Below are 72089 nucleotides of genomic sequence, written 5' to 3' on the forward strand. Positions count from 1 at the left end.
GTTATTTTATTCTTTTTTTTTTTTTTTTTTTGAGGATTTCTCATCCTCTTTTGTGCATTCTCCTATCTTAAAATTTTTCTTTTTCTATAGAAAAGAAAATTCTCTCCTAGTACTTCTTGAGCATGCCTTGGTTGCATTAATGCTTCCCAAACTCCCCCTTATTTACCTTTGCTTTGGGGCACTAAACTCTTGCTAAAATAGAAAAATAGAACATCTTCCACTCAAGTGCATCTTCTTGCTGTGGACAATCACTCTTTTACTCTCAAGATTATTTTAAAAATTAGCCAACAATAAAAAAATAATAATAAACAAAAAAAATGTATATATATGCACAAACAGTACACCCAAAAAGATATTCTATGACATCTATGCCTAGATATAGATATGGTTGAGTACTTCAGCAAGAACACAAATTACAGTTTTTTTTCCCACCAGTAAATTAATCTCCAGGATTGTTTACAGCATTACAGGTTACCGGGGACTTTAAGCTTTTGGGTCTTATGCATAACGACAGGAAGTCTCTGGCTGATAATGCTTGGATCGTTATATGCAGCAGAATCCGAGGGATATCCCTTCTGCACGAATAAATTTTAGTATAAAAAATTATAAACTGAAAAAAATTCAAAGTCAGGAAACATGACTTTCTCTTCTGAATAATTTACATAGTAGTAAAACGAGTTATAAAAATAATAGCTTCAAGGAGAACAATAGATAACAAGATGGAGAGGAAACCTCAACTAGCAGTACATTTGTGATAGCCAATATGGCTGAATGGCACTTTTAGATCACTATTTGAAAGAAGACATCAGGAACACAAGCAAATGTGATACACTTGGCCCATGACGCGAAGTTATCGTGCAATTTCTCAGACACTAAAATCAAGGGTTTAAAAATCCACAGAAATACACAAATTATTTCCACTTCAGGAAAAGCAAACGTGCTTTGAGTAAAGTTTTCAAGTTTAAAGCCATGCTCCACAATTAGAAGCTGACTGCATGAAGATTTTTCAACTGTATGTGATTCAAATTGAGTTTGGACCACTTCACTAGCCACAGAAGTTGAATCTTCCAAATTTTGTATTTAAACTTTTCTATCAATCAGCAGGGCCGATGCCCACAACTAGAGCCTTTTCAAGATAAGCCTAATGGAAAATGATTTTACATCACAACATAAATGAGAGAGAGAGAGAGAGAGAGAGTGAGAGAGAGAGACATTTGAATTATCGAAGCTTCCTTTCCTCATAAATATGAAATGAGAAATAAACAACTCTACATCTCTAAGAAGCCACACAAACTAAAGAACCAGAAATTCTTAAAGCAAAGCAACTAGAAAAAATTTATTATGGTTGCTATTATAATAATAATAATTATTCAACAACAGAATAAAATTTTGTTTAAGGTAAAGACATTATTCAATATAATTTCAAGAGAAAACAAGAAGCTTTCAAGACACAGATAAGTTACAAACTTACTGCAGCCAAGCCCTCAAAAGTGGCCTCCCTCCAGCAGCTCTCCCGAAGAATGACGGGGTTTGAATGGTCCGCAAAAGCACAATGGATACGAGTATCTCTGAGTCTCATAAGCACCCCATCAACTCTAAGCTGTAAAAGAACTGAAATTTAGCAGCTACCTGGGGAAAAATAAACAATGGGAAAAGGTTGTACAAAAGATCTCCACTTATATTGGCTGATGTATTCGCCATCCCTAATATTTGAATATTTTCTTACATTGGCCAACCGAACACTGTGCTCAGTGCTTCAAGTCAACGAACAGGAGAAAAAGGCTATATAAAAACAACACTTTTCTTGAATTTTTTTTTTTTTTTCTGAAATCCAGTTAATCAGGGGAGACAAACTCACCCAAAAACGCAAGAGAAGAAACCAACAACTTGGCATGACTCTCTACAAAATCATAAGGTATTGTGATCAGTCCTCAATCAGTCTATTATTGTACAAGAAGCAAAGAAGATCCATATCAGATGAAATAGTCAGAGCTTAAAGATTTACCACTTTTACAGTCAAAAGCGACACACCGTTATCAGCCAATTCATCTTCATACAAGATTACCTGTCAATCAATATTTAATAGATTGGTTGGGGAAGATAAATAGATACCAACCAGGAAAAGAATAAAATATATGAAATTTAATGCCTATCTGCCCCTGGATACTGTCTTAAGTGCCCACCTCATCATAGAAGAGAATAGGCTCTTTTGATGCCAAAGCAGCTATATCAATTTGCTCCTTGCAATCCTCCCAATGAAGATGACAGCTCCCTTCCTCGGATAGTGACCCTCTTTTATGCTGATTATAGAAGAAAACATCCGTAACAATAGCACAAATTATGGAACTAAAATAGCAAAAGAAGCAACAATTATAATCTTGAGCATTCAGAAGTTTATTCATCAACTGCTTTTTGTATTTGAACAAATTTTCACTTACACTGAATTCTCAAATGTAAAAGATAAATGACTGCACATTAAGAAAAAGAAATCTCACAATACCATGTTGTTTTACAATGACCTATAGTTATCATGCAGTCAAAACTCCACAAAAAGTTAGAATATGAGCTGAGTGGCAAGGCATCTTCATTTATAAGAAACTCATCAATTTTACAAATTGCAAGCAAGTACAGACCTCTGTATTTCTCTCAACCATCTCACTTCCACAATATGGTGTTGTAAATGTATAGTCATAACCTAGTATCACCTGCTGATAGGGTTTGCTGCAAATTAAAGATAAATGTTAAATAAGGTAACATTCTCTCTTGGATGGTAAACAAAGCTACAAGTTCAAACAATTTGTTGAGGGAATTTACACTAGCAAAGACACAAGCTGCAAACAAAAAACGATTTATATTCACGAATACATCTTGAGGGTGAGGCAGACTGATATCATAGCTGATATTAAAAAATGCATCTGATTGCAAATCACGTAAATTATCAAGAGGTGAAAAGGAAAGGTATCATGTGTTTTTCAAGAAAGCAAAAAGGCCGGCCCTAAGGAGCACTGAGACCAGACTCATAGAGAAAAAGTTGCAGAGAGGTCTTGCAGACCCTGACCCTAAATCTTGGGTCACTTTTTTTGGGGAAAAATAATTTTTATTTTAAAAAATGTAGTCATCAGCAATTTTTTTTTTAAAATAAATAAACTAAACTAGGAAAGACCAAAAGAGAACCTTAAGGAACTGCTCCTAAAGTCCAAAAAACTCCAAGGAAAAGGGCATGGTCTGTGTCTATCAGGATGGTCTATGGTCAAGTTACCTCACAAGGGAGGTGGTAGGCATTTTTTGCACAGCCCTTAACAATCTCTACTAATGAATGAAACCAATATTTGTCTTTGGCAAATTAGCTAATGAATCATTGCTTGAAAAATACCTAAATCTAATCAAAGCATGGAAAGTCCCTAAAGATTCTTTTTTTTATTAATCCAATAGTTTTATCACATCAGTTATTCATGTAACATTGTGCTCAAATTTTTTGGGATAAAAAACAATTTTTTTTAAAAAAGCAATAAACAAAGTACAAAATAGAGGACAAGGAGTCCTTCCTGGATAACACGAGATACAAAAAACTAGAAGCTACTAAAGGAACTAGGAACAATACAAGTATTAATTACAAAAGTGCTGCCCTCCAATCTCTTGTGCGGTTGGAACAATGGTGACAGTGTCCCCCAAGACAAGTCTAAGTCTGCTGGGAAGAACTTCTGATAGGATTTTGTACAGGCTAGTAACTAGTCTTATTGGTATAAAGTCCTCGACTCTTCTAGCTCTCTCCTTTTTGGGAATAACAGTGACAAAAGTGGAATTTGCACTAATATTGAACACACCCTTGCAATGGAATTCGTCAAAAAAATTTAGGATATCAGCTTCCAACACTCTCCAATTTTCCTGGAAAAATGCCATCGAGAAGCTGCCAGGGCCAGGGGCCTTGTCTCTACAAATGTCAAAGACAGATCTTCTAATTTATTCGACTTGAAAAGGTCTTTCCAACCACCTAGCAGAACTCTCTTGGATGGAACTCCAATCCAGGCCTTCCACCATCAAGCTATTTGGTATCTCTTCAGAAAATAGAGTTTTATATTCATTATCTCAATTCATTTCTGGATGAAAGTGCATGTAATACATTTATGAAGGCACACTGTGTGGACATTGGAATAGGAAGTATGTTGCAGTGTCCAAATATAGTACCCTAACCAATCAGGAGGTCCAAGATAAGTTCAATTTATCTCCGATCCATATGCCGACCAAGCAAATGGAAATGTAATGCTTTATTTTAAAAAAAAAAATTAAATAACTATTTTGACTGCAAAACATAAAATTTTATAATATATCATTTTGGAATTGAAATTATTTTAATTTTTATTTTCTTTAACAAATTATTCATTTCTTTTTTTGGCAAACGCAGAAAAATGTTTTATTTCAATTATTATATTTATTTGTCTTCCCTTTTTTCTCACTAGAAATTCCACAATTAAAGAAGAAATTTTTTCAAGCCAACAAGACTTTTTCATTCACAGTGAATATGCAGACATAAGGATTTCAATGAGGTTTATTAATGTGCAAACCTGGAGTCAAAATGCATTAATTTAGCCAAAAATCACAAAAGTTACGATGCACACAATTTAAGTTGACTAAATTAAGCACATGCATTTGTGTGGTTAAAACGAAAATTTGTGTGTGTGTGGGGGGCGGGGAGGAATATTACTAACCCACAAACCATCCGCACTCAAGCTTTTCCCAGGCGACAATCATGTAACATTAAGAGAGTTGCGACAGGGTTCCTGCGACTGTGATGCACTAGGTCACAAGCCTTGGCTTGGTCCTACTTCACTGCTCCATGGACATATCAAACCACTGCGCACAATTGCTGCTTCCTTGCCTTTCTCTGCATCCTCATGAGAATAGCGATGAACTTACTCATGGGTTTTGATGGGCTAGCGGCACGAGGCAGCAGATAGTGGCAAAAAGAATTTGGGCGTCACCAGCATTTGAACCATAACCAAATTGGACAGATGGTGACAACAGGCGTAGGGGTGGTGAGCTTAGGTGATTCATGATGGCCAACCATAGAGGTTTGCCATAGGTTACGATGGATGCAGAACTCACCGTAGTTGTCTACTGTAACCAAAACTTTGGATAGACGCGAGCATCATTGATGGTGGCAAACTTAATGAATAATGGTCACTGATCACCAGAGAAGAAGGTTCTACAAGCCATTACCTATACTAAAGAAAATTTCTCCCCCTCTGTTTTTGTTTAAAATGCTAAGATCCCCAGAAAAACTGAAGGGGTAACTGCAGACTGGGTGGCAACCATGGAGGTTGCCCCCAGTCTCCATAACAATAATGCAAATTCTCCTCTAGCCACACACTCCATTCACTGCAATTGCTTCTCTCAAAATGGTGGCCCTCTCTAGGGCAGCCTGTCTTCATTGTTCCAAAGTAAAGAAATTGTAGAAATGGTAATTGTTAATGGTTATCTTAGTCTTTTAGTATTATCACTAAGTGTGTTAGTATCTTACTGAGAGTCAGTAAGGGTATTATAGTCATTAAAATGCATTTGATTTGTATTATAAATAGAGGGAGGGACCTATCTTTGAGTCAAGTCATTCCTTAATCAAAATATCAACATGGTAACAGAACATTATGCAACCTAAACCCTATCACACTCAGCCATCATCGGAAAACACCCTACCATTGCTGCCCTTCTCAGAACCACCACAACCCTTCATTATTTCACAAAACCAACCATATAGCCAAAAACAGAACCCTCTGAAACACAACCCTACAAAATCCCAATGCACCCCCATGCGCCGGCCAACTGCCGGCAGTCCCAACCTCACACGCTAGAACGTGAGAGTGATTCCAGCCACCTTTTACTTATTTTTCCCTCCACCATGTTCTAATTCCTTCCCTAGACCATATAATCAAGCTGTTGGGCATGTTTTTTGCTCAAAGATCCAACCTTTTTCGAGCATGCACGTGGTAATCCATTAGTTCTTGTTCAGTGTTTGTAAATGTTTTTTGTGAGTTTCTTGGAGCAGTGGCAGTGTTCATAAGTTGATTTTTGAGGCTGTGGCAGTGGTATATCAGTTTGTAGGTGGTTCAACTCATTTGTGGTTGTTTCGGTGCTTTAGTTCCAATCAGTTTTGATTGTTCTTATTGTTTTACGGTGGTGTGGCTACTGGTTTGTGATTGTTGGGATGGAGCCCATGAATCCAAAAAAACATGTTTCTTCATGACTGCCATAGATAACAACTGAAAAGTTGGATGGAAAGAATTATGTTCAATGGTCAAAGACTGTTCGAGATTATTTAACAAGATTAGGAAAATCTGACCACTTGCTCTAATCTGGTTCTTCTCATGAAAAAAGAAGATAAGTGTGTATTCAAAAAAATGTCTTGATTGTTTCCCTCTTGTGGAATTCAATGAAGCCCAGATGTGCAAGCATCTAGATACATGCAAGGAAATTTGGGATTACTCCAAGCTTCTATACTGTAGTAACATTACACGTATGTATGATTTATCCCAGGAGTACATTCAGTTACAATAGGGAGATGGAAGCATTACAGATTATTTTGGAGAGATGAAACGTATTCATGAAGAAACCTACAATTGTCGATGTTTGTGAGATGCAGAAGCAAATGGAGCAGGTGACAGTTCTTTGGGTTCTAGCAGGTTTGAAACCCGAGTTTAAGGCAGTCCAATTCCAGATACTTAGTACTGCAAAGTTGCCATCATTTGTCGATCTTTATTCTCGTGTCTTTCATGCTTCCTTTAGCACAGATTCTTCTACTCTTGCATCTGGCTCTAAGAGGACAGCCTTGGCCACACATGGTGATTCTAGTTCTCTCTACCAATCAAAAGCAAAAGTAGTTGAGGTGGTTTGAGTGGTCGTGGTGGTAGAGATGGGCGAGGTAGAGGCACTCCTCACAAGTGCACTCATTGTGGACAAGGTAATCATTCTATTGAGCAATGTTGGGATCTCCACAGTAGATCTTCACGTGTTGCCGAGTGGGGGGCACGTGGGGAACAATGTATTGGGGCCTAGCGAGGGACAACATACTTGAGGGAAGAATATTCCAAGTTCCAGCAGTATCAAGAATCACAACAAGCTTCTTTTCCCATTGCATCTCTTGCCCAATCAAGTAATCCCACAGCATGCTTGTCATCCTGTACTTCTCATCCTAGTTCTTAGGCTATAGACTCTGCTGTCACTTATTATGTCACGGGTATACGCAATTTCTTCTCTACTCTCCAGTATCCTGAAAATTTACCTTGTATTACTCTTGATGATGGATCCACCACTACCGTTAAGGGAATTAGAACTGTGAATCCCACTTCTTCTATTTCTCTTCCTTCAATTTTGTATATTCCAAAATTTCCTTTGAATCTTATGTCCGTTAGCAAGATTACCAAATCCATGAATTGTTCAGTAACATTCTTCCATAATTCTATGGTTATTCAAGATTTGAAAACGAGGAAGACGATTGGCAGAGGGCGTGAAGCTGGTGGACTTTATCGCTGCTATCTCCTTCTACCGCACTATTGCTACTGCACCTCTCCAAATTCATTGACACCTTGGTCATCCACCACTGGGAAAATTGAAACGTCTAGTTTCTGATTTGAGTTCTATGTCTAGTCTTGGTCGTCAATCTTGTCAATTGGGAAAGCATCATCTTGTCCCTTTTGCTTCCCAAGTCAATAAACAAGCTGCAAGCCCTTTCATGTTAGTCTATTCTAATGTTTGGGATCCTAGTAGAGCTGTGTCCAAGTTATGTTTTCGGTACTTTGAAACCTTTGTAGATGACCATACAAGGATGACTAGGCTCTATTTAAGAAAAGATTGTTCTGAGTTATTTCATATATTTTGTGCCTTTTGTTTTGAAATAAAGACTCAATTTGGTTTTCTAGTTCGGGCACTTCAGAGTGATAATGCTAATGAGTATTTCAGTGATCAATTCACAACTTATATGACTCAGTTTGGTATTCTTCATCAATCATCCTATCCCCACACTCCTCAACAAAATGGGGTTGCAAAGACGAAAAATAGACATATTCTTGAAATCACTCACACTGCACTTTATCAAATGAATGTATGTAAAGTGTTTTGGAGTGATGTTGTACTTACTACTTGCTATCTTATCAATAGGATGCCATCCTCTATTCTTAGTGATAAAATTCCCAACTCCATTATTTTTCCTAATTCACCTCTATTCTCTCTACCTCCTCTTGTATTCGGACGTGTGTCCTTTGTTAATCAACTAACTTCTGGGGTGAATAAGTTGGATCCTTATGCTATAAAATGTGTCTTTTTGGGCTACAAATATACTCAAAATGGATATCATTGTTCTAGTCCTATGCTGCATTTCTTCCTTGTTTCTGAAAATGTTAACTTCTTTGGATATCAACGAGTCTCTTCATTTACCTAATCTTCCAAATTCTAGTTTGTTGTCCTTACCAATCAACCATCTATGCCTCCTTGAAGTTTGAGTCCTTCTCATCGTCTCGATCGTCCTAATTTGCAGATGTATTCACGATGGCAGGTCCAAAGAAGAGAGTCCCTTCTACCTTCTATTCCCATGCCTTTGGTTTCCTCGTCTAATGATCATATTTCCTATGATGGGGATCCTCCCATTGCTGTCTGTAAAGGTGAGCGCACATGTACACCCCATCTCCAACTATGTTTGTTATGACTTCTTATCAACCTCCTATTATTGTTTGTTACTACTCCATCACCTGCTGCCCTTCCTAAATTTGTTTCTGAAGCCTTAGCCCACTCCGGGTGGAGGAATGCCATGGCTGAAGAGATGAATGCTTTACAGGACAATAATACTTGGGACTTGGTATCTCTTCCTCCTAACAAGTCTATGGTTGGTTGTCACCGAGTATACATGGTTTTAAAACTCGGACAGGTGGCTGACCCGATGAAGCCACTGGGTCAATTGGACCGGTGGATCAAACCGGTGGTTGAACCAATGATGGCAACATATTATAAATATATATATATATATATATATATATATTAAATGAATTAACAATGATATTACTAATATTATTATCATCATCATCAACATCATCCTCATCATCAAAGATAATTTTATAAAAATGTGGTTAGACTCATAAACATTTATTAGTTAATTATAATTAATTATTATAAAAATTAATTACTAGAAATAATTTTGAAAAAACAAATATTTTTTTTATTTTATAATACATTCTTAATTTTTATCAAATAGTACTAAAAACATATCACGTTAAGAATTAGAAATTATTCAAAGGCCAAAAAAAACAAAGAAGAAATCTAGTAAAGTTGGGTGTAGATTAGTTATATACGGGGATTGAAACATAGATTTTAGGAATAAATTCTTTATATATATCACTTGTTAAGAAATTATGTACATCATGATTTTGGCTCAATGACAGAACATCTCTTCCAAAACCAAAGGTTGTGGGTTAAACACCTTCCTTATGCAAAGTCTCTACATTTTTTCCCCAATTAAATGACAACTGGGTCAACCCGCCTATTACAACAGGTCCAACCGGTTTGCTACTAGTTGCCTGGGCCTACCCGAGTTAGCCCTGGTTCGTTGCAAAACCAAGTTAGTACGGTCACCCAAATTGATAAGTGACCAGGTCCAATCCAACCATGTCGGACCAGTTGGTCCGATCTAGTGTTTTACAACCATTACACTGTGAAAGTCAATCCTAATGGTCTTGTGGCTCGTCTGAAGGCATGTCTTGTTACTCAAGTGTATGGTTTGGTTTATTCCGACACTTTTTCCCCAATTGACAGGCATGTTATGGGATTACCATATGGTGTCTAATTGAGCCAACACACTAAGCTTGAGTCCTCCAAAGCAATGAACCTAGGTGGTTCCTCCATATAGACCTCCTCCTCAAGATAACCATGCAAGATGGCAATGACAAGTGGTAGTCAAAGAGATGAACATACGTACTAATGTAACTTTGGCAACTATGGGTTGTATCTTGGTTGGTGGTGATTTGGTTTCTTGGAAAAGTAAGAAACAAACTATTATGGCCATGTCAAGTGCTGAATTAAAGTATAAAGCTATGGCTCACACTACTTGTGAACTTATTTGGTTGAAGAACATGTTGGAAGAATTGGGTTTTTCACATTCTCAATTTATGGAGTTAATGTGTGATAATCAACCTACTCTTCATATTGCCTCCAATCCAGTCTTCCATGAGCGAACAAAACACATTGAAGTTGATTCTCATTTTGTTCAAGAGAAACTTGTGCAAAAGCTCATTATTACTACTTATGTAGAGTCTAATATGCATCTTGTTGATTAGTTTACCAAAGTTTTGCGAGGTACTCGTGTTAAATTTATTTGTACCAAGCTAGGTGCACATTATATCTATGCTCCAGCTTGGGGGGAGTGTTAATGGTTATTTTAGTCTTTTACTATTATTGTTAAGTGTGTTAGTATGTTAATTGGTGAGAATTATTAAGGGTATTATAGTAATTAGAATGTATTTTAATTGTATTATAAATAGAGGGAGAGACCTATCTTTGAGTTAGGTCATTCTCTTAATCAAAATCCCAACAATAATAAAAGAAAAAAAAGGGAGTAGATGATAGAGCTTGTTGCTAGCTACCATGGAGGTTTTCAGCAATGGTGGTGGCAATGTAGTTGTTTCCTTCTTGACTCCGCTCTCCTCTCTCTATCTCTCTCTCTCTCTCTAAACAACAAAAAAGAAGAAGAAGAAGAAGAAGAAGAAGAAGAATTAGGTATCCAGCTCGTTCGTTTTTGCCAAGTGTCTCTACATAAGTCTCGCTACCCTCTAATAGATTGAAAAATAGTGATGGAAATCAAAAAAGGAGAGAGAGAGAGAGAGAGAGAGTCGGGTTGGTCATGACTATGGAGCTCAAGCTCTATCCTTCCAGTCCATTGTGTTTTTATTTTTTCAGCTGTCTCTCCCTCTTTTTGCAATGATTTTGGAGAGGCCGCTCCCAAGTCTCGAACCTGAGACCACCCGTACCGAGGCGGAGACACATTCCATACCTTTCTCAAGCGTGGAGAAATATTTGCAAATTCATCAATGATAGAAGATGTTCTATGAATGTAGTTTCCAGAAATGGAGCCACTTGTATGCAACTTCATTCAGAACCCCATGCAAAGCTTTATGACATATCCTGGGTTGATAACTTTACCTCACATATTTGTGAAAGATCTAAAGCTCCTATCCAAACGGGTGACTATTTTGATAATGTTTGGTGAGGTATCACACCCATGAATATTGGTCATTTACTCCTAAGTTCTCCTTGGTTGGGTGATTTGGGTGTGACTCAAGGGCATGAGAACACATGTCTTCCACTATAATGGTTAGAATATCATTTTGAAGCCTGCTCGACCAATCAACCAGGACAAAGAATTTGAGGTTGTGGATCATATCAAAGTTACTCTACTTGAAGACACTACAAGCAAGGAATGTATTTGAAGACATCCACAGGATTTCAAATGTTGAGTTTGTCATCCCAATGCATTAATTGATACAATTCTCAATTCAAGTCTATAGTGCTGCCAAAGGAACATGGTTTCTTGCATCACTCAAGCACCGACTTTTGAAGAGTCCAAGTTTGCTTCTTACTTTTGATCTTCCAACATTTCAATATTCAAGGCCAATTTTTTCTAATTGAGGGGGATTTGATGTAGGACAAAAAGGCAGAACATAGGCAAACACTTCTTGGAGACTCATTCAAAAGAATTGGGTCAAGGATTGTTGGGTTTGTTTAGGGTCCGTTTGGTATCATTGTCAAAAATTACAAGAACAAAAACCTAAAACGAAAACCAAAAATTAAAATGAGAAACTAAAACCAAAAACCAACAACCTGTTTGGTTCATATTTGTAAAAGTAAAAAAAAATTAAAAACTAAATTTAAATTTTCCCATTTTCGTCTTTAAATCAAATAATATTATAAAAGAATGATCAAAATATTAAAATTGCAAAATAATACACATTAAAATTCTATAATAAAAATAAAAATTATTATAATTATTTTACTTAATTGTTATACTTTCAAAATTTACATTACAATAACAATTTTATTAGACATAAAAATTGAAAAATAGTAACAATATTTTGTAATTATCTTTATTATTATTTTTTAAAATTTTGTATATTTTTATTTTAATTATATTTAAGCACATGATCATTTTATTTTAATTTTAATTTAAAAGTGTATAAAATGAATGGTTTAATCCAAAAAAACTATTAAAATTTCTAGTAACAGGTTGTCAAAACAATTGAAAACCATAAAATCTGGTTTTTAGTTTTTTCCGCAAATAGCTAAAAACCGACAAAAAAAATAGAAAATTGATAACATAAACAAAAGCATATTTATATTTTGTTTTTTCACTATGCAAAAATAGGAACAGAAAATTTAGAAAAAAAAATTAAAAAATTAAAAAAAAAAAAACAACAATAACAATACCAAACAAGCCCTTAAAAATTTATTGTGTGTTTAGTTTATTTAGTGTAAGATTATGCGTATTTGGGGGCTTATTTGTAATATTTGTGTATTTAGGGGTAATCTTGTAATTTCATGCAGTTTTAGGGGGTATATGTCTAATCTATTGCGTTAGGGCTTTCTCATAAATAATGTGTGAAAGCCATGAAGGAGTAGCTAATTATGAATTTGAATTGAGAAGTTAACATGTAATTTTTCCCCAGTTGTATCTCTTCTTCCTTCTTCCTTCTTCCTTCTTCCTTCTTCCTTCTTCTTCCCCTTTCCTCCACTCCATCTATCCTACATTCTTTCATGGCTGTAGAACCTTGATGCTATACCACATCACATACGCTTCATTCATGGATAGTATGGATACACTAGCAAGGATCTAATCAATGATGGGTTGAAGAACTTGGCAGCCGAAAACTCTGCCCTTTGCCTCTTAATCGTCTCAACATAAGAGCCAACTTTGTTGATGTTGAGTTCCTTCCACATACCCTTGAAAGTGCTTAGTCACTAATGGACCAACCTTCTTGGTCATAGTTGAAAAACTTCTCATATAAGTCAAAAACACGTTTTATTTTTTTATCTTGTGAGAAACTTTCACAAAGATCATCACATATGGCCTTGGCCATTGTAAGAAACATCATGTTTGCAAAAATTTGTGGCTCCATGATATTCCACAACCACAAAAGCATTATGTCATTCTCTTTCATAATCTTCATAATCCTTGGAGTCTAGAAAAGAAAGAGAATGCAACAAATACTTGGACTTTTCTTTCGCGTTAATATACACACACACTACTTGAGACAACATTAGGTAGTTGGAGGATTCAACCAATTTGATGGCTGTGATATGTACGCTAACAGCATCAGCTGAAGCTCTCTCTATAGAGACCATCAAAACCACCCATAATACACTGCAATCAGCACACACCAATATTGGGAATAAATGACAAAGCAACTCTGCAAAATCAGGCAGCACATACAAGCACAGAATAGCACTCCATATCTTAGAAGTTCCAGAACTTCAACTTGAAGTTATGACCACAGAAGTTACAATATTCTAGGAGGAATCACAGACATAACCACTCATCCTATTGAAGTTATGACCACAGAAGTTACAATATTCTAGGAGGAATCACAGACATAACCACTCATCCTATCAAAGTTGGCTTTGAGCACACAGAGCAGAGAAGACCACACTTTGACCACACAGAACAGGGCAGACCACAACGAAGCACCATAGACACTTAAACAGGCATGCAGGCACTCCATACCAGCCTGGCAGCAGCTAGAAGCACAGGCAGGCATGAAAACAATAATTAAAGCATCATTACCGTATCATCACTTGACCAGGAGTCACAAGAAACAATCGGGATTGTCTTCACATGAACAAACTATCATGAGCCACACAACACCCACAAGAGAGGCTCAAAGCTGAGAGGAGAAGGATAAGAAACCCTGAACAACTCTCAGACCAGACGAGGAAAAAAAAAAGATCTCTGCTTTAAGGGTTGACAAGGGAGAGAAAAGGAGAGGAAAAGAAGAGCTGTAACTATGTCAAATTAATCAGGTTCAGAGAAGCTACTCTGATAACATGTTGTAGATCTGAAATAAAGTGAAGATTGAAAGAAGAAAATACAGCACAAAGGGTTAGAGATGACCCATCTTCAACTTCCTTTTATCCCCATCCAAATGAACTTCATACCTCTAAACTCAAAAAACCAAAACCCAACTCGTCCATCAGTTATTGAGCTTTCCCATCCTTAAACTGCCTCTCTTTACCCATCCTGCCCTGAAAAACTCAAAATACCCTCTAATCCTTCCATCAGAAATGGTGGCATGTATGGTATATCCCTAAGTAAATCCAATGATTTAGAAACATAGCCACATTATACTGAATCTCATCTAAAAGCAAACCGTTATGGTATGCAAACTCACTAGTATATCATCACTTCGTAATCTAACACATCACCTCATTCTTTCCTTCTCCTTGGCCTTGCCACTTTTCACATCTGTATCTCTGTAATGAGCCGGAAAATTTTAAAGATAAATAAGGAATAAAGGAAAAGAGAGGAAAAGAAAAGTTTAGAAGAAAAAGGGAAAAGAAATTTGAAAGGGATAATAAGCAGGTGCTCGTCGACGAGCGGGATTTTCTCGTCGACGAGTGATGTTGTGTGCCTCGTCGCCGAGTAAGTATGTCCCGTCGACGAGGATTAACCGAGAGGATTTAGGCTGTTCTGAAATTTGTCAACGAGCTCACAGCCTTATCAACGAGTGTTCTTCAGTGGTTCGTTGACAGTTAACGTGGCAACAGCTTCTATAAATTGAACTAGGGTTGCTTCCACGCGAAGGAAATTAAATTTCTTTCGATGTTCTCTCTCTAGGTCGTCTTCTCCTACTTCTCTCTAGCTTTCCGGCCTGGATTCAGCCCGAATCGACAATCAGAAGTCGCTACAGTGTTCTAGGGAGGATTCTCTACAGATCTAACGGATCAGTTTCTTAAACTGGACATTTTAGTAAACGCTCCTAAGTTGAGGTAAGGGTCTAGATTCTCGGTTTTGGGTTTTTAAAAGGTTATTTAAGGTTATTAAGCTAAGAAAATGCAGAAATAATAGTTTATTTGGAGTTTATTTAATTAAACTAGGATTTTTGAACCAGGGTCCAAGTGAGCATCACAGGGATCAATTTGGGATACCTGTTGGTGTAGTTCGAGGATTCGGGTAAGGGGTATATATATTAAATCAGGTTTTAAGAATAAAGTAAAAATGGACTTTGTTATATATGTATGCATGTTTTTATGTGGGTATAAATTGTCAACCATGTAAATTATGTTTTCTGAGCTTAGGAATGCCTATTTAGCTACATATATGTGAAAATGAACTGATGAAAGTAGAATATATTTCCAGGATAATTATGTAAGAAACGAAAGGTATTTTTAGTATATAAACGTTAAATGCAGGTTGGCTTATTTTACAGACAACGTATGAATTTTATTGCTAAAATTGTGTGGCATTAGCAGCTGGTAATGCAATGTAAATGTATGTTATATGCATGAGATGCAGGCTATGTAAGAAATGCATTAATAATGAAATGTTATACGGACCATATTGCTTGTGTTTGATAATGCATCCATGTATGCAATGACAACTAAAAGGAGTTGTAGACTAATTGATAACAGCTAAAAGGAGCTGTGTTAGCAGATTCTATCGCATATCTATGTGGACTAACTGATGTACAGCTAAAAGGAGCTGTAGTACAAATGAATGTAATGAAAATGAATGAAATGGAAATGTGAATGAAATGGATGTGAATTATGAAATGCAAACAATGTAAAATGCTAAAGGTTACGTAAAGTGAAATTCTATGAAATGCTAAAATTATGAACATGAACAAATATGAATGGTTAAATAACGACAGACATAATAATGTATTATGGTATTATCAAGTATTTATGTTAGTGGAACATGTTACGTTAGGGCGGGGCAAACTCTTTACCTGAGGGCTTGCTGAGAAAGGCGAGTGCACTACTAGTATCAGATGTAGCATCAGATGTAGCAGTAGGCTGCATAACGCGTTAGGGCAAAGGGAAACTACTTGTATGGGCGGGTAGATTTCCTTATTCTTGGGGACCTTCGCTAGTAAACCTTTGTATGAACTGTGTGAGTACGAGATTAATCTGACACTTGAAGGCTTACTGAGTAAGGTGAGTGCTTTGGTATGCTTCAGTTGTGATCTTCGGGTTGCCTAATATATCAGAGCAGAGGGGTACTACTTGTATGGGCGGGTAATCACCCCTATCTTTGGGTAGTCTCGTGGGTAAATATTTACTTGTGTATGATTAGGTTCAGAAAATGATTTCACAATATATGTTAATAGTTTTGCAAATGATATTAAATGTTGATTATATTCTCTTGATGACCACACGCTATTTTAATATATAATGTTTCTTTCCCTTACTAAGATGTGTCTCACCCGAATACAAATTTATTCTTTTCAGGAGCACCACGTAAACGAGCTTAGAGAAGCTCGAAGTTGATAGCATTTTTGGGGGTTATAGAAAAAGGAAAGGGTATAACATTTTGATGATAATTATGGGATGTATATAAGTTATGTTTTATGTTTTTATGTTTTAAGTCTTTTTTGATAATGGTGGTTGTGGAACATACCGATGTTGTGAATACTAAATGTTTTGGAGATGTGTGTATATATAGGAATGCAGGTGATGGATGGTTATTATGGATTATGGATAGAATTAGGAAACTCTGGTATTATTTGTATGATTGAGGATATTAGTTATGTTTTCCGCTGCGAATGTATTTATCTATTTATGGAATATCAAGATTTTCAGGAATAGCGCACCGGACTGGGTTTAAGGGTTAAGGGCGCTACAATCTCCCTTACAATTACTCATAAAATACACACAACACAGAATACATTCAGCATTTCTCCATACAACTTTTCCACTGTCCAAGCAAAATTACCTCACCTGTTCACATAACATGCGCAAACCTTCTCATAATTACATCCCTTAGCAGCAGACTTTTCCCCCACAACATCTACTTCCTTTGAATATCATCCATACATCCATCTCAATACTTAGTGAAAGCCCCCCATCAACCATCATCAATGACAACTTTATTACATAACCTTTGTCTCGACAGCAGCCTCTTCCTCTAAGGGATTCAAGAGCATCACTGAAAATCCCACAAATAACTCAGTCGCTCCTATCCCAGCTGGAACTTGGTCATCGGGGCTCACATTTCATTTACCTTGTCAAGCACAATAGCCGTATCACTTTCCCCTGTCCTTGGATTGCTTCTAGTGAAACCCTAGCTGCCCCTTTTGTAATCCGATTATCATCCTCTGTTGTCGTTTCAATTGCTTCACATCATCTCTGATTATCTTCCGCTGCAGATTTCTCGCACACATCACAAAAATGAACTTTATCTGGTGACACAACTTCCCTTCATCACCAAGATATTCGCTGCCCCTTTTACATCAGATCCGTTCACTCTACAAGGATCTTCATTGCCTAAATTCACCACCAACAGATGAAGAGCTCTGCCAACCAGCATTGTGAGCACCACCAGGGACTAAAACAGCTCTGCCAACCAGCATCTTGAGCACCATTAGGGATTAAAACAGAAAACCTTTTCCAGATCACCCCACTAATTCCAAGTAATTAGCCTTCCTCGTCAGTCTAATCAGCATTCAATAATCCACCTTCCCAAATCTTATTCTACAAGAAAACCTCCCCTACCACCAAAACACTGGATACAAACCATCAGCTATCCATTGCGCTGTCGCCAAGAAATCCTAACCACTGATTCCATAGAGGTTTTCTTCAAACAAAAAAACAAAACCACCCTTCCCTACTCTCTCTAAACACAGGTCGAAGGATGAGCAGTCCATGCAGAACCACCACCTTTTTGTCGTAAAAGAAATTGTTTGAGAAAGAAGAATAACAGAATACAACCTAGGAGAGGACAAGCCATCCTTTTATTTAATAAAAAAACAATAATAAAAACAAAAATAAAATAAAAAGAAAAACAACATAGCAAAAAACTAAACTACATTACCCCTCTTGAAGCCCTTTCCATCATGATTCATAGAGCACTGAAAATTTTTTAATTCAAGCTAGCCTTTCTTCACTTCATTTCCTATGGGATCAGACAGTGACAAACCCATCTTATCCAACATTTGCTAAGCTTCTAACTCCTTACCATTAACCTATTCCATAGGAATAGGCCAAATTCCATCCATAAACTGCTGCTCTTTACCCAGTCCATCATTTTCAAAAATAGGAATTCCCTCCAAATATTACATGGGAGGTGGTGCCACAAGTGATATATCCCAAGAACATCAAATGATTCAGATGATTCATACTGTTCCCAAAACTCATCGAATAATAAACCTTCTATGCAAGCGAACTCACTGGCAGCATCTCTCTCATCATCCGACATATCTCCTTGTTGCCACTTCTCCTTACCCTTGTTTACCTTTTTGCATATATTACCCTTCTGAATAATCGGAGACTCCGCAATACACAAATTGCCATCAGCATTTCTTCTTAAAGATTTTTCTATCATCCCATCAGTATTACCCCATACAAACAAACAATCCAGATAAGTATTTTGTTCATAGAAGTACTTTACCATAAGTGGTTCCAAACAATCCCCAAGTATAATGACTAAGTATGCTCTTGACTTAGAAGTTACACATACTAGCAGATCTTACGCAGGAATGCAGATCACCCTCCTCTAATCTAATAGCTTTATACAATTAATTTGTAGCACTATAGTTCCGCAAAGGCATGCAAGAGTTGGATCAGATGTTAACAAGAAGAAGGGAAAAAAAAAAAAAACGTATATTATGATCTTGCTTACCTTCTATATTTCCATTGTGCTGCTGCTGGAACTTCAACAGGTGGTAAAGCTTCCTGCTTCCAGCCAGCTAGAGCATCCAATGCATTAAAATGAAGTTTAGTGCCACTATTAATGTGTTTAAGAGCAAAGGAGCTGTCCCCAAAAATCATCTCGGGCAAGTGCGATGTCTGAAGCTTTTGTTCCCACCTGCAAGCATACAATGCATTTGAATTTAAATAGTAAAACAAAATAAGGGTATATATCATTTGTGCCACTTAAACACAGTTGATATCATTTAGAGGCATTGCATGTTTGTTGCTGTGGCTGAACATCGGAGCAGTAAATTAGAAAACAATAAAAAAGAACACAGAAATTGGATAAAAGGTATAGCAAGAGTTTTATCAACATATAGAAGGATGCTAATAACAGTGTCAACAACCCTATGTCCCAAAAGTACAAAAATCTAGTGGTTTAATATTTCAACCCAACCAATTCTCAGAATGCAAGATTTCTTCATAGATTATAAGTAAATTCATCAATTCACAAATGTAGAATGATGAAAAAATTAACATATGACGATGCATAATCAACTAAACACCATGGTATCATTCACAGGATAGCACCAACTTTGTGCAAGGCAGTCAAGACAAGCTACAATAAACGGGCTAGCTAAAAGGAGCAGCCAAAAAATAATGATACACAATGGTTGCAGATAATTCAGACTAATTAAAGTTTCCCAAACAAAATATAAGAAGGCAAAATATTCGTATTGCTTATTTCTATTTTCTCCTTTCCACTTCTGTTCTATAGAATGGAGATCATGGGCTGAGGAAGAAATGACAACTGAGTATATCAAAGCCAAGAATCAAGTAGAAAAAAAAAGTATGCAACAGGACTCTTAAATACTAATGTCACACGTGCATGTGTCTTCCCCCATTACTTTAACATTTTTCTTAAGGCCTGAACCTATAAAAGAAAACGTGTGCAAGTGCACACAATCCACCCAAATGTGGTTGTGAGAGAATTGAGTTACATATAGATAGGAACTCATTCCAAGTATTAAGATTTTTTTTTCATTATGATAGAAGCAATACAGGGGTAGCTACTCCTCTTTGTATGAACTTTTATTTTAGATAATAAAACAAGTATATTAAAAATAAAACATAATTACAATGAAATAAGGATAAAAAATCCCCCAATTTAAAGCTCAAAAGCAAAGACAGGGAAACGACTAACATATTACATCAAAGCTGCTTTCCAACCCTTTCGAATGTCAGACAACAAAAGACCACCAAAAAACCCCAAAACACTAAACCCAAAAAGAAGCAAGAAAAATAACTTCCTCCCACAGCAACCTTGGAGAAGTATTTTTATTTTAAAAAATCTAGCATTCCTTTCCAGCCAAAGCGACCACAATATTGTAAAAACAGCTCGGTCACAAATAACCTCTCTCCCTTTTTCCCTTTCAAAAAATACTGAATGGTAGCTGGAGCCACTCAATACTCACCAGAATATGAAAACAAATTGTTCCACATGCATCTTGCTACCTTACAATGAATGAACAAATGACTGATAGTCTCATTCGACTCATTGCCCAGCATGCAAATATTTGGAATAAGGGCTTTGTAAGGCCCCTTTTTTTGTAGCATATAATTTGTGTTGATCTTGTTAAGAATTAAGGTCCAAATGAGGGCCCGGACTTTAAAAGGAATCTTTGCTTTCCAAACAGCTTTATGTAAGAGGAAAGGGCTAGGATTTGAGAATTTTATGAGATTGGAAAAGAAAGACTTTGAAGAGAAAGACCCTGAAGCATCCCCAATCCAAATACTTGTACCCCCACACCCCCCCCCCCCCCCCCGGCAGCAAATTTGGCACGAATGAATCCAGCACACCCAATAAAAGAGTTAACTCGCCAACCTCTCTTTCATTGAGACTTCTAAAGAAATGAAAGTCCCAAGAAAGAGAGTCCCCTCAAAAGAATAAAAATCTGAAATTGTTGCATTGTGAACAGTGGAAAGTCTAAACAGACACCGCACCAGCAGCTCCTCACCAGCCCAAATGTCCTCCTAGAATTGAATTTTATCCCCATTACCTGCTTTAAAATGAGTGAGAGGAGAGAAAAGATTAGCAATCTCAGAAACAAACTTCTAAGGTCTCGCATGAGTGGCATTGCGACTTCCTTTCCACTCCCATATATTCTCATGTATTCCATATTTACTCTTTATTAACTTGTACCATAGGGAATTAGATTCTAAGGGAAACCTCCATAACCATTTCCCTATTAAGGATATGTTCTTAGAAACCACATTCCCAAGCCCCAAAAACCCCTCAGACTTAGGCCTCTCAACATCCCAACTAACTAAATGGTCCCTCTTATTCTCACAAACACCTGACCATAGAAAATCTCTCATAATCTTCTCCAACTTCCCAGCCACCCTAGAGGGAATTTTGAAAAGGGAATTCTTAAGCTTGTGTTTAAGTTGATAAGTTGATGCTCATGTTGCTGCATCAAGCATACTGAAAGTAGCTGATCAATTTACAGTATCGAAAAAGGGAAAATAAAGAAGAATGTTATTTGCCTTCAAGTCATTATAAAATGGACATTGTTGCTTGTTAGCTCAACATATATTCTTTTTTTGCCAAACACCCTCACTGCTGTAGTGTATCCATTCCAACTTGATTGAGAACCACACCACCTTACAGTTATGGTGTTCGCTCATTTACAAATACAAGTGTTTAAACTAAAACAAGTTCAATGCCTCATCCGCTATTATCCTAACGTGACATGCCCCCGAGGACTACTTTCACATAGTGAAGAAGGTTAGGTTATAGGTGCTCTCTGATGAACCCTTTAGGGTACTTTCCATGCTTGTTAGAGCAAGAGCTGAACATGATGGGGATCGGTATGCCTTACCTATCTCTTTTTCAGATCTTTTGATATGTGGATGATCTCCTGATGTCCACATTTCCTTTGCTGACATGATGACACGTGGACGACCTCCCGATGTCCACATCAGTTCATAATTGTTTGTAGGTTTTGCATGGATTATTTGAAGACTTGTTTTGAAGACTCTTTGATTTGAAGACTTCTCTTGATAAAAGACTTTATTATTATATTTTGCTTGGACATTTCATTTCAAGACAATTAGGTGCTTGAAGATCCTATTTGAAGATCCAAGAAAAGTGTTGAAGCAAGAAGACCCATGTGGGCCCCATACAGTATTGTGGGCCCCATATGGCTCCATTGAGCCCCACACGGAATTGGGCCTCCCTTTGAATTTTGTTTTATATTTAATTTGTAATCTTGCAAGACAACTTGCTTGCTTGCATGTGCATGTTTAGTAAGTTGTGTGTTAGAAAGTTGTGTTAGTATTTATTGCATCTTAGTAAGTTGCGTGTGTTTGTAAGCTGTGTTAGTAATTAATGTGCCTAGTAAGTTGGTGTCTTCATTATTTGTGTCTCTCATGCTTGTGTGGGAATTGTTAGTTGTTTAATGTCTTTGTCCCCCATGCTAGTTAAGCTTGTTAATGCTTTGTCCCCCCATGCTAGCTATATATATCCCTTCATTATAAGATCAAAAGCTAAGTTTTGAATATTGATATTGAAAGGAAATTCCTTTCTTGCAGCTTGTTAGCTTTGTCCAATCCTTGTGATTGTGTAGTATAAGGCTACGTCATTCTCTCCAGAGATCAGGTGGTGAGAGACCACTATCCTATCCAGCGACTCCATTTCCACCTATCCCTCCCCCTCACTCGACCACCACCCAAACAACACCCACACGGCCACATCACAGCTTACACCCCACGGCTATCTATCCTCCACTCCATTACTACATTAGTCTTGGTAATTTGAAGCTTGATCAAAGGACCTACGGTGTGATCCAACTGCGTGTTGAGCCACGTGTAGCATCCATTGAATCTCTTGGTAAATCAGTATCTGTTTGAACCTTGAATAAATCTTGTTAAAGCCTTATCTTCAATTTTTGAAATTTCATCTTTGATAAGCCTTTGCATCCATAGACTTCAATATTTTTGCTTGCTAGCTTGAAATCAATCGTGGAATACTGTTGTGCTAAACTTAGAATTTTATTCTTGAAATATTGAAATAACATCTTTGCTGCATCTAACTTAATACCTTTGTGAAAGAACCAATTGGGACTAAATTCTGGACAGCACCATACACCTTTTCAAAATCCTTAAACATGTGAAATATAGCACATGATTTATTGTGTTTATGTTTGGATAACAGAATTCTTAATTTAAAGTGTTCAAGTGTGTATGCTTGCTTGTAAGGGTTGAATCAATAGGAATAGGTCACCCTCTCCCATCCTACATCAAAACAACTTGTAACACTAACACTCTGTTTGGACTGAGAGGATCGAAGAGAAACAAAAAAACTTATAGGAGAGAAGAGAAAAAAATTAATTTCTCTCCTCTTTGGTTTGAAAAAGTAGAAACTTAAGACGAGAATGAAACTATACCATCATTGACAACAAAGACATCTTACAGACCCACTTTTTAATTTTGTATTTCAGTTGTTTCTTTCTATTTCTCTCAGAGCATATTTGGTGCATAGGAATGAAATTGAATAGCATTTCCACCCCATTCCATTCCACAAACCCAAAGTGACGACAATTGCTGCTTGTTATGAAGGAGAAATAAATGATTCTTACTTTTTTTCCTCCCTATTTGTATGCAATTCTTTTCTCTCCTCTCCACTTCATATAAACCACACAAGAGAAAGTAAACTAAGGATTAAAAGTTACAAAACCCACTTAGTTTTCTACAATAGCAAATCCTGCTATAATTTTGACTTAAAAAGAACCACTACTTCCTTACATGTCACTACTCATTCCACTAACTCTCACTTGGTTCAAAGAAGTCTGCTAAATATGTAAAGTTACTCGATTAACCCATAATTATATATAATTACTACTAGCCATGTTACAAAAAAAATAAAAAACATAATCAAAATAATTTTATCAACTTATCAAAAGCCAAAAATATGATGGATTTAATTATATAAAATTATAATAACAATCTAATTTTATCAACTTTAAATAAATTAGGTTTTTTTCCATAGTGTGTTGTCACATTTATATGATGCATTTAACTAAATGGATAAAGATTAAGTACTAATTTAAGGTGCTCCACATGTCTTGGCCCTTAATTTAAAACACTTTATTTCCTTCATGATATAGAAAGGTTACAAAGACATTGTGTGCTCATCATCTTAAAATGATTAATTAATTCAAAAATAATTGAAATAAGAACTGTTGACCATGCAGGTAAATAATCACCTTACACTCCACCATGGTTTGAAAGCCATTAATAAGGGAGATCGTTGATTTCCCTAAATTAAAGGGGAATGAAGCCAACCAAGTAAGTCACATGGACCTCAAATGCACTGATCCATTTTCCTAGAAGCAATTTAGTGAAACTCGATTTTGTGCCAACATCCACGGGATTATTTAGAATTTAAATGGATTTTTTAAATCACTTATGGGGAAGAGTGTGCATCATAACCCTCACTATCACAGTACATCTCCTACTTCTAAGGGCAAGAAATTTTGGAATAAAGAGACAAAGTTTTAATGCATAGCCCCATTGTACTTCATAAGGCACGAACATATTGCTGGGGTGCGCAATTAGTACCAAGGCATGATGTGCACCATAACTCTACTCATTATCAAAGAGGTATATCTACTGAATTCGCTGCAAAGAAAAATTCAAACAGTCTATCGAGTAGCAATAGCAGACTCCTTGTACTTAGGCAAGAAGACAAGTCAAGGGGATTAATCACAAAGCCCAAGTTGACTGGGTATGTACTTATGGACTAAATGAGGGGATTTTTTCAAGCTGTAGAGCAGAAATGGATATCCCTGGATTTCAGCCCAGCAAAGGGACGTACTCCATTATATTTATTGCATAATTGTCACACCTTTGACACCAAAAACAAACACATATATAGAGGGAAAAAAATTTTATCACACCTTTGACACCGAAAACAAACACATATATAGAGGGAAAAAAACTTTATTATAGCCAAGAAGAACACATCGTTGTCTGCATGAACAGAATCCTAAACCGCATATGCTTGCAATATTCTATGGCAAAAATCAAGTATCGTCCTATTAAGTGACATTGATATACATGCTTCCTACCCTATTTTCATTTTAGGTGGTGGAGACCACATTTGGTACAATCACATGCACAAGCATTTGTCCGTGATAGAAACCTTTTGAAATAAAACAATATACCTAGGCCCACCTAGATTTGTTGGAAAACAAAATCCCAATCCTAACACTATATATATATATATGGGTAAACATGCGTACCAATTTCAGATCATTATTATTGCGTGTGGAGGTTGGCATAGACTTGGATTACGTAGTGATTAAACAAGTGGGTATTATTCATGCATCACAATTTGAGTGCACATGCGCACGCTCAATGAATGAGGGGTATATGAGTATATTTGTTCATTGAGTGTTGAGTTCTTACATTCCTAATGCGAGAGCAGATGCTAGGCTTTGGATTGGGGATTCTTTAGGGCCCTTCTCTTCAAAGTCTTTTTGTCATGCATCTCACAAAATCTCCAACTTCTAGCCCTTTCCATTTGGACAAAGCTATGTGGAAGGCAAAAGTTCCTTTTATGTTTCGTGCCTTCATTTGGACTTTGGTTCTCAACAGAATTAATACAAATGACTTGCTTCAAACTAGGAAGCCTCATGAGGCTCTCAAGCCACATGTGTGCCTAATGTGTTGTGAGGAAAATGAGACTAAGCGTCATCTATTCCTTCATTGTGGGGTGGTGAGATTTATGTGGAACAACTTGTTTTCCAGTTTCGATGAGGTTTGGGTGACTTTATAGAGTCGCGAACTTTTGGGGTTTTGGAAAGGATAGAACAAGGAATTTTTTGGAATATTTTTAAATTGTATTTATAAATGCAAATAAATTAAAATATATATAATAATAATGCAAAAATTGCATTGTAATTTTTGCTACTTTGGATACTTTGGTCCGAAAACAATGTTAGAATTTTTAAAGATTAGAAGACTTCTCCATACTGGGGGGGGGGCTTATTCTTTTGGGGTTTTTTAGGGTCTTTCGCTACCCAATATTCACAAGGATCGGAAGGCAGCGTTGATGTAATTCTTTTTTAATTTTTTTGGAGGATGCCAAGTCCTCCCTCATTTGTAATTTTTTCTCTAATTAATATTTTGTTAGTTTAAAAAAAAAAAGAGAATACATGAAAATTTCATATTCACAAAAATTGTTTCTATGCATAAACTCAATTGCAACACGCCTTAGAATGTATGTGCTAGCAGCTTATTACATTCCTCACTCACACTTAAATGCATCAATCAATTTGCTAATGAATATACGCTTGACAGAATAATAGCTAATGGGTTGATAGGCAACACCCATATATGAATAGAGAAAGGCAAACGGTCACAAAAATTACATATTGCAAAAATGAAAATAAAAACAAAAAAAATTGATAAACACACATTATCAAAACAACACTTTAACATATTTGTGAGAACGCATTTTCTCTTTTAGCAACTCATGGGCAAGAAAATACCAAAAAGGAGGGCTATCCCTAAGAGGTTGTCCACTTTCCAGGTCGTGAAGATTGAGCCCTAAGGGGCCACTCTGTGAGACGACAAAGTACAACGGCGCAGAAGGCAAAATAGTCCTACTTGGTAGAGTGACCAAAGCTCAAATAGGCTCACCTATCAAAATGACTAGGTAAAAGAAGCTAAATAGGCCCACTTGGTAAAATGACCAAGTACAAAACACAAAAGGCCAACTAGGCCAACCTAGTATAATGATCAAGCACAAAAATACAAAAGGCCAATATGCCCACTTAGCAAAATAGCTAGGCATAAAAGGCCAAATATGTCTAGGGCCAATGCCAAATTGGCTCACTTGGTAAAATAAGCAAGTACCAAAAAAAAAAGGATAGCAAAATTTTCATTAAAGCAAGAACAAGAACAATTACATAGTGAGGAAGAGAAGGTGTCATCCATAAGAATGAAAAATAGAAAAGTAAAAAAATAAAAAGAATTTACATCAATGCTGCCTTCCGGTCCCCATGGATATCAGGCAACAAGAGACCCTCAAAACAACAAAAAGAATGAGTGCAAAAGGAACCCAAAAAGGTAACTTTCTCCCAAATCAAAGTCAGAGGAGCCTTTGGTCTTTAAAAATCCAGCATTCCTTTCAACCCACAGTATCCACAACGTATAAAAAATAGCACAATTCCAAAAATTTCTTCTATCCCTTCCAAAACCCCAAAGTGCACCACTATAAATTCATGAACAGTTTGCGGAGCCATCCAAACCGCAGAACAGATTGTTTCACAAAAATCTTTCCATCCCACAGTGCAAAAGAAAAAAAAAAAAGATTAGTCTCATTCTCCTCATGGCACATAATGCATACATCTAGCCTAAGAGCCTTGTGAGGCCTCCTAATCTAAAGCAAGTCATTCCGGTTAATCCTATTGAGAATCAAAGACCAAATGAAAGCTCAAATCTTAAATGGGGTTTTAGCCTTCCACACAACCTTGTGGAATGAACTAGGTTTTAGCGATTGTTTGGAACCACTTATGCAGAAGTGTTTTTTAAAAGAAGTGCTGAAGTTAATCAGTGCTGAAAGGTTTAAGTGTTGTTTGGTTGTATTTAAAATAAATGGTATTTGGATACTTACTTTTATTATAGAGTATTATATGATTAGTTTTAAACATATTTTAAATAAAAAAATATTAAGATTTGTTAACTAACACTTTCATTAATAATTATTTTAATATTTATAATAAAAATTTAAATATTTTCTATTAAAAATATTATAAGATTATTATTTTTAATTAATAATAATCATTTTTATTAATGTATATTTATAACATATTACTATCATATTAAATTATGATAAAAATAGTATTATTAATTAAATTTGAAATTCTAATTTATTTAATAGCACTTGTAGATTTCGATACCTTGGATCTATTATGCAAGCTGAAAGAGAAATTGAAGATGATGTAATGCATAGAGTTAAAGCAAGTTGGGTAAAATGGAGAAGTGTTTCAAGTGTGCTATGTGATCGTAGAATACCCTTAAAATTGAAAGGGAAGTTTTATAGGACAGCTATAAGACCAGCTATGCTATATGGATCGGAATGTTGGGCGACAAAGAAACATACTATCCAAAAAGTAAAAGTTACCGAGATGAGAATGCTTAAATGGATGAGTGGTATAACATTGAAAGATAAATTAAGAAATGAATATATTCGTGGTAAGTTACGTGTAGCTCCTATAGAAGATAAGATAAGGGAGGAAAAACTCAAATGGTATGGACACTTGCAACATAGGCCTTATAGTGCACTTGTAAGGAAGAGTGACTTAGTTACTGTGGGGGGCAGTAGAAGGGGTAGGGGTAGACCTAAAATAACTTGGAAGGAGATAGTGAGTAAGGATTTAATATCCTTGAAACTATCAAAAGAAATGGTCCATGATCACATAAATTGGCGGAAAAGGATTCATATAGCCAACCCCACTTAGTGGGACTAAGGCTTGGTTTTGTTGTTGTTGTTGTTATTTTAACATTTTTACTAAGTAAAAAGAATATAATATTATTTTTTTACTAACAATAATCTTGTTCTTAATTTATGTTTATAACATATGGTTATCATATTAATTTATGTTAAAATAATATTATTAACTAAATTAATATTTTTACTTTTTAATATTAATTTAAATTTATAGATGGTTCTTCTTCTTCATTTCATAATTGAATCATGTTTCACTAATAATTAATATATTACAATACATTATAAAAATAATATATGATTACCTTCTCATGTATTTTTTTAAAATATAAAATAGCCACTAAATTTTCTAATATTTACAAAATTGACCCTTCTTATGAAAAGGACCACTTATAAGTGACCAAAAAGCTATCTCAGATTGCTTTTCAAAACTCACTTAAATAGTTCTAAAAAAGTGGTTCTTAGAAGGCACTTTTTCAATAACTGTTTGTTGTAGTACAAGTTAAACGCCACTTTTTTTGTAAAAGTACTTATTTTAAGTTATAAGTGCTATAAGCACTTTTTTTGTAAGTGCTCCCAAACAGGGGCCTAGATATTTTGTATGATGAATGAGAAAATACCTCGAAGAAAGAGATCTTGAACAGGCCCCACTCCAAAGCCTAGCATCCCCACTCCTATTAGGATTGAAGGAATTCAAAACACTCAACAAGCAAATTCATCCACCTCTCTCTCATTCAAACTTGATAAAAAAAAAATGGACATGAAGTCCCATGACACAAAGCCACCCCCTCAAAAGAAATGAATTTTGAAATTGGCACGTTATGGATGGAAGACAACATATACAATTGAGGCACTAAAAATTCCAATGAAGTCTCACCCACCCAAATATCATCCCAAAAACAAACCCTATCACCTATGACATTGCCAACAGTGAAACGAATAAGGGGAAACCAAAACTTGTGAAACAAATTTCTAGGGGATCTCTTGAGTAACAATGCTACTCCCTCAAGCATCCCACTGCCTCCTAACTAGCAAGGTGATCCCTCTTGTCCTCCCTATAGCCAGAGCACAAGAAATCTCTCATAAGCTTCTCCAAGTGCCCAAATACTTCCATGGAACATTGGGTGACTCAAGGATACCTTGGGAAATGCCCAAGAAGAGAGAGTGACACCTCAACTCCAAGCCTCAAGGAGGCAAAATAATGAGGGGAAAAGGAGGTAGGAGCACCTCAACTCCATGACCTAAGGGGGCCCAAAAATGGAAAAAAATAAAATTAAATTAGAAAGGAGGTGGCACCTCAGTTCCAAGGCCTAAGGAGGCCCAACAATAAAGTCAAAAAAAGGTTCTAGGTGGCAAGCCCCACGCCCAACAACCACCCCCCCCCCCCCAAAAAAAAAATAAAAAAAGAGAAAAAAAGTGAGGGCACCTTGACTCCAAGGCTCGAGGAGGCTCAAGAGCCTAACAACGAAAAAAAGAAGTGGAGTATCTGGGCTACAGGGCCCCATAAAAAGTCCATTTACTCCTAAACCCTAAAGATTTTCTCTCAAGCTTAGGAGTGGGAGGAATGTGGGTTAAAAATCATCCAATGTTCCACAATGGCTTGAAAGCCATTTAATAAAGGAAATCATCATGAATTATAAGAGATCATCAAGAGTAGGTAAGGGCCTCTCTAAGACATTATGATTACAATTACTTATATATTCATCATATTTTCGACTTGCGAGACCGAGAAGGCCCTAGAGGCCATTAGGGGTCTCCCAAGCTCATTGGTCTCCTTTGGTTAGAGGTGATCACTAACGATTTGTGAATGCAAAGATGGGGGGATTGATTTTTAGTGTCAACAACAATGTAAAGAATATTTTTTAATTAAATGGTGTATATGTACGTGCATATGTATGTACGTACAAACATACGAATATACGTTTGTGTGTGCACATGTGTAAAATATCAAATTAAACAAAATTTGGGAAAATTTATTGAAACATGGAAAGAAAATAAATTTTTTATGAGTTTTTAGCTCATAAGTTTCACAAAACACAATATTATAATAATCTATTTTATATATGTTGCTAAAAAAGATAATAATACTTTCATTGGAGAAATAGGTATAACAAATTTTGTAAAATCATAAAATATAAAATTTATTGTTTCAAAAAAGCAATATTATAAAAATTAATAATTAATAATTAACAAGATAGCAAAAGTGTTTTTATGGTAAAACACAGCATATTTTGATACTTTGTGCGCTGTGAAAAAATAAGGACCACGATCGAATACTGAAAAAAATGAACAAGAAATGCTTGGAGGACCCAAGGTATGCTCAAAGGGAGCACTCGGATGCCTAAGCCGAGAGAAGAAACTCAAGGTTAGCAGCAGCAAAGTGAGCGTAAGAATATCTGCATACCTGAGCAAGATAATTCTCCCCCTTTTACAGGCAAGACCTCCTGAGATAAAGAGCCCTCACAATTAAGGAGCCTCATTACCCAGGATAGGTTATACCAGTTATTACCCTTTATAGCTTTTATACCTTCCCGCTATGAATAACGAGTCTTAGGCTTTAACTACCCTCCTTGACCCTTTGGCTTTTCAATAAAAAATTATTTTTATCCTCATCACTTTGAACTCTTTAGTAGTATTTGGGGCATAGATTTTTGGATTTTGGGTTTAGCGCGAATTTGGAGAAAACTCAATAAAATATTGTACTGCATTTTCTCCAATCCACACTGGTTTTTCTTTTATTGAATTAAAGTTTGAGTTGAATTAGAAGAGCAAAAAGTTTTCTTTTTATAATCTTCGCCCTAAAACAAAAACTACATTTCTTTTGCTTCTCCATTGCTATTTCTTAAACGCTAGGCACAAAGAACCAAACTAAATTGTCCTTCCATGAGATTAAAAATAAATGTTCAAACACAGATTTCAATAGCATGAACATTGAGCATTGATTACCAGAAAGACCTTAAATGGAAATATGAGAGAGAGAGAGAGAGAGAGAGAGAGAGAGAGAGAGAGAGAGAGAGAGAGAATACTGTTGGAGTTGGAGGGAATTGAGAATGGATCGCTTGCAAGACTCGATCTCCCAACCGTGAATACGAAGTCCACGGCGTCCGTCTGGCAGCAGCTCAGCTCCGGCGGCCTTCAGTTCTTTCTCGTCTACCTCAACCTCCATCACCTCCGCTCCGTCCCCCGGACTTTTCACCTTCCACGGCGACCTTTGGTTGAATCTTTCTCAGCTTCTCCCTTCTTCTGCACTGTTCCCTGCTAATGGCTCAAAGAACTGAGCGTCGCAGCGGAATGAAGTAAACCCCAGTCCCCAGGCATTGTTGCTGACCTTGCGGTCTAGCGCGGCGATTCGACAAACCGGGTCGAGTTATTCGTGGGTCGGGTTGGGCGGGTCAACTTGTCACATAAAATTTTCTAAATTAGAGTGTATCGAAAATTTTGTCACATGAATAACTTAAGGTCGTCCTAAATTATATAGAAAATTACATATATAAAAAGCAGCAATCCGCTTAATTAATATTTTCAAATAAAAATAGATTGAAAACCTAATTTAACAAACGATCATTTTTTGTTATTAAATCAAATAACAGTTAAAATATGTCAAAAGTCTCAAAGCAGGGGAACATTGCAAGGATTTGAAGAAAATATTCGAACTGCTGTGCAAGTATCAAATGAAATTAAATCTTTCCAAATGCGTGTTTGGTATCTCTGCAGAGAAATTTTTAGGCTTCATGGTGACACATAGGTGAATAGAAATCAACCCTGACAAGAAAAGGGAGCTATTGGAGATGAAAGTCCCTCGAACAAAGAAGGAGATCTAGGTTTTTACAAGAAGGATCGCCTCTCTTAGCAAGTTTGTCTCCTGTTCGAGAGATAAAGATCTACCTTTCTTCAAGGTGCTGCGAAAGAAAGGTGGATTTGAATAGGGGGAGGAGCAAAGTAAGGCCTTCGATTAGCTCAAACAATACCTTGGTTCTCCCCCACTGCTAACAAAGGCGAAAGCAGAAGAAAACCTCTACCTATACATGACCTCGACTCCACATGCAGTCAGCTCAATCTTGGTTAGAGAAGAAGAAAGGTAACACAAACCCATCTACTACACCAACAAAGTGCTGAGCAGAGTTGAGATGAATTATAGCATAGTAGAAAAGGTAGCCTTCTCCATTATCTGTGTAGCTCGAAAGTTAAAACCATGCTTTCAGGCGCACAAAATAATCGTGCTGACAAACTTACCACTAAGACAAATCCTCCAACGGCCAGAGAGCTCTGGGAGAATGATGAAGTGGTCGATTGAACTAGGAGAGTTTGACATACAATACCAGCCAAAGCCTGCCATCAAAGCTCAGGTACTGGCTGACTTCATGGCAGAACAATCCTACGAAACAATAAAGAACCCAAAGGTGTGGACATTACATGTGGACAGGTCGTCTAATGCAGCCGAAGGAGGAGTAAGACTAATCCTCACAACACCAAACAGTTCGGAGACATTATACGCACTTAAGTTAGAGTTCGCGATAACCAACAACGATGTCGAATATGAAGCCCTGCTAGTAAGGCTGCGCTAGGCGGAGGCACTTGGGGTAGCACGAATTCATGTAGCGAGTGATTCCCAGCTAGTGGTGGAACAGGTGAAGGGAGAGTTTGAGGCTAAGGATCATAAAATGAAGAAATACCTAGTCAAAGCCTAAGAACACATCAAAGCATTCGCTTGGTTTGAGATAGAGCCCGTGCCACAAATGGAGAACGCAAAGGTTGATGTGTTGGCAAGATTAGCTTCAGCTACAAAGCCAAACTAGAAGAACGCAATCTACTAGGAGCGAGTCGGAAAACCCTCTTACGAGGAGGTCAGTGTCAACCTGATGGTAGTTGAAGTTAACGAAGGGGATTGGAGAACCCCTTTGATGCAATACCTTCACGACGGATCCTTACTAGAGGATAAGAAATAGTCTATAAAGGTAAGGAGGAGGGCGGCGAAGTACACGCTCATAGACAAAGAGTTGTATAGGCAATCCCTACCACTGTCATACCTACGTTGCCTAAGTACCAAAGAGGGAGAATATGTGCTAAGGGAAATTCACGAAGGAATATGCGGAAATCACCTGGCCAACAGAGCCTTAGCCCACAAGGCCTTACGACAAGGGTTATACTGGCCCACAATGAGGAAAGATGCAATCGACATAGTCAAACGGTACGACAAGTGCCAACGGTGCACGAGAATACCACAGATGTCGTCCAGCCTTCTCTCCCCCCTGACTAGTCATTGTTCCTTCGCCCAATGAGGACTTGATATATTGGGACTACTACCTCAAGCAACAGGAGAAAGGAAGTTTTTGTTGGTGGCGATTGACTACTTCACCAAGTGGGTAGAAGTAGAAACCCTAGCTCACATAACATAACACAACATCACCTGATTCGTATGGGCTTTGGTTGTTTGCAGGTTCAGAATCATGTGGACCATAGTCATGGACCACGGGAGATAGTTTGACAACGAGCGCTTCAATAAATTTTGCGCCAACCAGTTCATAAAACTTCTATTCACATCAGTTGCACATCCCCAAAACAATGGTCAGGTGGAGAACATGAACCGTACAATACTGCACAGTTTGAGAACGTAGCTTGAAACCTCATAAAGCAGATGGGTAGAAAAGCTCCCGTCTATAATCTGGGCTTACCACACGACCCGACGAGTAGCAATAGGTGAAATCGCATTCATGCTCGCTTTTGAAGTAGAGGTCGTCATTCCTGCTGAGGTAGTAATCCCTTCTTGGTAGAGGCAACATTTTGACGAAAAGAACAACGGTGAAGAACTAAGAGCAGAATTAGACCTTCTAAATGAGAGACAAGAACAAGAACATAAGAGAATCGCCGCGTACCAACAAAAAGTGGCTAGGTACTACAACACTTGCGTTATAGCACGAATGTTCCACCAAGGAGAATTGGTCCTCAGGAAGATGCGAACCAACCCAGCAAAGCTTGGAGCGAACAAGCTGAAGTTGAATTGGGAGGGACCATACCGAGTGGCGTCATAAATCAAGTCGAGCACATATACCTTAGAGGACTTAAGGGGAAGGGAGATAAAAAACACATGGAATTCTGATATGTTGAAAAAGTACTACTCTTAAAATTTCATTGCATAAGTTGTACAATCGAGTTAAAAGGCTTCAAAAGCTAGAGCACAATCTCAGAAGTAATAAAATATCAAGTTTGAATCTTCAATCACCAGCGTTACTTCCTTCTTTGCCTCCTTCCACATATTCTTTGGTTTCATCCATCTCATCCCCTGATTCTGGGCTCTCATTGCTGTAGCCGTATGAGCATACCTCGTCTAGAGAAATGTTAGGGTGCATTGTCTTGACCTGTTCTCGGCATCTCCGAAAGCCTGTGTAGTAAGACTTGGAAGTATCAAGGATGAATTTCTTGGAGCTTCGGTAGTTAGATACTGCAGCGCTGGTAGCCGCAGCAGTTACAGCAGGGATCTCCTCATTTTGAATCCTCGCTATCTCTTCTTGCAGAACCTTTCTATGACAATCAGCAGCAGCTTTGGCCTTAAAAAGCTCATTTTGGACAACAACATATTTTTCCTACGACTCTGTGGAGAACCGATACATCTCAGCCCAATGGCCAGGGACATAGTAGCTAGCTGCAAGCAAAATTGAAATTAGCATACAACAATGAATGGTAAAATCAAACCTCATGAACCAAACTACCTGATAAGTGGTGTGTCGAATACTGGAGAGCAGGTTTTCAGGGAGGGTCAGCTTCGCCTCCACAAGTTCTTCAATGTGCACTGCACGACGAAGGGCGGGACCAAAAAGAGTAGGGTCATAGAAGATGGGTCCTCTAGAAAAAGTGGCCATGGGAGGAACCAACTAAATTAATGGAGGCTCATTGTTGGAAACTGGGGCGTCCTCCATCTGAGAAGAGTCACCTTGTAAGTTTAGCTTCTTCTTCTTCTTCCCACTCACCCTCTACTTTTTGGCCTCGGCCATTACAACCTCGTACTGATTGAAGTTCATGTCTACAAAAAGAAAAGAGGGAGAAGTAAGGAAAAGTTAAATAGAACAAGGTACACATATAATACGCATAAAGCTCAAGAAAGGCAGAGACCAGGAGAGACACAACTCAGCCCCCACTGCACAAGGACTCACTCCTTGAGCACCTGCTCATGGGGAATAAGTCCTTACTGAGCACTCGGCCGTAGCTCTTGAAGAATAGCTTCCTCTAACTGAGATAAATTGGGAGCCAAGTGTCATAATCAGGCTGAAACAAAGGGTATGGTTATACAATAATGTATATATAACTTAGGCATCTACAGAGTAAACAAAACATGAACGAAAGAACATCACCATCCAGAGGAGTGGACCACACATGGGGCCCATAATAATCTAGCTCCCCAGATGGAAAAAAGAACAAAAACTTCCAATCATGAATGGAGGAGCTACCAGAGGTAAACAACTTGTAGTAAGGAAGGACATTGAAATAGTATAGGTCCTTTTCTACGGTATGCCTTATCATTTGATAACAGCTCCGAAACAGAGGCACGGTGGGCTGATGAACTTGTTTAAGAAGAAGGATGGAGAAACACATCAACGTCAGATAAGAATTGGGGGCCAACTGCGAAGGGGCAATGTTGTAGAAATGAAACACGTTGGAGAAGATAGCTAAGAAGGGAAGCCTCTTACCTAGGTCAAGGTAATCAGTGTACAAATAGATCTCATTTGGACCGGGTTGCTAAGCTGACTTAGAGCTGGTGGGTGGCCAAATGTGGATAGTGTCGGGGATAATGAATAAACAACGTACGGTCTGCAGCTTTTCTAGGGTAAGGTCAGACCGAGCATTCCTAATGGTTACGGGAGATCTGAACTGAACCTTGGAAGAATTCATGGAGTAAAAACTTTAAAGTGTCAAAAGGACAAACAATTCACACAATAAAAAGATTTGGATCAACGATGCATATTTCTAACAATTTACTAAGAACACATCCAAGGAAAATGAAGAACATAGAGAACATTCAAACGAGATATGAAGAACATTAAGAACATATGAATAACATAGCAGAAAAAATTAGCACATGATGCCAAGAAAAAGAATGAAAAGACGCAAGGAAAAAACCGGAGTGAGGGCGTACCTAGCAGCAAGTGAACCTCTCGATTGAGACAGGGCGCAAATGGGCTAGCAAACGCCTTTTATAGAGAAAAGCTGGCCCGAATCTCTACAAGAATGCGAATCCAGAGAAGGCGGGATCATTGATTATTTCATATATCGAGGAAAAGGTTGTAAGTCTCCGTATGGGCCTGCAGCCCGAAGAAGATATGTTCTAACACCCGCGTGCTAGCAAAGGCTCCGTACAAGCATATATCCCAACCAGATGGAACACCTAAGAGATGTATGGTCTTGAGAAAAATCACGATACCCTAAACATATGACTCACTTAATGAAAAATCTTGAAACTTTGTAGGTGAAAACGAAATTATGGAGACTCTTTGACCTTCAAAAGTACACCACTGCTTGCGAACCCATCTCAAAATCGGTCCAACTGATGAGCAACGCTCATGAGGCGCAAAAAAGATGTCCAAAAATGAGCAAGGCTCATTAGGCAAAGAAGACCGGCCAATTGATGAGCTAAGGCTCATGAGGCCACAAAAGATGCCCAAAAGAAGAGCACATCTCATTAGGCAAAGACAACCGGACCAAATGATGAGCGAAGGCTCATAAGGCCACAAAAGATGTCCAAAAAATGCGTATGACTCATTAGGCAAAGACAACCGGCTCAACTAATGAGCTAAGGCTCATGAGGTCACAAAAGATGCCCAAAAAATGAGGACGACTCATTAGGCTAAGAAGACCAGCCCAACTAATGAGCTAAGGCTCATAAGGCCACAAAAGATGCCCAAAAGATGAGCATGACTCTTTAGGCCAAGAAGACTAAGAGCTTCTCGACAGGATTCCTCGACAAAAGCTGGCCGGAACAAAGTTCCCAAAAGGAGTTGCTTGGCAGGATTCCTCGACAAGAGCGGGTCAGAACAAAGTTTCCCAAAAGGAGCTGCTTAGCAAAATTACTCGAGAAGAGATGTTTAGAACAAAGTTCCCCAAGAGGAACTGCTCAATAGAATTTCTTGAGAAGAGCTGGTCGGAACAAAGTCCCCTAAGAAGAGCTGCTTAACAGGATCCTTGAGAAGAGCTAGTCGGAACAAAGTTCCCTTAGAGGAGCTACTTGGAAAAATTCCTCTAGAAGAGTTGTTCAAACAAAGTTCCCCAAGAGGAGCTGCTCGGCATAATTTCTTGAGAAGAGCTGGTCGGAACAAAGTCCCCTAAGAGGAGCTGCTTTGCAGGATTCCTCAAGAAGAGCTAGTCGGAACAAAGTTCCCCAAGAGGAGCTGCTCGGCAAAATTCCTCGAGATGAGCTATTCGAAACAAAGTTCCCCAAAAGGAGTTGCTCAGCAAAATTTCTCGGGAAGAGTTGGTTGGAACAAAGTCCCCCAAGAGGAGCTACTTGGAAAAATTACTTGGGAAGAGCTGGTCAGAACAAAGCTCCCCAATAGGAGCTGCTCGACAAAATTACTTGAGAAGAGCTTTTTTGAACAAAGTTCCCAAAGAGGAGCTACTTGGCAGAATTTCTTGAGAAGAGATGGTCGGAACAAAGTTCCCCAAGAGGAGTTGCTTAAAAAAATTACTCGAGAAGATCTGTTTAGGACAAAGTTCCCTAAGAGGAGCTGCTCGGCAGAATTTCTTAAGAAGAGCTGGTCGGAACAAATTTCCCCAATAGGAGTTGCTCAGCAAAATTCCTCGAGAAGAGTTGTTCGGAATAAAATTCCCCAAGAGGAACTACTTGAAAGTTTGCCTTAAGAAGAGTTGAGGAGCTGCTCGGAAGAAATCCACGAGGAGAGCTGCTTAGAGTGATCGGTTCGGCAAAGCCAACGCATCTCAAAATTGACATGGATCAGCCGAAATTGGCTTTGCATCGACTCGGATAAGTTGTCTCCCTCCAATCCGACTCGGTGACGCCGAATGCATCCTAATATCAGCTCAAATCAGCCGAATCCGGCTCAGAATCGGATTTGCATTGGCTTGGATAAGCCGTCTCCCTCCTATCCAGCTCAACAAAGCTAAACGCATCCTAATAACGGCTCAGATCCTCTGAATCTAGCTCGACATCGGCTCGGATCAGCCGCCTTCCTCCATTTTATGTACATTGTCGGCCTAGGTGCGTGTCTAGAGGGGGGTGAATAGAAGTTCTTCGCACTTTTCACGGATATGAAAAATTTCTACAATCACAAAATTATCTTGGCAAGATGCAAGAGTATTATATCACAATTTATATTCAAAGCAAAAAAACATAAGCAAGCAATATGAAAAAGGAAGGATAAGAAAGGCTTAACATGACGATGTTAACGTAGTTCGACACCAAGCCTACGTCCACGCCTTGCCTTGAGACCAACTCAAGGATTCCCAAATTCACTAAGCAACCCTCCTTCATTGGCGGAGAAACCTTTACAATCCAAAAACTCACCAAGAGCTACAACAAGGTTCTCACCAAGAGTCACCTTACAAAGGCTCACAAAGAACCCTTCAACACAATGAAATTGTAACAATGAGATACAATAACAAAGTGCCCCTTCTTGAGTAGATATACCAACACCTCACACTACTCTCTCTTTGCAAGTGATGTGTAAACAAGAGTAAGGAGCAAAAGATCTTGATAGCACAAATGAAACCCTAGAATGAATGCTCAAGTGAATGTTCTCAACAACCAAAGTGCTTAACTAACTTGAAATAAATGTAAAGGACTCATTTTGAAGGCCAAAGGGATAAGCAATGCATTTAAGAGCCGTTAGGCATTAATGGACATAAGACAACTTGAAAACTAGTCGTTATCACGCATTAAATGTTGTCTACAACCCGATATTCATCGACGAGGTCATGCTTTCGTCGACAAGTTATACAATGACTTTGTCGACGAGACCTTGTGTTCGTCGACGAACCTTCTGTTCTGAATTCAGGTGGGTCTCGATTTCTTTTCATCGACGAGTCCGCTGTGCACATCGATGAACCACTCATTTTTTTCGTCTCTGAAACCCATGTGTTCATCGGCGAGACTGTTCTAAACTTTTAGGTGCTCTCGGTATATTTTCGTCGACGAGTCCCCTGTGTACGTCGACAAAATTCCTATTTAGTTCGTCGACAAATCTCCTATATTCATCAATGAACCCTTTACTTGAATTTGATTAAATGTTTTCAAAATCTGGTTTTCATCCAAGTAAAGGTTTTATCTTGTCCAGAATAAAGTTTTACCAATTTTAAGATGTATTGATTTGATAAAACATGCTTGAAAGCCATTTTGACATCTTATGTGTTTTTAAGTGACTTGACATGTATGTATGAGTTTGAAATCATTTTCTAAACCTATTATGAACAATATGCATGTATGATTTCCTTGTCTCTTGCAAGATACTCTTGAAGCACACCATATGCACAGGAATTACAATATACATCTCAAACGCACGCCCCAACACAAATATGTAGAAGTCATGAATGCCTTGCTTGAGTGGTTGAGTTTTGGATGTGCCGTATGTTGCTCTTTGCTGCTTGTTGTATATATTTGACTCTTATGCTTGTCTTGGAGTTTTCCATTGTATCTAAACTGAGCCTGAGGAGAGATGTTAGTAAACTTAAGGAACTCCTAATGGGTTGTTGTCATCAAAATAAGATGGAATGAAAGCCCTTAGCCACTAGGGCTAACATTCTCTCCTTTTTTTATGATGGCAAACCATTTGAGTTCTTTTGAAGGATTTTTAAGGAAAAAAAAAATTGCTCCCCCTCAAAGTATGCATATGTGTTAAAAATGCAATAGTTCCTCCCCCTTAATGTATGCACTATGTGATCATGATATTTAATTTTGGAAAAGAAATTCAAAAGAAATTTTGGCAGCATACCGTCTATCAATTGAACATTTTCCATATTTTTCACCTGCATCAATTTGAGATTCTACACAAGAAGTTCAGTATCACCATTCAACACAATCAGTTCAGTAGAAGTATCAATAATGCATTATAGTCATATCTACCATTTGTCTATTTTGAGTACAGAAGTGGTGTAGGTCAATTTGTATCAGGACATCAAAAGTGATGCAAATTCAATCAATATGGTAGAACATTGAAAAAGAACTATCACCACCTCAAAGTGTCTAAAACAAAGGAAACTATTACTACATCAACAATCATCATCTCCCCCTTTGCCATTATCAAAAAAAATTGGGGACGACTCGAAAACTACTCCAGGGGGCAATCTAGTTTGGCAAGGATGGCGGTAAGGGCATCATCGATGGAGTTAAAGCGTGCCCGATGATGATTGGCTTATAAAGCCAAGGCCACATCAAGAGAATCAAAATGGGCACAATTGCGCTAATCAGACTGTGTCATGGCGAGCTGTAGGCCGTATAAACACTCGATGATGGGATCAACAGTAGGTTCCTCAACCTCCTTGTCTTACTCCATGGCAGCCTGCACCTCATCCACAGGTGCACTACCCTACTCATGGGCCTTTACCTAAGTGTTCATATCCTCGTCTTTCTAAAAATGCATGCGGCACAGAGTAGCCTCGGTATAAGTATTGTCTGGCGCGGGTTGAATGCAAGGTATCTTGGAGCGAATGAGGTCGAAGTAATCGAAAAAGGTGGTGAGTAGGTGACCGTATAGCAGACATCCCCATTGTCGTTTCAGACTCTCATCCATATGCTGAATAATGACTGTCGGCAAGTAGATACCTTTGCCATGCCACAGACAATACATGTAAAAGATATCTCCTAACGTCACCCAGTTGTGTCTGGCAGTCCTTGGGGAGAAGTTATACTTGATCATGTGATGCAGGACCCGAAAATTCAACAGTGAGGTCCTTGAATTTGGGATAGGCTACGAGAGGAATGTGGGGGTCACTAGTGATTAGCTTCAGAACCTCGTGAGAGTCAAACCAATCAAAGCGAGTAGGCTAGGAGGGTTTGGGAAGGCCCTGTATCTGATAAAGCCGGCAGCCTAATATCTTAAAAAATGTGTTGTTTGAGAGGTGAATGATGGTTCCCCAAACTGTAGAATAGGCTGCAACACCTCGTTGGGACGGAACAAAATTTGCATAAAATTCCAAGACGAGCTCCTCATATACAAGCTCTCCTAAATCAAACAACACGTCCCATCCAACTGGTTGGATTTTGTTTAATAAGACGGGGAAATGAGTCTGAAGGAAAGTCGAAGGAATAATCTCATCGTGCATGATGTGGTGCTTGGAAATGTCATTCTGATACTAGTAGGCGGCCTCTGAGGAAATGAAGCGCTGATCCACCTCGGTGGAGGCTTGCCGCTGAGAGGAACTATAACGACCTGCGATTAAACTAGGGTTTTTTTTTTTTTTTTATAATAATTATACTAGAAGAACTATAATGCTCTGATACCAAACTGTCAACCTAAGCAGCAAGAAGCGGAATTCATATAACCATATCCAAATTATATAATACCAAAGTGCTAAAATGTTCCCCAAAATACCCTCAATTGGGCAAGGGCTATACATAAATGCTCCAAAAACATACTCACTCTCTACTGACATGGTAGTACTGAGGCCCCTCTATCTGCAAGCCTAGTCTACTCGCCTACCTGGATCACCTGAAAAATGTTAAAGTAATGGGATGAGCCAACGCTCAGTAAGACGAAATATGCTATTGCTAGTGTGTGACAAATGAGTTACAATGCTATGAAAATCTGTTGCTATAAAAATCATGTATAACTGAACCTGTAAATACAATACAAGTAATAGAAACCACCCCCATTTTCATGTTGCTTAACGTATCTGTATTTTAAGTTTCTACTCAAAATACTTCTAATATAAGTAAGTATACTTTCTGTCTCTATAAATCTGTATATACATAATAGTAGTTGAAAACTTCCCTGTGGATAACTGTGTGTCATGATTTAACCCCTTATGACAGGGTTGTGCGGTCCGTAGGTGGGATCTACCCTGGTTGGTTGACCAGAGTAAACCACTATACTCCCTTGGTCTGATCTGCCCTCCTCAACCCATATCTGATGGGGAGCCTGTCCACTCATGGGCACTATATGATCGACCTACTACCACGTATTATCTGAATAGGTGGTTGCACTCTGAACTGAATATCTGTAGCTACGGTACCATGCTCTGTAACTGTATGGTCCAACAGGGTCTAATACTATATAATACATCTTTATATACAACTATCTGATTTACTATGACTCTGAAATAACTGTATTAACCATGACACTGAAATAAACTGTAATTGTGTCAACTATATTTCTAAACTGAATTGTAATTTGTAAATCATGATACTGAAACTGTATAATCATGGTACTGAAAACTGTATAATCATGGTATTCTGTAATTACTATAAAACATATCCACTGGCTGTATATTTTGTAAAACATACTCTGGAAATATTATAAAACATGCTCCTATACTATATTTATATTCTCAAGCCACATATACATAATATTCATAATTAATAAACTGTATAAAGTCCTATTGTGAAAAATAACCTGGTAAAAATATACATTTCATACTGGAAATCATTTTAGAACTACCTAGCATAGCATATTTCCCTTACCTGATTTTTACTAAAATCCCCCTACTAGGATGGGTCCTACACCCGCAGGGTTCTTCACTCAACACCCTGAAAACCATAAATCTCATAACAAAATATCAATATTTTTTTGCTTGCATCATTTCTTACAACTACTGGAAAGTAAAATTCCGAATAAAAGACTTTACCTTGGATTTGGGATGAATTCCAACTTCGTTCCACCAACAATCCGCCCCAGCAGACTTGAAGAGAACTCCGCCAGGAGCATTGTGGTGGCCTCAGATCATCGATCCGGCGAATGACGGGGCCGAAATCGAAGAGAGATGGAGGTGGAGCCATATGAGAGAGAGAGGAGAGGGTTTTGGTGAAATTTATGCGTAAGAAAATGAGTTTAGCTCTATTTATACTGCGGGATTCGTTGACAAGCCACGTCACCTTGTCGACGAGTCCTGTAGAAAGTTCGTCAACGAACCTGCACTTTCATAGACGAATTTCAGACTTCTCAAAAAATCCTCTCTCAGTATCTTCTCGTCGATGATACGGGACCTCATCGACAAGATCCTGAAGAACCCTCATCGATGAAACCCCTGTATTCGTCGACGAGGACTAGGAAATTTCTTGGAAATTTTTACCTCCAAAATGCAACGTGAAGCGTTCGTCGACGAAGTCGGCTGCCTCCTTCTGTTATTGTTTCCATTTCTCTCCCTCTTTATTATTTAAATACTATTATTATTCAGGTCATTATAGGAACCCTCGCTAAGTTCAGGGTGAGAGGGTCTCTTTTTTGGGCGAAGGGCTATCTGAAGGAAAGGAAAAGAGGGTGAGAGAGAGCTGGGGAGAGGGAGGTAGGGCAAGAAGGTAGAAGTCTGCTGTGAGGAGCTAGCGAAGGCCGGGGGATTTGGAGTCGGCTGCAAGAGGCCTTGAGGGTGAGTGTAGGATGGAGAGGGTCTGCGAGGGATGAAGGAGGGTAGGGTTTAGGGCATCGAACGATAGGGACGAAAGAGGAAGAGGGGTTTAGGGCATCGAATGAGGGATAGAGGAAAAAAAGAGGGTAAGAGGCTGAGAGCTAGGGTTAAGAGCCATAAAAAAAAAAAAAAAAGAACACCGAATGAGGGGAAAGATAAGTAGCCTCGACGAATACCCTGTGTTTGTCAACGAAGATCTTTTACTGTTCAACGACGAATCCCCTATGTTTATCGACGAAATGCTTCATATTATTCGGCAACGAATGCCTTGTGTTCATCAACGAACACATCTTATGTCTCGATGACAAATCCCCTGTGTTCATCAATGAGGCCAGTGAAAACAACTGTGTTTTATCTTTTGGGAGTTTTAAGCCAATGAAAGACAAACTTATTGTTCTTAAAAGAGGTCCTTGGAAGTGCACATTTCCAAGGCATGTCTAATTTTTCTGAATCTTTCTTCGTTTATGGGTTTTGTTAAAATATCAGCCAATTGATTCTCAGTATTTACGTGTGCTAACTCAACATCCCCCTTTTAAACATGATCTCGGATAAAGTGATGTCATATCTCAATATGTTTGGTCCTAGAGTGCAAACATGGGTTTTTCGAGATATTGATGGTATTAGTATTATCAAAATGGATTGGGGTACCTTTTATCAAGATTTTAAAGTCTTCGAGTTGTTGCTTCATATATAAAGCTTGTGCACAATAACTACCGACTGCAATATATTCAGTCTCGGTGGTTGAAAGAGCAACTGAAGTTTGCTTCTTACAAAACCATGAGACAAGTGAATGTCCTAGAAAGTGACATGTTCCACTAGTACTCTTTCTATCAGTTTTGCACTCGCCATAGTCAGCATTTGAGTAATAGGTGAGGTCAAATGGAGTATTTTTAAAGTAAAAGAGTCCTAAGTCACGTGTCCTTGCTAGGTACCTAAATATTCGCTTAACGACATTAAGATGTGACTCTTTGGGACATGATTGGAATTTAGAACACAAGAAAACTATAATAACTCGGGAAAAAAATTTATTAAAAAAATTAAATTAATTAATTAAAAAAATTAATTAAAATTAAGAGTAGTTATTGATTAGTTAATTGGTTAAACATTATTAAAATATTGTATTAATTAATAAATAAAGGAAATATTAAAAAAAAAAGAATGAAATTAAATTAAAATTATTTATGGGTAATTAATTAGTTAAACATTATTAACTTGAATTAATTAATTTAAGTAAAATGGTGGTTATATATATATATATATATATAAGTATATGAAATAACTTAAGTTAAAGTAAGTTAAATAAAAAAAAATGAAAATGATGAAATGAAGGCATCTTTAGGAAGCTGAAGCTTCCTGAAACAACAAATAATTCTTCTTCTCTCTCAGGTCCTCTCTTCGTCTCCATCTCTGCCTCTCTTTCTCTCTCCTTAATTTCATCGGCCTAACGAGCGCTGATCGAGAAACAGAAGGTACTGTTGGATTCCTAACTCTGCCTCCAACATTTCTACTGGAGCAGATTTGTCGTGGGTTCCTGGGGTAAGATAACTTTCCCCTAATTTCTCAATTTCTCGTTAAATCTGCTGTTGAATCGACAATCAGGTACCACCATGGGGTCCTAGTCGTGATCGTCGTCATTTTGACATGAGTAAATTTTCAATTGGGGTTTTCTAGACCCCACTCCAAAGCGAGAGTGAGATTTGGGAAATTTGGTAATTTGACTATATTTAAGGGTATAATTATTTATTTGATATTTAAGAGCTTAGGAAGTATTAAAATAATATTTTATTTAGGGTTAATTTAATGAATTAGGATTTTTGATTCAGGGTCCGGGTGAGCACCACAAGTATTTTTCGGAGTCCCTGTTGGCATAGTTCAAGAAATCAAGTAAGGAGAAATTATATATTAAATCAGATTTTATGAAATTAAAGGTAATAATTTATGTTATATTATATGTATGTTTTGGTGTGAATTATTAAAATGCCAACCATGTAAAACTATGATTTTTGAGCTTAGGACCACTTATTTAGTTAAGTATTTGTGGAAATGAACTAAAGAAAGTGGAAGGAATTTTCTGGATAATTATGTAAGAAATGAAAATTATATTTTCAGTAATTAAATGTTAAATGTGGGTTGACCTATTTTATAGGAATATGTATGAATTTTTACTGTTAAATTGTGTAGCATGAGATTTTGTGCAAATATATGTTAAATGTATGAGATGCAGGCTAAGTAAATAAAATATTGAGAATAAAATATGTTATGGACTATGTTGCTTGTGTATGCTAAATGCAACCATGTAAATATAAGACAGCTGAAGGACAACCATGTTAGCAGATCTAGCACATTTCTATGTAGACTAACTGATGACAGCTAAAATGAGTTGTAGACTAACTGATGATGGCTAAAAATCAGCTGTACTACGAAGGAAATGAAATGAAAATGTTATGCAACAACAATAAAAAGACAATGGAATGAAATGACAAATGTGAACAATGAAATGTTGAAAATTACGTAAAGTGAAATGCAACGTAATGTTTAAGCTATGAACATGAACATATGTGTATGATTGAATAATGACATAAAGAATAAAGTATTATGATATTAGAAGTACCTATGTACGTAGAACATGATGTGTTGGGCGGGGCGTACTCTTCTCCAGAGAACTTGCTGAGGAAGGCGAGTGCACTAGTAGCTTCAGATGTGGCAGTAGCTGCATAACGTACTAGAGCAGAGGGAACCTATTTGTATGAGCAGGTAGATTTCTTTATCCTTAAGGCCTTTACTAGTAAACTATTGTTGAACTGTGTAAGTACGAGATCAATCTAATACTTGAGGGCTTACTGAGTAAGGTGAGTGCCCTGGTATGCTTTAGTAGTGACCTTCGAGTTGCCTAAGTATCAGAGTAGAGGGGTGCTACTTGTATGGGCGGGTAATCACCCCTATCCTTGGGTAATCTCGTGGGTTAAATCTCTGCATGTGATTGATTAGGTTCAAAAAACGATTTCAGTGTTATGTTAATGATTTGAAAAATGTTATTAAAATGATATTTATATATCTCATATTAGTCACACATTATTTTAATATATTGTTTCTTCCCTTACTGAGACGTGTCTCACCCGAATACGAATTTATCTTTTGCAAGATTTCCTCGAGATCGAGCTTTGAGAGCTTGAAGGTTTTTAGCCTTTTAAGGATTGTATAAAAAAAAAAAAGGTATAAATATTTTAATGACTGTTTTGAATACTAGATGTTTTTGGGGATATTTATATATGTTGAATACAAGTGGATGGTTAATTTATTATGGTTGGAAGATAGGAATAGTAAACTCTGGTATTATGTTATTATATTTGTGGAGATTATATTTATGTTTTCCGCTGTGTATATCTTGATTATGGATTATCAGGGATTTTATTTGGTATAACACGTCAGACTTGGGTTTAAGGGTTCAAGGCGTTTCACAAACACTGAACATAATATCTGGCCTGCTAGAAGTAAGGTATACTAAACTACCTTTCATTCCTCTATATAGCTTTTCATCAACATTCTTCCCCTTTTCATCATTGTCAAGCTTTGTTGTTGTGCTCATAGGGGTTGCTTTGGGTTTTCCTGCTTCAAGTCCAAATTTCTTGAGCATGTCCTTGACGTACTTGGTTTGATTAATAAATATTTTGTTTTTTTCAATTGTTTGATTTGTAAACCAAGGAAGAAAGTTAATTCACCCATCATACTCATTTCAAATGTCTTCTGCATAGTTCGGGCAAATTCTTTACACAAATCTTCGTTTGTGGCCCCAAAAATGATATCATCTACGTAAATTTGAATGACCAACATATCATTTTCCTTATGTTTCAAGAACAAGGTAGTATCAAATTGTACTCTTGTGAAGCCATCTTTCAAGAGGAATTTGCTTAAACATTCATACCATGCTCTAGTTGCCTGCTTAAGTCCATATAGGGCTTTTAAGAGTTTAAAGACATGTTCAGGGTGAGTATGACTCTCAAAACCTGGGGGTCGTCTAACGTATACTTCTTTATTAATGAATCCATTTAGAAATTCACTTTTGACATCCATTTGAAATAGTTTGAAATTTTTGAAACAAGTAAATGCAAGTAACATCCTAATGGCCTCAAGTCTAGCTACAGGGGCATCAGTTTCATTGTAACCAATTCCTTCTTGTTGATTATACCCTTGTGCAACTAGTCTTGCTTTATTTCTCAAAATGTTACCATCTTCATCTTTCTTATTCCTAAACACCCATTTTGTGCCTATTATGGTTGTGTTCTTGGGTTTAGGACCAATTCCCATACTTTTTTCCTTTCAAATTGATCAAGCTCCTCTTGTATGACACTGATCCAATTTTCGTCATTTTCGGCCTCCTCAAAGTTCTTAGGCTCTATTTGAGATATAAATGCTATGCGATTACATCCACTTCTCAAGTGTGACCTAGTACTAACTCCTTGGGATGGATTACCAATGATGAGGCTAGTTGGGTGGTTTCTAACAAATTTCCATGCTCTAGGGAGTTCCTAATTTTCTTCTTCAGGTCTTATAAAATTTTCCTTAGGTGATAACTCTTGATGATCATTTTTGATTTCTTGGGAATTTTCATTTTGTTTACCATCTATTTTAACTTGCTCAAGTTCCCTTTCAATTCTCATAGAAGTTACTTGATCATCCTCGTCAACTATTTCTTTGGGTGCATTAGGGTTAGTTTCATAAAAAAACAACATGCATTGATTCTTGAACAACTTGAGTTCTTTTATTAAATACTTTGTAAGCTTTACTGTTCATTACATATCCTAGAAAGATCCCTTCATCGGATTTTGAATCAAATTTGGCTAAGTGATCTCTATCATTTAGAATGAAGCATTTGCATCCAAAAACCTTGAAGTGTGAAATATTAGGTTTTCTACCCTTCCAAATCTCATATGGAGTTTTACTTATTTTGGATCTAATAAGGACACGTTTACTAACGTAGCATACTGTACTAACGGCTTTGGCCCAAAAATATTTTGGAAGTTTATGTTCGTTAAGCATTGTCTTAGCCATTTTTTGGAGCGTTCGGTTCTTTCTTTCAACTACTCCATTTTGTTGTGGAGTTTTAGGTGCATAGAAATTGTGTGAATAACCATTTTCATTACAAAAATGTTTTAATTCTTGGTTTCCAAATTCTCTTCCTCTATCACTCCTAATATGAACAATGGGCATACCTTTTTTATTTTGTACTTTACCATCTTATGATGAACTTCAAAATGATCTATTCAAAGTACATAAGATGCTGATGAAAGCAAATAAACAAAACACCTCAATGAAGAATAAGAATGAAAGTTTAATAAAAGAGTTAGAATTCCTAAATCTTGCTGAAAAAGAAAACAACTTGAAAATTGAGAAACTAGAAAACAAGAATGAACAAATGATAGAATCAGAAAATTATCTCTAGAATTAGAGAAATCATTAAAGAAGTTTGATAACAAGAAAGACATAGAGTTAAATGATCTCAAGAATCAAATTAAAGATAAGGATAAAATTATTTACAACTTCAGAAAGGAAAACCTTGATAAGATGATTGGCTTACAAAGAATGTCTCTAAATAAAGAAGGCATTGGTTTCAATGGAATTGAAAATAAAAAGAAAAAGAATTCTTACATGGGATATTTCTCGAAAGAATCCAAAGACTATACTTGTACATCTTCTAATGCCTACACAAACACCATATGCTATAAATGCAAGAAAAAGGGGCATATAAAGTTTGAATGTCCCTTTAAGAGGAAAGGTGTTAAAACCAAACAAGTATGAAAAATAAAAGAAACCTCCTTTGAAAAATCCTCCGGACCCAAGAAAATATGGGTACCAAAAATGAAATAATGACTTCACACATATATAAAATGGAAAATGGCATTGTTGGCCAAAATCATAGGATGACTTTTTTCTAGGCTTAACTTAAGAAAATATAAAGAAAATATCAAATCTAAGCTTATTATATAAGCGCCTTGATGTTACATGCTACATACTTACTTGCCTACATGTGATGTATTGATATGCTATATGCTACATGTGTATTAATTAACTTGACTTGATTTATATTGAAAAGTATGGCTCACTATGTTGAAAATTAAGAATGAGATTATTGAGCTTAAGCATAAATTTTTTATATAAGGATAATTCTTAGACATGCATGATTTTAAATGAATCACATGGATAAACATACTGCTCTTTATCTGTGAGCTATGAAAGATATAGTAGTTATATTGGTATCCATGAACTATACATTATGTGATATTAAGCTTTGGTACCTATAAAGTATTTTTGGTATCACATGTTAAAAATTTCAATAGATATCAAATCTAAAAGCTCACTTGGTATCACAAAGTCAAATTATTTATGAGCATGATTATGTCTATAAGCATGCTGTGACATTGATGATCTTAGCATGATATTGATATTTGATATATGATATGATTTAATATTTTACATGTATTGAATAAAAGCAAAATTAATAACAAAACTGAATGTATTGAATTTAGGGAGAGTGTCATGAATCATTAATCAATTGATATCATGAATTAAATTTTAAATTTTAAATTTTAAATTGGTAAAAAAAAAAAAAAAAAAACATCAAATTAATTTTAGTTGGTATCTTGAATAAATGTTGTAAGTTACACACTACCCAAGCTATATTGAAAAACAACAACTTGAGTGTGTACATATGTTTGGAATACATGGTTATTGATATGCTTAAAATGATTTGTATTTGAATTTAAATCATTTCTTTTCTTTTTGATTGATGTCAAAAGGGGGAGAAGTTGTGAAACAAAAATTGAGCATAATTGAGCATGAACATTATATCTATTTAAAAGAAGTATTCAATATTGATTGAAAAAGCTTGTAAAACCAAAAGAAAGTGATGAGCATGATTGATGAAATTAATATTGATTTTATTAAGATTAAACCAATTCTGAAGAAGAAGGATAAGATAGAATTTCCTAACTTAGGTTGTCATAACACTTTTTGCATGTAATGAAGTATTAGGACTTATGTTGATTCCAAATGTACCTCAGATGTTTTGTAATCATAGCACTATGAAACTTTTTGTAAGGGAACACATGAAACTTCTATGTATTGATATTTTGAGTTGATCTATAGATGTTATGAGAATTTTTTTTTGATAAATTTTCATAATCCAATTATTCTTTTTGACTAATGACAAAGGCGGAGAGAGTAGAGTGGTCTTAGTAAAGATAAATGACATAATGGCTTCAAATAATTGACTGAATGGTTTTAGCTGACATGGATATATGATATTAGCAATAACAACTTACTATGCAACTCATCAATTGGATAAATAAAGAATATTTGATAGACGATGAATGAGCATAAGATGAACTTATTTAGATGGCTTGCTTATTAATGCTTATAGTAAGGGGGAGTACTTCATTTCACATAAAACTTTTATCTTTACTCCTTTTTTGTCATCATAAAAAAGGGAGAGATTGTTGGCCTAATAAGGTCTTTCAAACAGTTTTGGTGATAACAAACAAAGGACAATTTAACTTGGAAAGGTTGAGTTTTTGTGTTTCAGGAAATATGGATCAAGTATGGATCAAGTGAAGATCAAGTATGGATCAAGTGAAGATCAAGTATGGATCAAGTGTGGGTCATCAAGGAAGATAAACTAACAAATGATCCAAAGAGAAACTAAGGCATTTTCAGATAAAGCTAGCTCAAGCAAATATCCAAAGAACTTCAAAAGCAAAGAATGGGAATGATCTCAGCATGGCATATAAAGTCTTAGGAAACATATTGTAAGTATTTCAAAGTTAAATACGTTTGAAATATGTTTTGAAGCTTTTCCAAGAGATTATGAGGACCTAAAGACCTATTTAGGATTATTGAAACAAGTTTTGTAAAAATTAGAATAAGAGAGCAAATAATTTTTAATGGAATTAAAAAAAAAAAAACAGCTTTTTGTTTGTTCAGATGACTGAACTTACTATTCAAATGTCTGAAGAATTACTTTAGATGTCTGAAGAATAAGCTCAGACGTCTGAAGATTTTCTAGGACAAAATTGAAATAGGCAGTAGCTGTTCAGACGTCTGAACTCGACACTTCAGACATCTGAACCCACTCTTCAGTCATCTGACCCTGTGTCCAGTTCATTTATTAAAGGGTTTCAAGAACTTCAGATGACTGAACTTGACTCTTCAGTCATTTGGACACTGTTCAATGGGCAAATTTTTTAAAATCTAATATTTTAAATTATAGCTGTTTGAGCTCCAAATTTTCTAACAACTTGGGAAACTCTCTAAAGAAACTTTTGCAACAAAGAAACTTGTTTGAAAGCCTATAAATACATGGTTTTTGTAAATCAAAATACACCAAGCATTGAAAATCTCTCATAAGCTCTTTTGCTCTCAAAGCCTCATCTTGATCATCTCTTGCAAACTAAAAGTGCTGTGATTCTGAGATTCTAGTTCATCAATTCCTGAAGTTAGATTATCGATTTCTCATCTGGAGAAAAGGAATTTGGTGAAATCCTTGTTAAGCTTCAAAAGTGTATTTCTTTCTTGATATTTATCTTTTGAAGTACATAGTTTAAATTTGTACTAACCTACTCTTTGTGTGAGCATCTCTTGTACACAGGCTTCTTGTTATTTCTCTTGTAGATTTTGGACGATTCCAGGCTATTGGATCGTTAGCCAACGAGGGTATATTGTTTGGAGAGGTGGACTCTAGCCTATGTAAGGAGTGACCGAACAAGAGAATATCGTTTGGAGAAGGCGGGTTCTAACCTTAACCAAGGAGTGTTGTAAAGGTTTGTTCCACCAATCAACGGAACAGGTTTAATAAATCCTTTGGTGGTTTTGCCAAAGGCGAGGACGTAGGCTGTGTTGAAGCCAAACCTCATAAAAATCTCCGTCTCACTCTCTCTTTCCCTATTCTTTATTTTCAGTACATATTTCAATTGCATAGATGGTTTAAATTTGAAAATCATATAAACTACGAAGATTTGGAAATCAAGTAAACTTTAAGTTTGATTTTTGATTTGGGTTGCGAAAATTGAAAGGGAGTACGTTGGTTATACCATATCTTGCGGAAACCATATGGGAGTACGTTACTTGGTTAACAGCCAAAGGATAAATTAACTGAGAGTTTAGTTGAGTTCTAAATATTAAAAAGAGTGTAGATATTGTGTTGATTGGGTGTTATATTGCACATCATATAGAAGAAGCAAAACCATCAATACAGGGTTTTATATCAGCAAGTACAAATTTCATATATACAGGGCTTATATAAACAAACTATTTTAAGTGCTTACATTGCCAAAGTGGTGTATGTGTTAATTTTGGTTTGGTTGTTTACTTTTAAATTATGATTGATTGCTTGGCTATTTGGATGATTGATTACTTGTTTGGCTAAGCAATAGTGTTGTGTTGTTGATTATTTAAAAGAAACCAAGTTCTTGTTTGATTGACAAAATAGATAAACAAGTTAAAAAATTTGGTTAAATATTAAAAGAAGTTAAGGATTTTTTAAAAGAACTAAAACAAAAGTTTTAAAAGCAAATTCACCCCACCTCTTGGGAAGCTATTCCTAATTTCAGATGCATTTTCTTTCTTTAACATAGAGCAAAGGCATACTGCTTTTCTCTTGCATTTTGAGTGAGTTTCTTCAAGATATTTATTTCTTCTTTTAGAGGCAATTAATTCATTATAGAGTTTTCTACAAGTATCTTTTAATTCATCACATGAGGGGATGTATCCGTTGTCAGAAATTACCTCATGTTGCTCATCCACCATGAAGCAAAAGTTGGCGACTTCTTCTTCATTTTCTTCATCTGTAGAAAGTCCATCGAGTTTGTCCCATTCGGTTGTATTCATGGCCTTATATTTCTTTTTATCCCCTTTTTTATTGTTGCCCTTTTTGAATTGGGGACATTCGACTATATGATGTCCAGGCTTCTTGCATTGAAACACCTTACGCTTGATTCTCCTTTATCCTTTTGCTTGCCGGCCTTTTTGTTCAATAAAAATCTTCTGATTCTCCTAGTAATAAGAGCTATTTCTTCATCATTGTCGCTCTCTTCTTCTTTTATGATTTCCTTCTTGCTTGTTGTCCTCAGGGCCATATCCGTTGACTTTTTTGGCTTTTCAACTTCAACTGTAGCATTCTTATTTTTGATCTCATTGGTTATGAGAGACCCAATGAGCTCATCAAGAGTGACCTTAGATAGGTCCTTTACTTCTTTAATAGCCGTGGACTTTGCATGCCACGACTCCGGCAACGAACGAAGCACTTTTTGCACATTGTCTTTGTATAATATTCCCTAAGTGCTTTTAATCCATTTGTTATATATGTAAAACGTGTAAACATGGAAGTAATTGACTCACCTTCTTCCATTTTAAACATTTCCGTTAGCTTTACCGTGATCCTAAGAGGGGGGTGAATTGGTATTTTTAAAATTTATCTCTTAGGTATTCCTCCTAACAGCAGTAAGTTTACAAGCCTATGGTCAATCTAGTGCAAATAATGTAAATATACCATAAATTAAATAAAGCAGTTTAAATAATCACACAAGCACCATAAAGCAGTAAAGAGAGGATGACACGCAGATATGTTATCGAGGTTCGGCCAACTGCCTATGTCCCCGCCTTGGCTAACCAGCACAAGGATTATCACAATAACTTGCTCACTTAAACGGGTGGAGCGGCACCGATACAAACCAAGTCAAATTATCACAGGGCTGACCTCAACCTTAACTATGTCAATTAGCACAGGGTTGATCTCAACCTTTACCAATCCTTACCAGGCTGGATTACCGCCTCCTCAGGCCACTCCTGGAATCTCTCAGATATACAAACAAAAGGTACAATGTATGGGTGCTTTCACATAAAACAAATTTGTACCACAAATGCGCACAATATCACATACACCACAGATGATTTAATAATGTAAGCTCAGTGTGGTCTAAGTAGTTTAACTCTCAAAGATGTTTTCTATCAGTGTAGTGAGTACGCGAGAGTATCAATAATAATCTGTGTATTTCAAAATATTCAATCAAACGTGTTCACACAGAATATCAAACAAGTCTCAAGAATATCAATCAATAGAATATCTCAATCATATGAATATGTATATGCTTGGATTGCAAGATATATTTAGTCTTTGTATTTCAGCAAATGATATAGACTTGAATGAATATTGCCACAAAGATTAATATAACACACACAAATATCTTTTCACAAATATATCAATATGAATACCACAAGATATTTGAGTACTTTTAAATATATTTTTGCAAGCCAAAACAAATACAACCTTCTTAAGTTATTGCAATGAGAATGCAACACTCGGAAGTTTAACAAGTCTTCTTAGGATAGGCTTATTAGTAAAGCCTCCTAAGAATACTTAGGTTATGCTCTCGTTAGAAAAATCAATTCACACACTCACCAAATAAGAGAGCAAATCTCTAACCAATAACACTCAAATACACTTACAAATGATACTGAGATAAAGTAGGTAAGTTTGAGTGGATTTGGAAGTAGTATAAACAGTAGGGAGTATTTAGCTTGAGAGAGAAATATGATTTTTGATTTTTGCTAATCACACCTTAATTCTCCAAAATGAAACAGTATATATAGACATACCAAAATATTTGACCGTTGGGAACCTATTAGAGATTGTTGGAAAAGTTTAATGACACTTAAACCATTTTAAGCCTGTTTAAAAATTATTTATCCGTGGTAAAAATTATGGCAACCCGAGAGGTCCGGTCGACCAGATCAGTTTCGGTTGACCAAGTCTCATATGGTTCATTCGACTAGGGGAATATTGAACTAAGGGCTCGGTCGACCAGGAGAGGGCGATTTCTTAATTTTTCGAGGTTCGGTCGACCAGGCCATTTTGAACTGCCTGGTTCGGTCGACCAGACAGCTGGGAATTCTCCTAAGGACCCTCCAGTAGACCAGGTAGTTGGAGTACAAAAAGGGTTGGTCGACTAGATGGTTAAATTTTTGACCCAGGGAGGTTTCGGTCGACCAGGGCCTTTTGAATTACTTGGCTCGATCGACCAGGTGGTCAAAATGTTGACCAAAAAGGGTTTCGATCGACCAGAGCTTTTTGAACTATTCTGGTTCAGTAGACCAGGGCCTTGGTCAACTGTTGACCTAGGCCTGGTTTCGGTCGAGCAGGCCAAAATGAACTGAATGTGCTGGTCGACCGAAAGTGCACCATGTGTGCATTTCGGTCCAATCTTGAAGTAAAAACCCTATTCAAGTGCCTAACAAACAAATGTGTAAATGTGTGTGTCCTAGGGTCACTTGGGGTCCAATTTGAGGACATCGAAAAAGTCCGGTGTTGGTCGACCGAAGGATACGCCCTAAGGTCATGCTAAGGTCATTTTGCATCATGATTTGATTTGAGCTTACAAGATAAACCATGCATGTGTTGTGTGTGTTTATTACAAACCAAATGTCCTAGTTACTATTATAGACCAAATAGACCACTAAATATGTTACAACTGAAAATACGAACTATTCTTCAAGCTTTGAGCTTTCTCGTGCCATTGATGATATGCTAATATGAACCTGCACATGAGCTAAATATTTATTAAATACAGGAGTATTTGTCATTATCAAAACCAGGCGTGACCTATAAGGTCAACATTTTCATATTCTTTTACCAACATATAGATTTTGGACTTTTTAACTTGAGACGTACCTTCATACGTTACCTAGAGCTTCTCCCACTTTTCCTTTGCGGTGTTGCATCTGCAAATACGGTTGTACTCTTCATCACTTGTAGCACAATAGGGAATTTTTTTTGTTTTGTAGTTTAGTTGAACCAACATTGAGTCAGCGTTCGACAACTTCTTGTTTGGAATGATCTCACCTTCTTTATCTTTGAATACGTAATCCCCTTCAGTGATCACATTCCATATTTCCAAGTCGTATGATTGGATGAAGATTGTCATTCGGTCTTTCCATGCTGAGTAGTTGCTCCCATTGAACTTTGGTGGACGATCCATAGATTGTCCTTGCGTAAACATGTCCACCATTTGATCTTTATGCTCTAGACGTTACTCCGGAGGTCAAGCGACTCGCTCTGATACCAATTTTCGGCCCAACTGCGCGTCTAGATGGGGGTGAATAGACGTTCTTCGCACTTTTCATGGATATGAAAATTTTCAACAATCACAAAATTATCTTGGCAAGATGCAATAGTATTATATCACAATTTACATTCAAAGCAAATAAACATAAGCATGCAATATGAAAGAGGAAGGACGAGAAAGGCTTAACACGATGATGTTAACGTGGTTCAGCACCAAGCCTACGTCCACGCCTTGAGACCAACTCAAGGATTCCCAAATTCACTAAGCAACCCTCCTTCACTGGCGGAGAAGCCTTTACAATCCAACTGCTCACAAAGAGCTACAACAAGGTGCTCACTAAAAGTCACCTTACAAAGGCTCACAAAGAACCCTTCAACACAATGAACCTGAAACAATGAGATACAATAACAAAGTGCCCCTTCTTGAGCAGATATACCAACACCTCACACTACTCTCTCTTTGCAAGTGATGTGTAAATAAGAGTAAGGAGCAAGAGAGCTTGATAGAAAAAATGAAACCCTAGAATGAATGCTCAAGTGAATGTTCTCAACAACCAAAGTGCTTAACTAACTTGAAATAAATGCAAAGGACTCATTTTAAAGGCCAAAGAGACGAGCAATGCACTGGAGAGTCGTTGGGCATTAATGGACATAAGACAACTTGAAAACTAGCCGTTATCATGCATTAAATGTTGACTACAGCCTAACATTCGTCGACGAGGTCACGCTTTCGTCGATGAGTTATACAATAACTTTGTTGACAAGACCCTGTGTTCATTGATGAAACTTGTGTTATGAATTTAGATGGGTCTCGGTTTATTTTCATCGACGAGTCCCCTGTGTACATTGACGAGTCCCCTATGTACGTTGACGAACCACTCATTGTATTCATCGCTGAAACTCCTGTGTTCTTTCTTCAAGACTGTTATGAACTTTTAGGTGCTCTCGGTATATTTTTGTCGACGAGTCCCCTATGTGCGTCAACGAAATTCCTATTTAGTTCATCGACGAATACCTTGTATTCGTCGACGAACCCTTTACTTGAATTTGATTAAATGTTTTCAGAATCTAGATTTCGTCCAAGTAAAGATTCTATCTTGTCTAGAATAAATTTTTACCAATTTTAAGATGTCTTGATTTGATAAAACATTTTGGAAAGTCATTTTGACATCTTATGCGTTTTTAGTTGACTCAACATGTATGTGTGAGTTTGAAATCATTTTCAAAACCTATTATGAACTATATGCATGTATGATTTCCTTGTCTCTTGCAAGATACTCTTGAAGCACACCATATGCACAAGAATTACAACATACATCTCAAATGCACACCCCAACACAAATATGTAGAAGTCATGAATGCCTTGCTTGAGTGGTTGAGTTTCAGATGTGTCGTATGTTGGTCTTTGCTACCTGTTATATATATTTGACCCTTACGCTTGTCTTGGAGTTTTCCTGTGTATCTGAACTGAGCCTGAGGAGAGATGTTAGTAAACTTAAGGAACTCCTAATGGGTTGTTGTCATTAAAACAAGTTGGAATGAAAGCCCTTAGCCACTAGGGCTAACATACATAATTTAAGAGGTAGAAAAAGGAGCTCCTGAATTAGTGATCGACAACAAACCACTAAACAAAGCCTTAAGATGGATTAGATATCCAAAACCAAACAATCAAACTTATTAAAACAGGGTTGTAATGCTAACATTTTCTTTAAATTTGACATGAAATCGGGTTTCTAGCAAATCTAGATTGCCAAGGAAGACAAATAGAAGACTACTTTTACAATCCCATTTGGACAATATAAGTGGAACGTCATGCTCTTCAGACTAAAAAATGTACCAAGTGAATTTCACAATGTTATTAATTATATTTTTTTAACCATATGCAAATTTTATAATCATTTCTATTGATGATGTTTTATTTTTTTAGACTGTCTAGACAAAACATTTTAAACATTTAAATTCTTTCATGAAAATAATCAAGGCAAATGGACTAGTAGTATTTGAGAGAAAAATTGTTCTATTCCAAACTCAGATTATATTCTTTGGCCATGTTATAAAAATGGGAAAATAATTTCTATTAACAAAAGTATTGAATTCGCTAACAAATTTTCAGATGAAATCAAAGAAAAAAACAACTTCAGAGATTGCTAGGTTGTTTAAAGTTTAAACATGTCCCAAACTTCTACAAAGACTTACAAAAAATATGTAGGCTACTCTATGACAGATTAAAGAACCCTCCACAATGGTCCTTAGTCCACATAAATATAGTCAAAGAAATAAAATGAAATGTCAAAAATCTTTCTTTTATGACAAATTTGTAATCCACAAACCTTTAAGATTATTCAAACAGATGACTCTGAAATAGGATACTACAAAATTCCAAGATGGCCTACTAAATAAAAATTTTCTTTTAAGAGTACACTATAAATCAACGAAATATGTCCTAACAAAAGATGTAAAGAATTGGCATCAAAACAAATATTTTCTAAATGGCCAGTCTTGTTATCTATCTTTAAATTTTATATTGAGGACATAAAAGGTGACACAAACTCTTAACCTAATTTTTGTAACTTGTGAATTTTTGCAGGGAAGGAAATGACAGAGAAACCAAAGCAAAAGGCCAACTCTAAAGAAAAATATGCAATGACAAACTATTCCCCTGCTACACACAAAAATATCATGGCAAACTATTCTCTTAAAGCACCCCAATCACAATCAATATAGGCCAAAGGACTACCTTGAATACCCACCTTCTCCCTTCTCTCCACTACCGCATCTCCTCCAAAGTCGTCTTAGACTATTCCTCTAACAAACAAATACTCAATTTTAGAACAATCAAGACAATCTTTTCCACCCCTACAATCCAAAATATATACCTATAAAGACAAAACATTAGAACCATCAACCACAAACACAAAATTTTCTTCTCACCCTTTTACCCAAATAACCAACTGTGATCATTCTCCTAATTTGGTAAAACCATATTTTGATAGGATTTTTGCTCTTGAACCCAAATACCTTACTTTAGAATTTGTTAACAACCCTAGAAGGATTACACACAAACTCATTGACAAAGAGTTTAACTGAATTCCCAATACTGACAAAAAAAGGACAAAATTTCTATTAGTTCATCTTGGTTGATAAAGAGTCAGCTGAGATCTCTAAGGTCCTTGAAAAACATGATCCGAAAAAATTAGCTTTCATTAAATTGAAAATTTTGACAAAAAGAAATATGAAAATTGAAGTCTCCTATTGTTTCCATGAATGGTGAGATAAATTTGGACCATCCATAGAGTTTTTTCCCCTCTAGCTTCAAGAAAGTTACCAGTTCTAGAATGACAATGTTAATGTTCTGGACTACTGGTTAGAGTATCCGACATTATTCATATTTTTCAAAATCTTTGTTTTGACTTGGATCATTATGATGGAGGATGTTATCCAAGACAAGATCATTAGACAACATAAGTTTTCATATTTTGGGAGACAGATAAGATCAAATGGTGGAGCGGTATGAACCTAAGTAATCTAACAAAGTTGATTGTATCAAAATGGTTTGAACAAAATCCACAACTAAATAAGTTCCACGACCATACAAAATTTTTTATGACAAAGGCACAAATGCAAACAGACTTGTTGCTACCAAAACCAAAAAACAAATTATTCAAATTCTGAATGAAACTATGTCTGATTTTTCTAGTGAAGACAATGCCTCCCAAATGAATTACCTACAGCACAATGAAGATAACTGTTTTGGAATTAATCTTTTATAAGAATAATACCATTGACACAAAACAATAGAGGTAAATGAAATAGGTGTAACCCCCAGGGTGTGGTTCAAGTGGTAGTGCGGGTTGCGGGAGTGCCTTTCACGAGGTCAGGTGTTCAAACCCTCCCGGGCTCATTTCTGCTCCTGGACTCTTGAATTTACCCTCTTTGGAGTTGTGGGGTCAACTTCAAGGGGCGCAGGATTAGTCACGTGGACTGTAAAACGGACGCGTGGATACCCGGTGCGTATTCCAAAAAAAATGAAAGAGGTGTCAGCTAATGATGCCTTAACAAGACATAAAGTAAAAGATGCTTGACAAAGAAATAAAGTAATAATGTCCTGACAAGATATAGCAAAAGATGTTTGACAAAAAGATAAAGTTGACACTAAAAGAATGATAGACATTGTTCCAGAGGAGGTCATCCCAACCATAAATTAAGAAGAACAAATCAACAAGGCAGATCGACTTCAAAGGATTTCAATACTTCTTTCTTATTCTCTCTTGTATCCTTCTAATTCCCCATATCTTGACCATAATTGTAAGCCTATCAAGTCTAGAAGCAGACTAGCAATCAACGTTGTATCAAATATTGTATCAAAATGGTTTGAACAAAGCCTGATTTCATGTCAATTTTAGAGAAGACTTTTGCATTACAAAACCATTTTAATAAGTTTGATTTGTTTGGTTTTAGATATCTAATCAATCTTAAGGCTCCATTTAGGGGTTTGTAGTTGATCACTAATCTAGGAGTTCCTCTTTCTAGTTCAAGTTTCCTATACATAGGATGCAGAGCAGTTCCATGGAGAATTTGATTTTCTGATAAGTTTTTTTTTAAGAAGATCTTGGATTCCATTTTTACAGTAATCTAAAAATTCTTTTAACATTTGTATTGGTTTGACTTTAGTTGGGATTTTTTTCTCTGAGAAATATTCTTCATAGGGTAGATTAATTATGTGTTTCTTTATCTCCCAAAATGCATTAGGGAGGTTAGAACATATTTCTTTACTCATTTGAGTTAATAGTTTCAAATTTATTTTGAAAATTTTTTACTGTAAGTTTTTGTTTAATTCTTTCATAGGCTACATCATCCTTTAAGAAATTTATTTGGCTTTCTTTATCTTTAATAATAGAATGGTTTTTGAGAATATTAATCAGTTTATGTATTAAGGAGTGGGAAAATATGAATAAAATGTTTTTATTTTGGAATTTTGTCAAATTCCTTCTCGTGCTATTTGGAAAGATGTAAGGATATATAATAATGGTAATCTTAATACAATAGGATGTGATATTTTCTTAACCAAAATAAAACTTGTCTTAAAATATACTGTTTCATTTAAATCCTTGCTACTAGTATTTTGTAATTTATTTGCAGTTTTTGTTATTTGCTCCATATGATACTTCAGTGGTCTTTCTAAAGTATTTGGTAAAGATTAATATTTCTCTTATACAATTTAAATATGCTCCTAAGTCTATTAAGGCAATAAATTTGACGGAGAAGTTAGATCCAATCCTAATTTGGACTTCGTAGAACCACTTTTGGATTACTATTTTGTCCATGATACAAATACTTTTTCTTCATCTTCAGGATCGATAAAGGAAAATTCTTTCTTATTTTATCATTTTTGAAGTTTAGAGGTTATTTCTTTGAGTTTCTTTATTTCCTGTTTGATATTATTTATTTCATTCCAGAAATCTTGGATAGTGGTTTGTCTAGGTTTGTTTCTGAATTTCCTCATAAGAAAATTTGAAAATCATAAAATTTAATTTTCATGCTTGCAAATTGAAGCGAATTTGCAATTGAAACATAAAATTAACAACGTAAATAAGCATGTTATTATAATCTAATTTTCACTATACAATAATAAAACACAAAAAACATTAGATTACATTGAACAATCCTTCAATTATCAATTTTCTAGTTTGCTTTATTATTTGACTAAATTAATTTTTTGTGTCATTCTTTTTTATACCTAAGCTCATTTTAAAAAATTAAAATGATGCCATTTTATCCCTAAAATATACTTTAAAATGACATCATTTCGCTAGCAATAATATAACATTAATACATGCAATATTTTACACATGTTATACAAGATGTAAGAAAATAAATAGAAAATTAAATAAAATGAGACAAAAAATTACGTGGTTCGGCTATGCCTGCTCCACGGGTTGATGGGATAAAAAAATTCACTATCACAGATAGAATTACATGATGATTTTGAACCGGCCTTGTACTAAATATCGGAACTGGCGTTGTACAAGATATCTCTCTTCTCTTTATCTACTCCACTTGTCTTCCTTACACTGGCTATGTGGGTGGAGGAGGTATTTATAGCCTTCACATGTGACGACCTGATTTTTCTTGCCCTATATATATATATAAATTAAATGTAAAATTTCTACTGCTCTGATACCTTTTAATATAAAACAACCTACATCGCGGATCAGATTGGACCTGTGGAATCTGAGACGCAATAAATCACCTAAATAGTGGAAAGCAGAATACATACAACCATGCCAATATATACAATATCAGAGTGTCAAAATATATCCCAAAATATATATACACAACCATTCCAAAAAAAATATACCCTCGACTGAACCTAGGTACTACTCAAACTGACTTCCCAAAAATACTCACCCTACAGATAGGGTAGTATAGAAGTCCCCTCTCTATCTGTGAGCCTGATTTGCTCGTCTAACTGGATCACCTGAAAAATATTAAATCACTGGGATGAGAGAACGTTCAGTAAGACGAAATATGCTTTTACTAGTAGGGCAGATGAGTTTACATATCATAAAACTGATTTGGAAATACCATAAATAATTGAATATGTGAAACACATACAACATTTCATTATAGCTTATACCTATGCTGGTTAACATAAATTGTTTTCTGAATTTTCTAAACATAATACTTCTAATATTCATAGGTATAACTATGGTTTTTATAAACTTGAATATATATATATATATATATATATAATAACTGAGAAAATTTCCCTAGATGGATAACTGAAAGTCATGATTTAACCCCTCATGACAAGGTTGTGTGGCCCGAAGGCGAGACCTATCCTAGCTGGCTGACCAGGGTAAGTCAACTGAACTCTGAAAGTCAGATCGGCCTCCTCAACCCTTATCTGAAGGAGAGCATGTCCACAACGTAGGCACGATCGACTGCTGAATACTACATACTATCTGAGTAATGTGGTTGCACTCTGAACTGAATATAGTTACGGTACCGTACTCTGCTGACTAAATCTGGGCCATCAGGGTCTGATACTATATACATATGTAACTAATATATCTATATTACTACTTTACCATGATTTTATAATAACTAAAACATTGTAAAACTGATATGCTAATATGAATAACTGGCTGAACATTTAATGTCTATATATCTGATTATCTAACTAAAATCATGGTATTCTAAATATGCTGAAAATATATGTTTCTATACATATGCTGTAAATCATGGTATCATAGAAAATAGATAAATCATGGTATTCTGAATATTCTGTAAAATTTCTATTTGTATGTATACTGAAAATCATCATTTTATAAAACATATATTTATTCCATGATATTTTCTGCCTAATACACTGTAAAACATTGTATTTGTAAACTGTATAAATATTGTACTAGTTTGCTATAAACTCATGCCACACAATTAAATAAATAAATTCACTTGTTTTAAAATCTGTATGTTCTGCTATACAAATACATTATAATCTGAATAGTAATAATTTGATAAAACATATAATTTCTACTGACTATCATACTAAAATTCCTAGCATAGCATATTTTCCTTACCTGACTATCTGAGTACTAACTATTATTTGCAATCTCATGTGTGCAGGATTCATAATTTCAACATCCCGAGATAACACACATATATTTTTCAAATCAAACAACTGAATTAACCTAAATAATTATCATACACATACTCCCCAAATCCACACATGCACAAATCCTAAATTATAATCCATATATCATTTTACCCGGGTTCCTGAAATACCACCCACTGGGGTCCTCAACCCTTGTCCACAAGGTCCCAAAACACTCTATTCCTAAAAATATAATATCTTAATTTTACTTCACAAAACCCCAGTATTTTCGCATATAATGCAAAATCCGACTTTGACTTAACTGGGTAATACTGAAAATGCTTAAATAATCCACTCACCTTAGTTTTGGGATGGTTCCCAAGTTGGCCTAACCAACGGATTACTCGAGTAGATTTGAAGAGAATATTCCCAAGAGTAACATGGCGCCTTCAGATCATCGAACCGGTGAATAACTAGGCTAGAAAGCTAGAGAGAAGGTGGAGAGGATGAAGTTAGAGAGAGAGAAAGAGAGAGAGAGAGAGAGGGTTGCATGAAGTTTTTTGTGCTGAAAATCCGATTTTAGCATACTTATACATCTGCCTTCGTCGATGAGGCACGTCACTTCGTTGACGAGATCAAGAAGGGAGTTCATCGATGAACTCATAACCTTCGTCGACGAACTTCAGGCCTTGAAATAGCCCTCTCGGTAACTCTTCATCGACGAGACACATGTCCTTGTCGACGATCCCAATAAGTCACTTCATCGACAAATGCTTCGCGTTCGTCAACGAGGACCTGCTGTGACTCCCTTTATAATTCCTTTTTTCTCATTCTTTTATTATTTAAATACCATAATTCTTCGGGTCTCTACATCACAAGCGAGCTAATGCTAACTTTATTAGTACAAACATATGGGGTAGGTTCACAGGGGAATATAATTAGTGCAGACATATGGGGCAGGTTCATAGTTGACATGGGGGATATCCACCTATATTTCATAACATTCCCCCTTGGATGTCACCCATATATTAACTCCTTCTGCTAAGATCTTTAAGATGCCTCATTCCAATAAGATGAACCAATTTCTTGAATGTTTTAGTAGGCAAACCTTTGGTGAACAAATTTGCTAGATTATAACTTGATTTGAATAGCTGAACATCTATATCACCATTCTTTTGGGGTTTATGTGTATAGAAGAATTTTGGAGAGATATGCTTCATTCTGTCACCCTTTATGTATCCTCTTCTCAGTTGAGCCATACATGCATCATTGTCTTCATATAAAACTATTGGAATATCATTGATTGGTTGAAGGCAACAATTTACTTGGATATGAGAAATCATTGATATGAGCCTCACGTATTCTTTACTAGCTTCATGGATAGCTAGTATTTTAAAATGATTGGAGGATGTTGTTGTAATCGTCTGCTTTACTGACTTCCAAGCTATAACAGTTTTTCTATAAAGAAATACATATCTAGTTTAAGATTTCGCATTGTGAGGATCAAATAGATATCCAGCATCTACATATCCTACTAATTGAGATTTGGAATCAAATGAGTAGAATAGACCCAAATCAGATGTACCTCTCAAATAACGCAGAATGTACTTAATTCCATTCGAATGTCACCGAGTAGGAGCAGAGATGTATCTTCCTAGTAGATTACAGAAAATGCAATGTCGGATCTTGTACAATTGGCTAGATACATTAGAGAGTTGATAGCACTTAAATATGGTACTTCAGGACCAAGTAATTCCTCCCTCTCATCATGACGTCAAAATGGATCCTTCTTAACATTAAGTGATCACACCATCATTGGAGATCCCAAAGGATGTACTTTGTCCATATATAATTGCCTTAACACCTTTTCGGTATATTTAGATTGATGAACAAAAATCCTGCCATTTCCATCTTCAATTTGTAGGCCAAGACAATATTTTGTCTACCCCAAATCTTTCATCCCAAATTGAGTCATTAAATAGTTGACAACTTTAGTGAGCTCTTCAGCAGTCCCAATTAAATTCAAATCATCAACATATACAACAATTATAACAAATTCGGATTCTGATATTTTAAATAAAACACATGGACAAATTGGATCATTTATGAAACCTTCTTTCACAAGGTACTCACTTAATTGATTGTACCATATGCATTCAGATTGCTTTAATCTATATAAAGAACGTTGGAGTTTAATTGAATATAAATTTCTGGGCTTTGCTTCAGGCAATTTAAATCCTTTAGGGATTTTCATATAAATTTTATTATCTAACGATCCATATAGGTATGGTTTTACTACGTCCATAAGACGCATGTTCAGTCATTCAGCAACTGCTAGCCCAATTAAGAATCTAAAAGTGATTCCATCCATTACGGAAGAATATGTCTCCTAATAATCAAATTTGGGTTTTTATAAGAAATCTTGTGCCACAAGTCTTGCTTTCTATCGAGTAATTTCATTATTTTCATTTCGCTTGCTCACAAATACACATTTGCATCCAATGGGTTAGATATCTTCCGCTGTCTGAACTATAGGTCCAAAAACTTCTCTTTTTGATAGAGAGTTTAATTCCGATATGATAGTCTCTTTCCATTTTGATCAATCACTTCTATATCAACATTCATTAACAGATTTAGGTTCAGGATCCTCATTACTTTTGGTAATGTCAGTAGCTATTGCATATGCAAATGTGTTGTTGACAACAACTTTATTTCTATCCCACATTTATCTTGTGTACTGAATTGAGATTTCATTATTATTTCCAGATACCAATCCCTTTTCAAGGGATGTCTCTTCAAGAGTTTTCTCTTCAAGAGGTTCCATAATAGGGATTTCATTTTCATAAAAAATGGGTTTGTGAATGTCAAATGAATTATCCACATCTGTAACCTCTTCTAGAGTATTTACAAATGTTAATGTTCTCTTTCTTGGAGTTTCATCTTTTGCACCAACATGCCTTCCATGTTTAACTTGTGGTTTAGGTTCATTAACTAGTTGTTGTCCTTCAGGGACATCAATATGTGTTGGAATATTTGCAGCAGGTATATGAGATTTTAGTATAACATTGGTATCTACAAAAGAATGTGGTAATTGATTTGCATCCCCTTGCAAATGTATAATCTTCTAAACTTCAAATTCACTTTGATTTGTGCGAGAATCTAAATGAGAAAAATTCATGGCATTCCATGTGATTTCATGTTGTACTTTAGGCACTGATTTTGCTCCCCCTAATGTAGGGAATACTACTTCATCAAAATGACAATCTTGAAACCGTGCCTTAAACAAATCACCTGTTAAAGGTTCTACATATCTAATAATAGAAGGGGAATCAAAACCAACATAAATACCAAGCTTATGTTGAGGACCCATTTTAGTTCTTTGATGGGGGGCAATAGGAACATAAATTGCACAACCAAAAGTTTTTAAATAAGAAATATCAGGTTGTTGCCCAGAAACTAATTACATGGGTGAAAGATTATTGGAAGTAGTTGGCTTTATACGAACTAAACATGCAGCATGAAGAATAGCATATGTAGAGATCCGGTGAATTATATTAATTAAATAATATGAGGAGGAGATTAAAAGAAATTGAAATATGCGTTCGTCGACGAATGGGCTTCTTGGGCTCGTCGACGGGGACACGTGTCTTGTCGACGAGAAGATACCGAGAAGGCTATTTTCAGACCTGAAATTCGTTGACAAAGGGTAAGTGTTCGTCGAAGAAATTCCTTTATGGCCTCGTCGAAAAAGTGACGTGTCTCGTCAACGAAGACATGTGACTAAGCACTCTATTTAAGGCCAAAATGACCCTTTCTATGAGAGAAAATCTCTCTCTCAACTCGCTCTCTCTCTCTCTCTCTCTCTCTCTCTCTCTCTCTCTCTCTCTCTCTCTCTCTCTCTCTCTCTCCTGTATGGTTTTCTCCCCTTCTCTCTAGAAATTTGGGCCGAATTTCTGTCGATTCGATGAGCCGAAACCGCCACGCTACTCCTGGGAAGTTTCTCTTAAATTCTGCTAGAGAAGATCATTAGTAGGACCAACTTGGACACCATCCCAGATTCAGGGTAAGTTGGTTGTCTTAGACTTTTTAATGAATATTTGGTATTGCTAGAGTTGTAGAAAAGTAGTATTTGGAGAAATACTAAAATTTTGTTAGGGAAAATATTATTTTCAGGGTGTTGAGCTGGGAGCCCTGCAGGTGCAGGATTAGTTATTTTTGGGGCTTTCAAGTATTCAGGTAAGGGAATAAATTAAAGCAGTAATTTTTCATAAAAAATTATTATTATTTAATAGCAGATTAATTTTCAGAAAGCATGCATTATGTATGAGTATATTTGGTAAAATATATTTGGCAAAATAGTGCACTTACAGAGGAATATGTTTTTAGTGTAAAATGTTAGGAAATGTAATTTCAGAACAGAATTCATGATTTTATTCAGTTTGTGTGGCATGAATATTATTTCACGTATATTTTATTATGTTAAGTTAGATTTATAGAAAAGACATGTTTACAATAATTTTCAGAAAAACCATAAATATTACGGGAAAGTGTGGTTTCAGTATTTCATGATAAACAGTATAGATAATTAACTCAGTATGTTATGATGTGTATGGCATAAGGTCGCGATTGATAGTCGGTGCAAGGTCATATTTATGCATGTTATCCAGCGCAAGGCTATGTTTACTATGATATGTCAGAATTTAGAGAGATGCTATCAATCTAATTTCATGATAAACCAGTATATGTATATGTACTATATGTTATCAGAACCCAGATGGTAGTTTAGATCAATATTCAAGGCATGGTACCATAGCTATTTAGTTCAGTTCAGACTTGTGCTACTACCCTTGCCAGTAGAGGGGGTGGGAGATGGAAAGTCGATGTGGCTTCAATGTAGTGTTGTAGACGTCCCCCTGACAGTCCGGATCAAGGTGGGGTGGGCCCATCGTACTTACAAACATATTTAACTTGGCAGTGGTCGGCCAACCATTGTTAGGTCCCGCCTTCGGGCTGCACAACCCATCATAGGGGGTAATACATGACATCAGCTAACTATACATCCTAGGTATATTTCAGTATTATCAGTTATAGCAGACAATTTTATAATAACAGAAAGTCAGTATGATTTAATATGCTTATGATTTTATATCCAGTACTTAGTTATTATATTACATATTTTTACCATGCATGTATCATGTATTGTTTATTTATTATAACACGAACATATTCATGTTGTCACACAACTGTGTTTAGTTTATTTCTCTTACTGAGAGGTGTCTCACCCAAGCTTAAAAATATTTCAGGAAACCCAGACAAACAAGCAGACCGAACTCCGCGCCATTAGGGGTAGTGCATGCAACCCTGCTAGGAGGGTGAGTTTTGAACTAGGATCAGGTGGTTTTTGATGTATGATCCTAGTTTTATCTTTGAGTGTTTTTAGGGATTGTATATATATATTTACAAAAATATTGTGGATTTTGAATAGCTTTGGTATTGTTGTTATGCATGAATTTTTCATTTTCCGCTGATTAGGCGTCCGTTGTGTAAGACAAGTGTGTCCCCATTACCCACGGGTCCGGGTTGACCTCGCTATATCTTCAGTTAATGGTATCAGAGTATTTAACGTGATTAATTATGTAGTGAATTAAGCGGGTCGTTATAGTTTGGTATCAGAGCCTAGGTTGCTAGGTTCTGTAGACTCTAAAATGCAGTGGAAATAATACCAGAGTGTAGGATAAAGGAATTTGAGGTCTTGTATTGTAGTCTAGATGCAAGACTTTAGTGATGGTTTATGTGTCTTTCCTGGGGTGACGATTTCAGGAAAGCCATAGCAAACTATTGACGGGTTGGGTATCTAGGTTGCAAGATTGAACCTTGAATTAAAAATAGGGATAAGAAAACAGTTAAGGATATGATATACTAGTTAGATGATTGGTGTGGGGTATGTTGTGAGAATAGGATTCTAAGCTAAGTTTATTGTCTTTTCAAGATGGACTTTCAAAGTGGTAGCGCCCATGCTAGTGGTAATGAGGGTGCTGGGCCCTCAGGTGCAACTAGTGGCGACTCAAACGCAGTACTACGCAGCGTGGCTTAACAAGTCATAAATGAAATTGTTAGGAACTCCAAGGAGCAGGGAGGTCCGTCTGCAAGCCACAGTAGTTCAATTGAGAAGTTTATCAAGATGAATCCTCCGAATTTCTCAGAAGGAACTGATCCTACGGTCGCCGAGAATTGGGTGCAGGAAATTGAAAAGGTGCTTATAGTGCTCCAGTGTACGAAGGAGCAGAGGGTCCTATTTGCTACATATAAATTGACAGGAGAGGCTGAGAGATGGTGGACGACAATGAAACTTTTGGAGCAGCAGAGGACAGTGCCTATAGGGATGACATAGGATCGGTTAAGGAAGTACTTTTCGACAGATATTTTCCAGCCTCATCTAGAGAAGCTAAGATAGAGGAGTTCATGAACCTGAAGTAGGGACAGCAGACAGTGCATTAGCACGCGGTGAGGTTTATTGAATTATCTCGCTTTTCCCCGTATATTATTCTGGACGAGATGAAGAGAGTAAGACAGTTTGAAAGAGGCTTGAGGTGAGAATTACTTAAGCAAGTATCAATACTGAAATTGCAATATTTTGCCGAGCTTGTAGATAGAGCAGTTATGGCAGAAGCCAAAGAGCGGTTGAAGGCTAAAGAGCAGAAATAGAGAAAGAGATTCACACCTTCTGGTTCCCAGCAGAGGTCTAGTAGGGTTCGTGGAAGAGAGGTGGCTACTACAGGGATCGGAGGCAAGAGTCGGGGAGTTGTGGGTTTCAGGGTATGCAGTCATTCCTAGCTTGTCAGACTTGTAGGAAGAGGCACCCAGGGGAGTGTCGTGCTGGGTGAGGTATTCGCTACCGATGTGGGAGCTAGGACATATGATGAGAGATTGTCAGGCTCAAATTGGAGCTGCTTCTGCTCTTAGATCTGCTCGGGGAGGTTATTAGGCATCTCGTGGAGGTCAATAAGGTGGAGAGGGACTCCTATTCCAGGTAGCAAGAACACCGCAACCTTCGTATCCGTATTTTAGTCATTCGCAGCATCTATTTAGGGTTTTCGTCACTGCCCTCCCATTATATGTGTGGACGGGACACACTTATACGGTAAGTACAATGGCAAACTCCTTATTGCGACGTTCCTAGATGTAAATAGGAAAATATTTCCCCTTGCATTCGCTATTGTGCAAGAGGAAAGCCTAGACACATGGAATTGATTTCTGTGTTGTCTTCGTTCTATTACTGACAGGGACAACATTTGCCTTATATCAAATCGGCATCTAAGGATTCTCGTTACATTGCAGCGCAATCCTGATTGGCAACTACCACGTGCCCACCACCGATTCTGCCTTTGACATGTGGTGAGCAACTTTAATACGAAAGTGCGGAGTGTCAA

The 72089-nt window shown here is 36.6% G+C and overlaps 1 protein-coding gene across 1 annotated transcript; it reads right to left on the reverse strand.

Moving 5' to 3' along the window:
* Positions 1–299: 299 nt before the first annotated feature.
* On the reverse strand, positions 300–31749 carry LOC131155166 (TIP41-like protein). The gene is made up of 8 exons (XM_058108114.1): positions 31417–31749; positions 18863–19048; positions 2634–2721; positions 2184–2300; positions 2006–2065; positions 1859–1900; positions 1472–1600; positions 300–575 (listed from the first exon to the last, which is right to left on the reverse strand). The coding sequence occupies exons 1-8, from the start codon at positions 31554–31556 to the stop codon at positions 465–467; spliced, it is 873 nt and encodes a 290-aa protein (XP_057964097.1). The 5' UTR covers positions 31557–31749; the 3' UTR covers positions 300–464.
* Positions 31750–72089: the final 40340 nt, after the last annotated feature.

The sequence above is a fragment of the Malania oleifera genome, chromosome 5 (genome assembly GCF_029873635.1).
Source record: "Malania oleifera isolate guangnan ecotype guangnan chromosome 5, ASM2987363v1, whole genome shotgun sequence".
Lineage (NCBI taxonomy): Eukaryota > Viridiplantae > Streptophyta > Magnoliopsida > Santalales > Ximeniaceae > Malania > Malania oleifera.

Excerpts from the sequence above, each read along its gene's own strand:
- LOC131155166 (XM_058108114.1), bottom strand. The coding sequence starts at position 31,556 with ATGGAGGTTGAGGTAGACGAGAAAGAACTGAAGGCCGCCGGAGCTGAG. Across the intron at positions 1,901-2,005 it reads CGCTTTTGACTGTAAAAGTG|AGAGTCATGCCAAGTTGTTG; the intron begins GTAAATCTTTAA and ends ATGATTTTGTAG. Across the intron at positions 1,601-1,858 it reads TTCTTCTCTTGCGTTTTTGG|CTTAGAGTTGATGGGGTGCT; the intron begins GTGAGTTTGTCT and ends GTTCTTTTACAG.